The sequence below is a fragment of the Mustelus asterias genome, chromosome 10, assembly GCF_964213995.1.
Source record: "Mustelus asterias chromosome 10, sMusAst1.hap1.1, whole genome shotgun sequence".
NCBI lineage: Eukaryota > Metazoa > Chordata > Chondrichthyes > Carcharhiniformes > Triakidae > Mustelus > Mustelus asterias.
In genome coordinates this window covers 15,971,601-16,043,689 of record NC_135810.1, presented here as the reverse complement: position 1 = coordinate 16,043,689, position 72,089 = coordinate 15,971,601, and the positions used below count along the sequence as shown (strand labels likewise).

Here is a 72,089-nt window from a genome sequence, read left to right as displayed (position 1 = left end):
AGAGATTCTTGAATGTACCAGATTGGAAGTTAACAAAAGTAACACTGCTATTCAAGAAAGGAGAGAGAGAGAGAAAAAAACAGGAAACTACAGGTCAGTTAACCGGACATCAGTCATCAGAAATATGCTGGTAAAGATCATTAAGAAAGTGCGAACAGTGCACTTAGAAAAGCTAGTGCAAGTTAACATGGTTTATGATAGGGAAATCCTGTTTGACAAATTTCATAGAACCATAGAATCTACAACACGGAGACAGGCACTTTGGCCCAAATTGGTCCATGTTGACCAAAAAAGCCTATCTAAGCTAGCCCCATGTGCCTGCATTTGGCATAGAATTTAGAAGAGATTTTTGGAGATGTAACTAATAGGGTAGATCAAGAGAAACCAGTAGATGTAGTATACTTGGATTTCCAAAAGGCATTTGAAAAATTGCCACTCAAAAGTTTATACACATGATAAGGGTTGATGGAGTTCATAGAATCACAGAAACCCTACAGTGCAAAAGGAGGCCATTCAGCCCATCAAGTCTGCACCAACAACAATCCCGCCCAGTCCCTATTCCCGTAACCTCACATATTTACCCCACTAATCCCTCAAACCTATGCATCCCAGGACACTAAGGCAATTTAGCATGGCCAATCAACCTAACTCACACATCTTTGGACTGTGGGGGGGAAACCAGTGCACCCAGAGGAAACCCACGCAGACACAGGGAGAATGTGCAAACTCCACATAGACAGTAACCCAAGCCAAGAATCGAACCCAGGTCCCTGAAGCTGTGAGGCAACAGTGCTAACCACTGTGCCACCGTGCGGCCCAAGTTTGGCTGATATATTAGCATGGAGAACAGAAGCAGAGAGTAAGGATAAATGGAGCATTTTCAAGTTGGCAGGCCATCACCAGTGGAGAGCTGCAAGGATCATGGATGGGACTTTATGGCCTTGCCCGAGGTCAATGGACATTTCCGTTGTCCGCCCCTCACACACTCCGATTCCATGGCGGCCGGGGCAGTAGAATTCCTGCACATGTACCTAATATATTTAAGGCTGAGATAGATCTTTGGTCCCACAGGGAATCACGGGATGTGGGGAGCAGGCGAGAAAGTAAAGTTGAAGCCCAACACCAGCCATGATCACATTGAGTGGTGAAGAAAAGGCTCGACGGGACTGCTCCTATTTCTTATGTTCTTGCATTGCTGACCTTATGGCTGTTCTTTACATTTTTGCTCAGTCTCCTTATACAATCACTTATTTAAGGGCAGGCGATGGCTTAGTGGTATTATCGCTATACTATTAATCCAGAAACTCAGCTAATGTTCTGGGGATCCAGGTTTGAATCCCGCCACAGCAGCTGGTGGAATTTGAATTCAATAAATAATATCTGGAATTAAGAATCTACTGATGACCATGAAACCATTGTTGATTGTCAGAAAAACCCATCTGGTTCACTAATGTCCTTTAGGGAAGGAAATCTGCCGTCCTTACCTGGTCTGGCCTACATGTGACTCCAGAGCCACAGCAATGTGGTTGACTCTCAACTGCCCTCTGAAATGCCCTAGTAAGCTTCTCAGTTGTATCAATCAAGGTTAACTGGGGATGGGCAATAAATGCTGGCCAGCCAGCAACAGCCATGTCCCACGAATTAATAAAAAAAAATCTCAACCCTTCACTCATTAGCAGCAATGCTAATGAGACAAAGGGTCATCTGGACTCGAAACGTCAGCGCTTTGCTCTCCTTACAGATGCTGTCAGACCTGCTGAGATTTTCCAGCATTTTTTCTTTTGGTTTCAGATTCCAGCATCCGCAATAATTTGCTTTTATCCAGTGCAAAGGTTTTATGCCTTTGATTATGTTACTAATCATTTTTAATAATAAAAAATGTTATTTACTGAGAAAAATTGCATCCAGAAGGGTTTTAAATTGTTCTGGAGGAAATCAATTGATTGACTTTCGGGTTGGGAAGATTTTTATACATCTGCACAATTACAATTATGCTTGAATAGCCAGGAATTGGAACACTTTTCATTTTAGACAATCAAAAAGTGTGACACCCAATGCTTACATGAACCATGTCCGATCACATCAATTTCAATATATTATAGAAATAAAATCATTAAGCTAGTCACCCTTTGACAGTGTTAACTACGTTCGAGTTATGCTAATATGACACAAGATGCCAAAAAAGACATTGTAGATCATTTTTGACAAGTATCAAAATTGTGTATAAAACCTACTGGATGATGTCCATTCTCATCTGTATTCTACAAAAGAACATAGGGGCAGTTTTCCAACTCTGCATTCTTCATGGAAAGGCAAGCTCAATGCTTACTCAAATTTCCAATCTGTGTCCCTGATGGACGACGGTCTCTCAGGGCACAATAGTTTATTTTTTTGCACTGCAATATTTTAAAAAGGCTCTTTGTAAGAAATGAAGTTCCCTACAGATCTATACAGTTGAACCAACCACATTCTAAACCTTGCCTTAACAATGACCTTGAAGGAGTTACTAATTTTCTCGATGTAGCTATTTGTGTGTGCAGTGTCTTGCCCACTGGGACTGCATGATGGGAATTCAGACGCATGATCCCCATGAGTTTCCATCTTTACAGGCAAGAAGTCAAGTGGAGAGGGAGGGGGAAGAGTACGTCTCGATACCACAGGCCTTGGGCGTGCCAGAGTGAAAGAAAATACCATCTTTTGCTTGTATCTGCAAAAGGAAAAACGATGGGCGGGATTTTTCAGCTTTGCTCGCCACAAAACCAGAAAACCCCGCCCGAGGTCAATGGCCTTTTGTGTGGTCCGCCCCTCCGCCTGCTACGATTTCCATGGCGGGAGAGACGGAAAAATTCCCTCCAATATTTAAGAAACAGAAGTCAGTCCCTTTCTTTCTTCCCAGAATATGAGGCAACAAACATCAGTCATTAAGTTCCCTGAGAGCTCAAGGTACCAAAAATGTTGATATAGCAGATATGTGGCTTGCAGTTGCTGCACCGCAGTGTACAAGTTGGCTGGGTAGAGTAGTTGAACAAATTATCGATGTACAAGGGTTGTCAAGTTCATTTACGCAGTGGGTCTTGACCCAACATTCCAGCATATTTAAAAGCCTATTTGAACATATTAGGGCGGGAGTGGGGCTAGAAATTGTATCACCCCTTTTTGGACACAAAATAGAGATAATGTAGACACTTAATATGCATCACTTTCTTAAGGCAAAACTGGTGGTTGTCTGAAATTACATTCAATCAATTTAAACATACAAAATAAGTCATTTTGCAAAATGTGTGATAAACTTTGAGGAGTGTGCATTGTGCCAGCTCTGACCAGTAATTCAAGCTCTCTCATGTTCTAAACTGCGTCCTTAAGTTAAGCTAATACCTGTCAGCCCCTTCATATATCTCAGAGAAGTTGCTAGTCAGATCTGCTTTGTTGGCTAGTTATTTAAAAGGGAGCTGAAGGGCAACTTTTTCACACAGAGGTGCGTGTTTGGAATGAGCTGCTAATGTTGGAACATCACAAAGCAACCAACAGCTTGTGGCAATTCAGTTTGCCCTAAGTATCCGAGCCTCCTTACAACTTACTGACTGATTTGTGCATTAATAGCAGGATGTGATCTACACTCACAATTATTGTTTCAGCAAAATCTGGACTATCCTGAACACTGTTGGAGAGATCTTTCCATCAGCAATTTCCTCTCATTCTACCGCAATGCGGTGAATCCACATTGAGACTTTGAGCGGGATTTTCCGGCCACGCTCGCCCCCAAACTGGAAATCCCCGCCCAAGGTCAACGGACCTTTTCATGGTCCACCCTCCACCCGCTACGATTCCCATGGCAGGCGGGATGGGAAAATTCCCCGCATTTATACAACCTTGGATCTTCCATACCATCTCATAGCTCCATTAGTGGCAGCAGTTCAATTAGTAATCAATATTTTGTCAAACTATTTTTCCCCATTTAAACAACCCCCACTAATGACACACTTTCTTTGCTATCATTGCTGCTCCATAAATTGCCCATGTTCCATTTGAATGGAAGTACCTTCTCGCACTTGTCCTTACTGTTGAGTATTTTTATCCTTTACTCTCCTGTCTTAACCCCCATTGCCGCATCTTCCACCCTGTTGCACCCATCTTCACCCCTCTTCCTCCTCCGCTCACTATCCCTGCACCATATACCTCTACTTTCCCCTCTTTTTCTTGGTCACTCACCTATCCCATTTTCATCCACCCTCCCGCCCCCCACTACACACCACTGCCACCCCCCTCCCGCCCCAGCAACTCCTTCCAATCAAATACCATGGCCCCTAACAAAAACAGAAAATGCTGGAAATACTCAGCAGGTCTGGCAGCAACTGTGGAGACAGGGTTAATGGGTGGGATGTTTCAGCCCTCCCCACTGGCAAGGTCTTCCGGTCCAGCCAAAGTTGGCCCCTCCGTGACAGTTCCCTAGCAGCTGGGAGGGCAAGCCATGTAAAATGCCGTACACTTCAGTGGGACCTGAAGATCCCAGCGGCGGGCCAATGGCTTACCACATCTGCTGTTTGAGAACCCACCATTGGGAAGGGCAGTGGGGGCAGAAAACCCTGGCCAACGCTTCAGGACTGATAAAAGTTAGAAATGCCATAACTTTTAAGTGAGTGAAAGAGGGAGAGTAGAAAGGGGACAAAAGGGAAGATCAGTGATTGGCAGAAGGCAGGAGATATTAAATGTTGAAAGAATTGGTGAAGTAGAGCTAAAGGGAGAAGTAATCAAACAACAGCACGGTAGCACAGTGGTTAGCACTGCTGCCTCACAGCGCCAGGGACCTGAGTTCAATTCCAGCCTCGGCTCACTGTCTGTGTGGAATTTGCACATTCTTGCCTTGTCTGTGTGGGTTTCCTCCAGGTGCTCTGGTTTCCTCCCACAGTCCAAAGATGTGCGGGTTAGATGGATTGGCCATGCTAAATCGACCCCAGTGTCGGGGGGATTAGCGGGTTATATATGTGGGGTTACGGGAATAGGGCCTCGGTGGGATTGTGGTCGATGGGCCGAATGGCCTTCTTCTGCACTGTAGGGATTCGATGGATTCTATGAAAAGGATTGTCCACAGGAGGTATGATAAGCTAGATAATACATTGTTACTTATGAATGAGACCAGAGCTATGGTCATAAATTTAAGATAATCATTAAAAGCATCAATTACAGAATTCAGGCAAAGCTTAGTAGATAGAATATAAAACTCATGACCACTGGGAGTAGTTGAGACAAATAACATGACCGAACCTTCCAACCGTTCATGCTGGCAGTGTTGTCCAGTCCCGCTGATGGCGCACACCAACCCGCTGCTTGGGGTGGATTCAACAGCAAATCTTTCACAGCAGTGGGACCACACGATCCTGCCGCTGGCCCACAGCAGGTTGCCTCCCACCACCAAGAAGCATGCCGTGGGGAGGCCAGAGAATGGATGCATTCGAGGGGAAGCTGGATAAACATTTTTCTTGCATTTCATTCATGGGACATGGGCATCGCTGGCTGACCAGTATTTATTGCCCATCCCTAGTTGTCCGAGGGCAGTTGAGAGTCAACCACATTTCTGTGGCCCTGGAGTCACGTGTAGGCCAGACCAGGTAAGGATGACAGATTTCCTTCCCTAAACAATATTAGTGAACCAGATGGGGTTTTTCCGACGATCGGCAATGGTTTCATGGTCATCAGTAGATTCTTAATTCCAGATATTTTTTATTGAATTCAAATTCCGCCATCTGCCATGGTGGGATTCGAACCCAGGTTCCCACAACATTAGCTGAGTTTCTGGATTAACAGTCTAGCGATAAATATCACTCGGCCATCGCCTGCCTGAAAGAGATCGGAAGAAGGATAAGTTGATGGAATTAGACAAAGAGGTTGTTTATGTGGAATATAAAGATCAATCTGGATTTGTTGAGCTGAATGGCCTGTGTTTCTGGGTTGTAAATAGTTTGTTATACTTCGTCATCACTTCCATTTAGGTCTTCCCTTTTCCCAGTATGAGTAGCTGCTCCCTTTGATTGACATTCCATTATTTAGTCCAAAGATGTGTGGGTTAGGTTGATTGGCCCTGCTCAATTGACCCTAGTGTCAGGGGAATTAGCAGGGTAAATAAGGGTTACGGGGATAGGGCCTGGGTGAGATTGTGGTTGCAGACTCGATGGGCTGAATGGTCGCCTTCTGTACTGTAGAGATTCTATGATTCTATGGTTTGTTTTCCCTTCATTTGCCGCTTGGAAAACTCTAAGTCCATAAACTCTGAACTTCAGCTCGCCTTTTCCCTCTGCCATGCCCAATACCATTGGATGCTTGACATCTGGAATGGGGGGATGGAGCTGAGCGCAAATCGAGACTGAGCCTGGAATTCAAAAGAGACCTTCCAGTCTCTGAGGCAGTGCGCCAAATCACTACACACTGACTTTATCTTCAATTTTTAATCCAGTATTACATTTTGTTCAACCTGACTTGTAAAATGTCTAATCAAACACCTGTCAGAATTCATGCCATTGATGTCCTTCGCTGCCAGATGAATTTGTTTTTATTTTGTGCTTCAAGTCCCATAACAAACTGCCGCGCTCATATTCCTAGCTAAATTAAAAATGTAACAGACTAATGCCAATCACGCAATCAATGCCAAGAGCCCAGACAATTCATAAAATATGCAAAAGTTAAGATGGAACTGGTATTAATTTTTCAAATCAGTTTTCATCACTGAATTACCTTACTGAAGTTACTATGGACTAGGAAAATGGTTCATCTGAGTTTATTTTGGTCTTTATTGTAAGGGAATTGAAGCATGTTACTACTTGACAGAAAGGTCTCAGAATGGAACACTGGCTCGAAAGGCCATAACCTTTACCAGTTTTTAGAAACATGGACGAACAGAATCACAGTACTGCCTATTAACTTTTAACAAAGGAATAAAATACAGCAAATACACAGTCACTGTAAACCAACAGGCCCACTGTGGTAAGATACACCACACTCTGAAACCAAGTGGCAGACTTCTGTGCATTTCTCACCAAATCCGCCCAGATGCTTCTCAGACTGTGAGCCAACTGGTCTCACTGGAACTCTGACTTTCACATGACTGTCTTCAAACTCCACTCTCAAAAAAAACCTGGAATCATCTCCTAAACAATGCTTTCTCTTGGATGCCTTCACCACTGATCCTCTTCCAGGATTTTAATCTCTCCTTTCAGTATTCAGTTGTGCATTCAAGCTTCCATATAATCTGTCAGGTGCCCAGCCAAGCCAACAGAACATCTCTGCTTCACAGGCTGTATTCTGGTCACCAACCTTTGGATTATTTCAAATGTCTGGCTTCCCACTAGCCAACTACACCAGGTCTGCATCTTTTGGCTCTGCCTTTAACTGGGAGCCTCTCTTTGCCCCTTTCCTTAACTTCAGTGAACAGAACCTTGTTCAATTTCCAGTTCCTTTTGTCCCTTTGATGTCAGTCTTCCTGGGACTCTTTCCATTCCCTGACTTCTGGAACTATCTTGTTCTTCAGCTTCTGGGTCTTGCTTTCTTCTCCTTACTCTACTGTCTTGCCTCTCTGTCTGTTAGGGATGTCTTTTCTCCAGCTACCTAGCTCGAACTGCTAAAGGGTTCAGCTTAAAACTCAAAAGGTCTTTCTAACCTAAAGTAGCCCCTGGTTGCTAGGCAATAAACTAGTCCTACCTGAGCAATGGTTTACTTTCACATCATAAATGCTTTAATCACAATGCAGGCACGGTTTGAAATGAAACCAAAACCCCGATACATGAAAAAACCTTTGTTTAACATGAATCTAACTAAAGTTTTAACCGCCTCTTACACAGAAACAAAGAAATAAAGTCTCTACAAGCTACAGCTTATTTCTAATATCCAAAAATATAGGTGACATAAAACCACATCTGTTTCCTGACAAGTAGAAGTGTAAGGAAATTTTGCTGCAATTATACAGGGTCTTGGTGGGACCATACCTGGAGTACCATATGTATATTTGGTCTCTGTGCCTAAGGAAATAAACCTGCCTTAGATGTGGTGCACGAGATTTACCAGACTGATTCCTGGAAGAGGTTGGTTGTCTGAGAAGGGGTGATTGCATAGAATAGATCTACCCTGGAGATTCGAGGAAGCAGAGGTGATTTCATTAAAATGTGTAATATTCTGAGAGAGCTTGACAAACTAGATGCAGAGAGAATGTTTCCCTTGGCTGGAGAGTTTAGATCGAGGGGTCAAAGTCTCAGAATAAGTGGTTAACCATTTAGGACTTAGATGAGAAGAATTGTTTTCAGTCAGACGACTAGGAATCTTTCGGATCCTCAAACCAAACAGCCGTGGATGTTCCATTGTTGGGCAAGACTGAGGTAAAGTTAAAGTTAATTTATTAGTCACAAGTAGGTTTACATTAACACCACAATGAGGTTACTATGAAAATCCCCTAATCGCCACACTCCGGCGCCTGTTCAGGTACACTGAGGGAGAATTTAGCATGGCCAATGAACATCTTTCGGACTGTGGGAAGAAACCGGAGCACCCGGAGGAAACCCACGCAGACACGGGAAGAATGTGCAAACTCCACACATACAGTAACCCAAGCCGGGAATCGAACCCGGGTCCCTGACACTGTGAGGCAGTAGTGCTAACCATTATGCCACTGTGTCGCCTGTCAGTAGATTCCTGGAATCTCAGGGAGCGGAGGAATATGAAGATCAGGCAGGAACGCAGGATTGAGATTAAAGATCAGTCATGATATTACTGAATGGTGGGGCAGGTTCAACGAGGTATTCCTGCTCCTATTTCTCATCAACATTCGTGAACATTAATAAAACGTCCAAAGCTCTAAGACAGATAGCACACTGAACTCACTGTCTGGTGTGCCACACAAGAAACAAATGCAGCCACTGCCCATGGCAGTACACTTTACCTAAATACTGTTACAAAAATAGAAAATGCTGGAAAATCTCAGCAGGTCTGACAGCATCTGTGGAGCAAGAAATGATGTGGAGATGCCGGCGTTGGACTGGGGTAAACACAGTAAGAGTTTTAACAACACCAGGTTAAAGTCCAACAGGTTTATTTGGTTGCAAATGCCATTAGCTTTCGGAGCGCTGCTCCTTCGTTAGATGGAGTTTCCACTCCATCTGACGAAGGAGCAGCGCTCCGAAAGCTAATGGCATTTGCTACCAAATAAACCTGTTGGACTTTAACCTGGTGTTGTTAAAAGTCTTACTGAGCAAGAAATGGCCAGAGGTTTTCAGCCGTTCTGTTTGGTGGGATCTTCTGCTGGTCCCACTAATGTGAACGGAGATTTGAATGGCTCACAAGCCCCACCGCAGCAGAACCCATGGAGGGGGTTGGGGGGAGGCGGGGGGCAATGGGTGTAGTGAGTAGGTGGCATTGGGAGGTGTCAGAAAGTTCCAGCCATCGTTTCAAGTCTGTATGACTCTCCTTTACAGTTCTGTTTTCATTTTGGACCAGGCAAACCCAAATCCGTTCCTTACTTGCTCCAAAAACGAAATTCAAATTCCAATTGAATAGTTTTAGGGTAAGGGGCAGGAGATTCAGAGGGGATTTGAGAAAAAACCTTTTCACCCAGAGGGTGGTGGGAATCTGGAATGCACTGCCTGGGAAGGTAGCGGAGGCCGGAAACCTCCTTTAAAAAATATTTGGATGAGCACTTGAAATATCACAATATTCAAGGATATAGGACAAGTGCAGGAAAATTATATTGGTGCACCTTTAGTTGTAGATATTGTCAGTGCAGACTTGATGGGCTGATGGGCCTTTTCTGCCACTACGACTCCAGTTTTTTAAATTCATTCATGGGACATGGGTTTCATGGCAGGTCAGCATTTATTGCCCATCCCTTGTTGCCCGAGGGAAGTTGAGAATCACCCACATTTCTGAGGCCCTGGAGTCACATTTAAGCCAGACCAGGTAAGGATGACAGTTTTCCTTGCCTTAAGGACAGTAGTGAACCAGATGGCTTTTTCCGACAACCGATAATGGTTTCATGGTCATCGGTAGATTCTTAATTCCAGATTTTTGTTATTGAATTCAAATTCCACCATCTGCCATGGGGTGGGATTTGAACCCGGGTCCCCAGAACATTAGCTGAGTTTCCAAATTAGTGATCCAGCAATAATACCACTAAGCCATCACCTAATGGTCCCATAAGATCATAAGATATAGGAGCAGAGCTAGGCCATTCGGCCCTTTGAGCCTGCTCCATCATTCAATCATGGCTGCTCAGTTTCTCAACCCCATTCTCCCGCCTTTTCCCCGTAACCTTTGATCCCCTTACCAACTAGGAATCTATCTCTGTCTTAAATACACTCAATGATCTGACCGCCACAGCCTTCTGTGGCAATGAATCCCACAGATTCACCACTCTCTGGATGAAGAAATTCCTCCTCATCTCGGTTCTAAAGGGTTGTCCTTTTACTCTGAGGCTGTTCCCTCGGATCTTAGACTCTCGTACAGATGGAAACATCGTCCACGCTATCCAGGCCTTTCAGTATTTTGTAAGTTTCAATGAAATCCCCTCCTCATCCTTCTGAACTCCACCGAGTACAGACCCAGAGTCCTCAAACGCTCCTTATATGTCCCTATGTCCTACACATGTCTGCATTGGTTTCCTCCGGGTGCTCCGGTTTCCTCCCACAGTCCGAAAGACGTGCTGGTTAGGTGCATTGGCCATGCTAAATTCTCCCTCAGTGTACCCGAACAGGCTGGAGTGAGGCAAATAGGGGGATTTTCACAGTAGCTTCATTGCAGTGTTAATGCAAGCCTACGTGCGACACTACTTCCTCAGGAAACTAAGGAAATTTGGCATGTCAGTTACGACTCTCACCAACTTTTACAGATGCGCCATAGAAAGCATTCTTTCTGGTTGTATCACAGCTTGGTATGGCTCCTGCTCTGCCCAAGACCGCAAGGAACTACAAACATTTGTGAATGTAGCCCAATGCATCACGCAAACCAGCCTCCAATCCATTGACTCTGTCTACACTTCCCGCTGCCTTGGCAAAGCAGTCAGCATAATTAAGGACCCCACGCACCCCAGACATACTGGGCCCAATTTTACCATTGCATCGTGTGGTGAACCATCGTTGGTTACCACTGTGGGGTTGTTCTAATGTTGTTGTTGGGCTAGGGTGTTCACACTGTGGGATTGTTCTAATGTTGTTGTTGGGCTAGGGTGTTTACACTGTGGGATTAATACACCTGTGGTTGTTGCTGTTGTGGCACATCCCAGTCGGGCCCCGCCTCCTGGGAGAGGTATAAGACCCCCTGCTCGGGCGGGACCCCTTCAGTCTGGAGTGGTGTACTTCTGTTCTAATAGTTCCATTGTTCGGCAATAAAAGCCTTCAGTTACCGAAGCCTTGTGTCTTGTGCTCGATTGACGTGCATCAATTTTATTGCCTAACACTAAGCTCTCGACGGAAAGGAGAGTATAGAACAAATACTAAAGCCAGAGCGTCTGACGCTGGATCCACGTGCGGTCGGCGCCTCTAACACCTTCGACCACTGGCTGAAGTGTTTCGAGGACTACCTGGCAGCCTCTGCAGCGGTCATCACAGATGACGACAGACTCCAGGTCCTCCATGCGAGGGTAAGCGACACTGTCTACCTCGCGATCCGTGCGGCCACCACTTACCCGAGGGCCCTCGAGCTTTTGAAAAAGCGCTACACGAGACCTCCCAACGAGATCCACGCTCGTTACCTCCTCGCTACACGACGTCGGCAGTCGGGCGAAACCATGGAGGATTACGCCAATGAGCTCTTGCAGCTTGCCAGGGGCTGCGACTGCAAAGCTGTGTCGGCTGAGCAGTACATGTACGACCTCGCCCGAGATGCGTTTGTGGCAGGGGTAGGGTCTTCGTACATCCGTCTCAAGCTGCTGGAAAAGGGGAATCTCAACCTGACCCAAGCTATGGAGACGGCTGAAATGCTTGAGGCGGCTTCGAAGAGCTTGGTCCTGTATCCGGAGGACCACGTGGAGACAACGTGGCAGGAGCAGTCACAAATCCCTCCTCGCCCCACGGGCTCGAAGTGCAGTATTATGGCGTGCTCCCATATAGACCCGACGACGGCGGCAGCCCCAGGCGGCCCGCGGTGCTACTTCTGCGGAGGAGCCAAGCACCCACGGCAAAAGTGTCCTGCTAAAGCGGTGGTCTGTAATCAATGCGGTAAAAAGGGGCACTACGCGAAGGTCTGCAGATCGAAGCCCAAGAACGGCAGTGCAGCCTGTGACCCTCCAGAACGGGGATCATCACCATCGACGTCGAAGTACCCACGAGGTCCGTCCACGTGCGAGTCCAGGACGACGCCATTGTGGTCGGCGGAGTCGGAGGAGGATGACCACCAGGAGTCGCTACGCTTGGCGCCCTCAACCATGTGCGATTCATGGGGGCGGCCATTTTGGTCGACGACGACCAGGAGCGACCAGCAGAGGTCCTCAGCATCGACCTCAGCTGCCTGCAGTGACATCCAAGGGCCAACGGTGGCGTCGATCACCCTGGACCAGGCTAAGCACCACAGGCTTGACTGTTCAATGATGAACATTAAGGTAAATGGTCGTACAGTTTATTGTCTGTTTGACAGCGGGAGCACTGAGAGCTTTATTCACCCTGACACGGTAAAGAGGTGTGGACTCCGGGTTCTACCTGCCAAACAGACAATTTCTATGGCATCACGGTCCCGATCTGTACCAGTCCAAGGACGTTGTGTGGTAACTCTGAAAGTGCAGGGCACAATTTACGAGCGATACAGGCTCCTTGTGTTGCCGCATCTTTGCGCGCCAATTCTCCTCGGACTAAACTTTATGGTCCACATGAAGAGTGTGATCCTACAGTACGGTGGGCCACTCCCTTCGCTGACAGTAGGGGACCAGCTGCAGCCTCCAAATTGTCCAAAGCACCCCGCATGCAATCTTTCCACATTAAAGATCACCACACCCTCTTTATTTAAGAATCTGGTATCAGGCTGCAAGCCCATCGCTACTAAAAGTAGGCGCTACAGCGCTGAAGATCGGATCTTCATCAGATCTGAGGTTCAGCGGCTCCTCAAAGAAGGGATCATACAGCCCAGTGTTAGTCCGTGGAGAGCACAGGTCGTGGTGGTTAAGAGCGGGAACAAACCCCGGATGGTCATTGATTACAGTCAGACCATTAATCGATATACGCAGCTGGGTGCGTATCCTCTCCCGCGCATATCTGATATGGTCAATCAGATTGCGCAGTACCGGGTGTTCTCCACCATAGACCTTAAGTCCGCCGACCACCAACTCCCCATCCACCCAGAGGACCGACATTACACGGCTTTTGAGGCGGATGGTCGTCTGTATCAGTTTCTTAGGGTTCCATTTGGTGTCACCAATGGGGTCTCGGTCTTCCAGCGTGCTATGGACCGAATGGTGGACCAGAACGGGCTGCGGGCTACCTTCCCGTACCTGGATAATGTCACCATCTGCGGCCGTGATCAGCAGGACCATGACACAAATCTCCAGAACTTTTTGCGCACTGCATCTCGCCTGAATCTGACCTACAACAGGGAGAAGTGTGTATTCCGTACGCGCCGGTTAGCCATCCTGGGATACGTAGTGGAAAACGGGGTCATTGGCCCTGATCCCGACCGTATGCGCCGCCTTGCTGAACTTCCTTTGCCCGCTAGCGCAAAAGCACCGAGGAGATGCCTAGGCTTCTTCTCCTATTATGCACAGTGGGTCCCCAACTACGCGGACAAAGCCCGTCCGCTTATTAAGTCCACGACTTTTCCACTCACGCCAGAGGCCCAATTGGCCTTCAAGGCATTGAAACACGACATTGCGAAAGCCACGATGCACGCGGTGGACGAATCCATCCCTTTTCAGGTGGAAAGTGATGCATCTGATTTTGCCCTGGCCGCCACACTAAACCAGGCAGGCAGGCCCGTCGCGTTTTTTTCCTGCACCCTTCAAGGTCCCGAAATTCGGCATTCAGCGGTGGAAAAGGAGGCCCAGGCCATTGTGGAGGCCGTCAGACACTGGCGCCATTACCTGGCGGGGAAGCGGTTCACCCTGATCACGGACCAGCGGTCCGTGGCGTTTATGTTCAATAACACGCAGAGGGGCAAGATCAAAAATGACAAGATCTTGCGGTGGAGAATTGAGCTCTCCACCTATAATTGCGATATTATGTATCGTCCAGGGAAACTCAATGAGCCCTCGGATGCCCTCTCGCGCGGAACATGCGCTACTATGCAGGAGGACCGCTTGAACGCCCTCCATAATGACCTGTGCCATCCTGGGGTCACTCGGCTCTACCACTTCATCAAAGCCCGCAACCTGCCTTACTCGGTGGAGGACGTCAGGTCAGTGACAAGGAGCTGTCGGATTTGCGCGGAATGCAAACCGCACTTTTACCGACCTGACCGGGCACATTTGGTCAAGGCCACTCGCCCCTTCGAGAGGCTGAGTGTGGATTTTAAGGGCCCCCTTCCCTCAACAGACCGGAACGTGTACTTTCTTAATATCATAGACGAGTACTCCCGGTTCCCGTTTGTTGTCCCCTGTGCGGACACGTCGACTGCCACGGTGATCAAGGCATTCCGTGATCTTTTTACCCTGTTCGGGTACCCCAGCTATATACATAGCGACAGGGGCTCGTCGCTCATGAGTAATGACTTGAGGCAATTCCTGCTCTCATACGGGATTGCCTCTAGTAGGACCACGAGTTACAACCCTAGGGGCAATGGACAGGTGGAAAGAGAGAATGCTAGTCTGGAAGGCTGTCCTATTGGCGCTGAAGTCCAAAGGCCTTCCAGTCTCCCATTGGCAGGAGGTCCTCCCAAATGCGCTTCACTCCATTCGCTCCCTCCTGTGTACGGCAACCAATGCTACTCCCCACGAGAGGATGTTCTCATTCCCTCGGAAGTCATCCTCGGGGATATCTTTACCAGCCTGGTTGACGTACCCAGGACCCGTCCTTCTGCGGCGGCATGTAAGGGCCCGCAAGTCCGACCCCTTGGTCGAACCGGTCCACCTCCTCCACGCCAACCCTCAGTATGCCTATGTGGCATATCCTGACGGGCGAGAGGACACAGTCTCGATCCGAGACCTGGCGCCCGCAGGGGACGTAGCAACTCCTGTCGCTCCCATACCCCCAGTCACGAATCCCCTATCTCTTATTTCTCCCCCGGACGTGGCGCGGTCAGCACCGGGACCAGTGCATAACAGTTATACTCCACTGTACAGCTTGCCTGAGACTCGGAGATCAGCGCCATCGCAGAATGTACCGGGATCCCCTGCACTACCGCTTCATCAGGGTCAACCGGCCCGTGAGTCCGCGAGAGGACAGCCGGACGCTGTTTTGGAGAGAATGCCACCGCAAGCACCTGCTCCGGTGTCACCGCCGGTATTGAGGAGGTCACAACGATGGTGCGGTCCTCCAGACCGTCTGGACTTGTAGATTGTTGACTTTTTTTTATATAGTCTGTTTTCTTACCCCGCCGGCCTTTGTTCTCAAAGGAGGGGTGAATGTGGTGAACCATCGTTGGTTACCACTGTGGGGTTGTTCTAATGTTGTTGTTGGGCTAGGGTGTTACCACTGTGGGGTTGTTCTAATGTTGTTGTTGGGCTAGGGTGTTTACACTGTGGGATTAATACACCTGTGGTTGTTGCTGTTGTGGCACATCCCAGTCGGGCCCCGCCTCCTGGGAGAGGTATAAGACCCCCTGCTCGGGCGGGACCCCTTCAGTCTGGAGTGGTGTACTTGTGTTCTAATAGTTCCATTGTTAGGCAATAAAAGCCTTCAGTTACAGAAGCCTTGTGTCTTGTGCTCGATTGACGTGCATCACATCGCACCCGTTTTCGGACGCGAAAACGTGGTAAAGTCGGGCGTGAGGCTATTAACGCGATCCGCTCCTGCGTTCGCGCAGATGGCCACTTTACCGAGGCCCGGGACAGGCCGCAATCCGATTTGTGCCCGAAATGGGTGCAACGGTGATTTAAATGCATTTGCATGTATTTAAATTGAATTAATGAAGTGCCCGCCCAACTTTATCAGCATTTCCCCCTTTACCATCGTGTTCACGCGTCCAGATTCGGCGCGAAACAGACATGATCGGCAAAGGTCTGTTTCGGGCGCTCCAGCTGCTGAAGAGGTAAGCTCAGAGCTTCCAACAGCTCTCTGACTCAGGTCAATGGTGGAGGGAGGGAGGCGGGCCAGATCATTCTCTGGTTGGGGGGGTGGAGGAGGAGGTGGGTCAGATGTATCTCTGTTTGTGGGGGAGGGAGGGAGGACAGATCGTTCTCTGGTGGGGGAGGAGGGCAGAGGGGGGCCAGATTGTCATCTGGTTGGGGGGCAGTGGAGGGCCGATCATTCTCTGGGGGGTGGGGGAGGCCCGATCATTCTGGGGGGGCAGGTGAGGGGCCGATCATTCTCTGGGGGGGGTGTAGGCCCTATCATTCTGGGGAAGGGGAGAGGGAGGACAAATGGATCTCTGGTGGGGAGGCAGGGGGGGTCCGCTGCCACTCTGCGGGCGATCGGTGGTGGGGAAAGGGGGCAGGGGGTTGCAATCAGTCTGGGTAGCTGGGGGGTGGATGGATAAGGGGGACAGTTATGTTGTAGGGGTGATGTCTGTGGGGACCACTGCTCCCGCTTTTCGCTCCCGGGCTGCTTTATCTGCTTTTTGCGGCCCAGGACCGATGTGACAGGGGCGTGATTTTCAAATTTTTCCTAACTGCGCATGCGCAGTTCAAAGCTCCGATTGTTTCAGGCACGCTAAGCCGCCCACAGCGCGATTCAAACCTGCGATTTGTTTTTCAAGCTAAGTGCGTATGGGGGCGCCTGAGAGCAGATTTCCAAGTCGGATCTGAATTGCGCCCAGATTCAGCACTTAGAATGAAAATGGTAAAATCGGGCCCACTCTCTTCCACCTTCTTCCGTCGCGAAAAAGATGGAAAAGTCTGAGGTCACGTACCAACTGACTCAAGAACAGCTTCTTCCCTGCTTAGACTTTTGAATGGACTTAACTTGCATTAAGTTGATTTTTCTCTGCACCCTAGCTATGACTGTAACACTACATTCTGCACTCTCTCACTTCCTTCTCTGTGAATGGTATGCTTTGTCTGTACAGCGCGCAAGAAACAATACTTCTCACTGTATGTTAACACGTGACAATAATAAATCAAATCAAACCACCAATACATTTTATAAACAAGGGAGACAAACAAGATCCAAGCTGACAAGATAAGGCTATGCACCCCATAAACAAAGAGGGAGTGATACAGTATATAGCTCAGCGCAGAGGTGCATTTAAGCACGCCTGGGTGGTTGCTACTGTTACTGTAGCAAATTGCTGGGGTGTGGAGGCGGGGTCAGGTTCAGGTTCGGGCGCGCATGCGCGCTGCAGGGGATTCCCCAGTGGTGCCGGGCCGCGTGCTCCAGGCCGGCGTTCCAGAGACAATGCAGAAGCCGGCGCTGCAGAACGTTCAGAATGTTACACTCAGTCTCACCCTGCCCATTTCATGTCAGATCTGCCTGGGCAAGGTACTGTACTGGAACAGGGAGGGCTGCACAGTGCAAACAGCATGCTTGGAGAGGGGAAGTGCTCTTTGCACCCAAACCAGCCGGGAAGATGCATATTTTCTCTCTCTTTACCTTTCCAACGTTGCATTTTCCCCCCCTCTTTATCTTTCCAACTTTGCATTTTTTCCCCTCTTTATCTTTCTAACTTTACATTTTCCCCTCTTTATCTTTCCAACTTTGCATTCCCCCCTTTATCTTTGCAACTTCTCTATGCATTGCATCCCCCCCCCGCCTTTGAAAATCTCTCCCCTCATTTAAATACAATTTTGGAATGAATAATGGTGGAACTAGAGACCTGGCTTTTTGTTTCTTTTAAGAGCCAATTCATTGCTTTTGTACCAACGTAGCCGCGCAGACGTTGTGTGCTGCTCGTAGTTGGGAAAGGAAGAGAAACTCGTGGAACACTCTCTCTCTTTCTCGGGGTTAGACTCTCACTTCCGCATTTTGCTGAACATTCAAAATGCAGAGTTGTTTAATGGCAGCCCAAGCTCCGTTCAGGTCAGCGAGTGCTGTCAGGAAGTTTTATACTGTGCAGTTTTTCCAAAGCCTTTTCCTCAGTTTTGTGTATACTTTTATTCGAGTTGATACTTAATGCCATACAATGCCTGGTCTGGCCTCCAAACATTGTTGAACGAGCAGTTATAAATATCCGTCTGTTAGTTTCAGTATATATTGTGCCCTATTGTTGGTAATTATTGTAAACATTGAGCACATCAAACAAAAAAGCCTTGCAAATGATTTTTAAAAATGTTTTAGCAAGCTTGAGTGCAAAAATTAAAACAGATTTTTATTTATACTTGTGTGCAAAACTTCATATCTCAAAGCATTTTTACAGCCAGTGCTACAGTATTTCTGAAGCCAGTTTGCTACCACAAACAACAATGAAGGAAATGGTCAGCTGTTGGCCGAAGGATAAATATTAGCCGGGGCCAGGAAAACATCTCTGCTCTTTGAATAGATTTTCACCTCAAGAGGACTAGTAGGGCCTTCCTTGACTTCATATTCCATCTGAAGGCTGGCACCTCCCAACAAAGCAAGGCTTTCTCTGTGATGTACTAAAGCACTGTCTTAGATTATATGCACAAGTCTCTGGAGTGGGACTTGAAACCAAGACTGCAGCAAAAGGCAAGGCATTTTTTTCATGAAATCAATCTTAATTTTTCTAATTGTGACTAGACATATAAAACACCAGTGGCACAATGGTTAGCACTGCTGCCGCACAGCGCCAGGGACCCAGGTTTGATTCCTGGCTTATGCGGAGTCTGCACATTCTCCATGTGTCTGTGTGGGTTTCCTCCGGGTGCTCCGGTTTCCTCCCACAGTCCAAAGATGTGTGGGTTAAGTGGGATTGGCCGTGCTGGATTGCTCCTTAGTGTACCCGAACAGGTGCCGGAGAATGGCGATTGGGGACTTTCACAGTAACTTCATTGCAGTGTGAATGTAAGCCTGCTTGTGATGTTAATAAACTTTAAAAGGTTTATAAGAACGAGAGGGCAACGATTTAAAATGATTTGCAAAAGAAGCAAATGTGATGTGAGGAAAAAGCTTTTTCACGCAGTGAGTGGTCCGGGTCTGGAATACACTGCCAGGAAGTGTGGTGGAGGCAGGTTCAATTGAGACATGCAAGAGGGCATTAGGTGATTATTTGAATAGAAACAATGTGCAGGGGAATGGCATTAAATCATAATGCTGGCTTGGAGAGCCAAATGGTGGCCTGCGCCATAGCGATTCTGTTTAGATGTGGCGATGACTAAAATTAAGTGATCCACTGTAATACATGTTGCAAAATGTTGATTTGTAATATAGTTGCGTATTCAGAGTCATGTCTCTAATGCATCATGACACTATTGCTACAGTTAAAAATATGTGATTTAGACTTGTTTTAAAGAGTCAGTTGTGCGAGTGTGTTCACCTCAAATAATACCAATTTTACAAATGTTTTAGGTACGTCAACCAGTTATCTGTTCAAACAACCATGTCTTCTGCTTCATGTGCCTGCAGTCCTGGCTGAAAAACAGCACCCAGTGCCCAACCTGTAGAATTCCGATCACATCTGAAAATCCTTTCAAAGAAGTATTGGGTAAGGCTCCTTTTAGGATAACCTGAATGCTTTTTTTCTAGTTCAGTTATAAAAGGCTTAATTTAGTTTATGTTTTAAAAGAGAAGAAACATTGGGTGGAATTTTCCCGTCCCGACCGCCACGGGAATCGTAGCGGGCGGAACAGAAAATTTAACGGACCATGCAAAGGTCTGTTGACTTCGGGCGGGAATTTCCTGCCTTGTGGCGAGCATGGCCAGAAAATCCCACCCATTGTTTCTTTGTGAGGATGCATCTTAACATCCTTGTGTTTAAATTTGGATGTACGTAGAAATGTATCAAGATAGCACATGTGCAGAAGGAACTTTAGGGATCTAAGCACATAGACCAATTTCATCATTAATGCAGTGATTTAATAAGTGTCACGTCACATCCAGACACTAATACACTTATGTTGCATCGCTTACAAATTAACTGATAGTTTTGGCATTCGGCATTTGAAGCATATTGAGTCTAATGCTGTACTGTGAAGATCAAGGCGGCCAATCTTTAAAAATTTGTTCAAGGGATGTGGGCATCGTTGGCTAAGCATTCATTTATTGCCCATCTCTCATTGCCTTTGAGAAGGTGATGAGCTGCCTTCTTGAACCATTGCAGTCCATGTGGTATACATACGCCCACGGTGCTGTTGTGTTCAAATGAGCTACCTTCTCTCGTATAGTGTGTTTTGTGTGACTTGCTATCTAGGCTGGTATTCATATATTTGTTTGAGGAAAAAGAATTCGACAAATCTCAGACAGGGCCGCCTAAAAAGAGATCCTACCTACTCGTTCTCTCGCTGTCTGTGAGCTCGTAGGTGTGCTAAACATCACAGAGAGCCTTTAGGCTGCCTTGGCTTAAAAGCCCTTCTGGCCTCAATCCAAGAGGGAGCCACAGCATTGAAAGGTCAAGTGGAAGGAGTTAGCGTGGCAAATACGTGCGCTAAGTGGTAAAAGTTTCAGACTAAAAATTAGCAGAGTGTTTACAGAGTAGTAAACTTTTTCATGCATTTTTAATTAAATAATCTTGTTAAGGTTGTTTATTTATTAAAAGGAATTTTTAAAGCCATCACAAGTTTCCAGACGGTACACGTAGCTGCGAGGTGCCGTGTTTGACGACAACATGATTGAGATCCTGGTGACATTTCTGCATGACATTGCCCTAGTATTGATAGAATTGGTGGGTGTTGACTTTACCTGGTGGCATCTAGTTACCAAGGGAGTAACATGGAGTCAAAAGAGAAACTGCTTGAAAATCTTTGTAGGTCTGGCAGCATCTGTAAGAAGAGAAAAGAGCTGACGTTTCGAGTCCAGATGATCCTTTTCTCTCCTTACAGATGGTGACCTGCTGAGATTTTCCAGCATTTTCTCTTTTGGTTTCAGATTACAGCATCCACAGTAATTTGCTTTTATTCAGTGCGTAACATGGAGTGGTGTTCTACTGCAATATTTGTTGACTTCTTGTGAGTTTACCTGGAGTTTTGTTTATGTAAGTTAACTAATCATGCAGTTTAGTGAATATTCTATTTGCATCAACAGTACTACCTTTGTGATGCAACAGGTATGAAGTTACATAAAACATTATCCATTTATACCTGTTTCCTAACTTTCTGATATATTTTTTGATTGAAATTTGCTTTCTGGATTCAGTGCAGTTGAGAGGTTACCACTGGTGAACTTTACCTGAAAAGGTGTGGTTGCTGCGTGCACCTGATGTGTATGTGAGAATCCCACAAGCTAAGGCTGACGAATATTGTTGGTGCAATAGTATTTTTAATATAGTAGTTGGTGCAATAGGGCCGGCATGGTGGCACAGTGGTTAGCACTGCTGCCTCACAGCTCCAGGGACCTGGTTCGATTCCCAGCTTGGGTCACTCTGTGGAGTTTGCACATTCTCCCAGTGTTTGTGTGGGTTTCCTCCGGGTGCTCTGTTTCCTCCCAATGTCCAAAGATGTGCGGGTTAGGTTGATTGGCCGTGCTAAATTGCCCATAATATCTCGGGATGTGTAGGTTAGAGGGATGAGCGGGGGTTTGTGGGGATGGAGCCTGGGGTGGGATTGTTGTCGGTGCAGACTCGATGGGCTGAATAGCCTCCTCCTGCACTGTCGTGTTTCTATTATTCTATGATTTTTATGCTTTCTAGAGTTTAGGTATATGCAACATTATGACTCTGCAAAAGAGGGAATAGCTTTTGGTTTGTGTATTCTTCTTTACTTGCACATAGTTGAATTTAGTTCCCGCATCACAAAACACCACTTTCTTCAGCGTTGTCCTTGATTCTTAAACCTGTCACTTTATAGCTGAAAAAAATTTGAAATACCAGGATTAATTGAGACAAGCCTACATTTGGATAAACCAATGTTGTCTAATAGAAATAGCTGACTAGCCACAGGTGTACCTCAGGGGTGGAGTTTTAAACACATCCACTAATTTTAGTGGAATAGGCCTCGCACAGAATAAAGATAATGCACTTTACAAGCGTATTTACTGAACAAACATAGGGTGGCACTGTGGTTAGCACTGCTACCTCACAGAGCGAGGGACCCAAGTTTGATTCTCAGCTTGGGTCACTGTGCGGAGTCTGCACGCTCTCCCCGTGTCTGCGTGGGTTGCCTCCGGCTGCCTCGGTTTCCTCCCACAGTCTGAAAGAAGTGCTGGTTAAGTGCATTGGCCATGCTAAACTCTCCTTCAGTGTACCTGAACAGGCGTCGGCCGGAATGTGACAACTAGGGGATTTTCACAGTAACTTTATTGCAGTGTTAATGTAAGCCTACTTGTGACAATAAATAAACTTCAAACATTTGGTGCAAAACCTTTTACAATCTTTCTCCTGTTTGGAATCCTGGCATGGCTCTATCAGACATCCCTTGGTGTGGTATCTGGGACTTCAACCAAAAATTGCAAGTAGAACTCTGACTTTCAGTGATTGACTTGAATCAATATTCTCAGTCATACGATGCACCAGACCTGTACTCGCCCTCCCTCTAGAAAGTGGCAGAAACCTGTTTTCCTTTTCCAACAACCTAACCTGCTGGAGCTGCTTGCTTATTGGTTAAACTTGCTTTCTTTTACTGGCCTGGAGCAGTTATTCCGAATGGGCAGCTTCACCATGGTAACATTACCCATCTCCATACAATGTTGCTGGTGTTTCTCTGAAATCTGGTGTTTTCACCCATGTCACAATCATTCTATGATCAATAAGCACCAAGGATGTTAAGCACGTATGACTATCAAAAGAACACTTGGCTTTTTGGCTTGCCAACAAACGCACAAATGGTTAAAATACATATGCATACAGAATGTGAATATGAATTTGGGATCACCTGCCCAACAATGACATTGATTCATTTTTTTGCTTGCTAATCAAAATTTCAAATAACCAAATCTGGATGTACAATCAAGCAGGAAAAGCAAAGGCTAACATTTAATACAAACCAGTTTATTGTTCATATAATGGTTTCATAGAATCCCTACAGTACAGAAGGCCATTCGGTCCATCAAATCTGCGCCGACTCTCCGACAGAGCATCTTACCCAGGACCACCCCATTTCCCTAACCCTACGCATTTATCCTGCTAACCCCCTAACCTACACATCTTGGGATACTAAGGGGCAATTTAGCCTGGCCAATCCACCTAACCTGCTCCTCTTTGAATTTGGGAAGAAAGCAGAGCGCCCGGGAAACCCACGGGGAGAACGTGCAAACTCACACAGTCACCCAAGGCCGGATTTGATCCCGGTCATTGGCGCTGTGAGGCAGCAGTGCTAACCGCTGTGCCATCCTGACACACCTATCACACCAAGACATAAATGCTGCACTCTGGCCTCCTTGACACAGTAATTGCCACTGAACATCTGCAGTGCAAAGTTTGCAGCTTTATTTAGCTGCTGCAGTCAAGTTTCTGAAATGCTATTGTCTTGCCAGCAAATTTCATTTTGTGGGTATGATGTTGGACCTACCGTTACAGATGAGGTAAATGTAGCGGCAAATACAAACCGATCTCCCTAAACACAAACTTCGTGGAGGCAGGTCCATAGAGTCATAGAATCCCTACAGTGCAGAAGGAAGCCATTCAGCCCATCGAGTCTGCACTGACCACAGTCCCACCCAGTCTCTATTCCCATAACCCCACATATTTACCCTGCTAATCCCCATGACACTTGGGTCAATTTAGCATGGTCAATCAACCTAACCTGCACATCTTTGAAGCGTTGGAGGAAACCGGAGCACCCGGAGGAAACCCACGCAGACACGGGGAGAACATGCAAACTCCACACAGACAGTGACCCGAGGCTGGAATTGAACCTGGGTCCCTGGCGCTGTGAGGCAGCAGTGCTGGGCGCTGTGAGGCAGCAGTGCTGACCACTGTGCTGCCCATTCAGGTCATTAAAACAGAATTTGAAGTTCCTAAGTTTCTTTGGGTATATGCAGAAAAAGGAAGATTCCAAACTCTAATTCAAATTCATTACTAATTTGAGATCGTTTCCATTCAGGTGGAACAGATGGAGCAGAGAACTGTGACAGTCCATCAGTCAAGCGACACCTTCGGAAAACGAGGCTGGAGCTGTTACATAAAGAATATGAGGTAGCACATCTTTATTATTGAAAAAATATTCTTCCGTATGGTCTTGAGTAGGGGAGGAACAGAAATAGTAGTGGAATCATAGAAACCTACAGTGCAGAAGGAGGCCATTCGGCCCATCGAGTCTGCACCGACCACAATCCCACCCAGCCCCTATTCCCGTAACCTCACATATTTACCCTACTGGCCCCCTGACACACAGGAGCAATTGAGCATGGCCAGTCAACCTAACCTTAACATCTTTGGGCTGTGGGAGGAAACCGGAGCACCCGGAGAAAGCCCACACAGACACGAGGAGAATCTGCAAACTCCACATGGACAGTGACCCAAGCCGGGAATCGAACCCAGGTCCCTGGCGCTGTGAGGCAGCAGTGCTAACCACTGTGTTACCGTGCCGCCCTAAAGAGGGGCTATTTGGCCTATCGAGCCTGCACCAACAACAATCACACCCAGTCTTTAACCTGTAACCCCACATAATTATCCTGTTAATCTCCAAGGGGCATTTGAGCATGACTAATCAACCTAACCTGCACATCTTTGGACAAAGGCTTGTAATGACTTAAAATGCACTACCTCTTGAAAAATCAAACTTTGGCAAAATATTGCAAGCAATCAAGAATTCTCCATTACTTGGATTTGTCTGCGACATGTATTATACACCTTTATATCCTATGCGGATGAAGGGGTGGGGTGAGGGGGCGGGTGTGTGTGGTGGAGTGGGGTGTGCGTGTGGTGAGGGGGGTGTGCGTGTGGTGGAGTGGGGTGTGCGTGTGGTGGAGGGGGGTGTGCGTGTGGTGGAGGGGGGTGTGCGTGTGGTGGAGGGGGGTGTGCGTGTGGTGGAGTGGGGTGTGCGTGTGGTGGAGGGGGGTGTGCGTGTGGTGGAGGGGGGTGTGCGTGTGGTGGAGGGGGGTGTGCGTGTGGTGGGGGGGAGTGTGCGTGTGGTGGAGGGGGGGGAGTGTGCGTGTGGTGGAGGGGGGGAGTGTGCGTGTGGTGGAGGGGGGGAGTGTGCGTGTGGTGGAGGGGGGGAGTGTGCGTGTGGTGGAGGGGGGGAGTGTGCGTGTGGTGGAGGGGGGGAGTGTGCGTGTGGTGGAGGGGGGGAGTGTGCGTGTGGTGGAGAGGGGGGAGTGTGCGTGTGGTGGAGGGGGGGAGTGTGCGTGTGGTGGAGGGGGGGAGTGTGCGTGTGGTGGAGGGGGGGAGTGTGCGTGTGGTGGAGGGGGGGAGTGTGCGTGTGGTGGAGGGGGGGAGTGTGCGTGTGGTGGAGGGGGGGAGTGTGCGTGTGGTGGAGGGGGGGAGTGTGCGTGTGGTGGAGGGGGGGAGTGTGCGTGTGGTGGAGGGGGGGAGTGTGCGTGTGGTGGAGGGGGGGAGTGTGCGTGTGGTGGAGGGGGGGAGTGTGCGTGTGGTGGAGGGGGGGGGGAGTGTGCGTGTGGTGGAGGGGGGGAGTGTGCGTGTGGTGGAGGGGGGGGTGTGCGTGTGGTGGAGGGGGGGAGTGTGCGTGTGGTGGAGGGGGGGAGTGTGCGTGTGGTGGAGGGGGGGAGTGTGCGTGTGGTGGAGGGGGGGAGTGTGCGTGTGGTGGAGGGGGGAGTGTGCGTGTGGTGGAGGGGGGGAGTGTGCGTGTGGTGGAGGGGGGGGTGTGCGTGTGGTGGAGGGGGGGAGTGTGCGTGTGGTGGAGGGGGGGAGTGTGCGTGTGGTGGAGGGGGGGAGTGTGCGTGTGGTGGAGGGGGGGGAGTGTGCGTGTGGTGGAGGGGGGGAGTGTGCGTGTGGTGGAGGGGGGGGTGTGCGTGTGGTGGAGGGGGGGAGTGTGCGTGTGGTGGAGGGGGGGGTGTGCGTGTGGTGGAGGGGGGGAGTGTGCGTGTGGTGGAGGGGGGGAGTGTGCGTGTGGTGGAGGGGGGGAGTGTGCGTGTGGTGGAGGGGGGGAGTGTGCGTGTGGTGGAGGGGGGGAGTGTGCGTGTGGTGGAGGGGGGGAGTGTGCGTGTGGTGGAGGGGGGGAGTGTGCGTGTGGTGGAGGGGGGGAGTGTGCGTGTGGTGGAGGGGGGGAGTGTGCGTGTGGTGGAGGGGGGGAGTGTGCGTGTGGTGGAGGGGGGGGGGAGTGTGCGTGTGGTGATGGGGGGGAGTGTGCGTGTGGTGGAGGGGGGAGTGTGCGTGTGGTGGAGGGGGGGGTGTGCGTGTGGTGGAGGGGGGGGTGTGTGCGTGTGGTGGAGGGGGGGGTGTGCGTGTGGTGGAGGGGGGGGGTGTGCGTGTGGTGGAGGGGGGGGTGTGCGTGTGGTGGAGGGGGGGGGGGTGCGTGTGGTGGAGGGGGGGGGTGTGCGTGTGGTGGAGGGGGGGGGTGTGCGTGTGGTGGAGGGGGGGGGTGTGCGTGTGGTGGAGGGGGGGGGGTGTGCGTGTGGTGGAGGGGGGGGGGTGTGCGTGTGGTGGAGGGGGGGGGTGTGCGTGTGGTGGAGGGGGGGTGTGCGTGTGGTGGAGGGGAGGGTGTGCGTGTGGTGGAGGGGGGGGTGTGTGGTGGAGGGGGGGGTGTGTGGTGGACGGGGAGGGGGTGTGGTGGAGGGAGGGGGTGTGGTGGGGAGAAAGAGTGGTGGCGGTGGTGGGGAAGGGGGGGGATGGTGGTGGTGGGGAAGGGGGGGGTGGTGGTGGGGAAAGGGGGGGCGGGGTGGTGGTGGTGGGGGGGGGGGGGGGGGGGTTGGGGTTGGGGGAGGGGCGGGTGGTAGGTGTTGCATTGAGGAATAGTACTGGCTTCCAGAAATGTAAGAGTAGGAGATGGCTCAACCAAGATTAGTCAGAATATGGGAGGAATGGTAGCTGAGGTCTTCTGAAATTTGGGAGGAAAGGATAATATCTGGCAGCCTTGAAGGACAGTGTAGTCTGAACAATCTTTGGCTCTGTTAGAACCATCAAGTTCCTTGGCCCTTTCCTCAACCACGTTCAGCCCCTGAGGTGTCTGGAAGTGGAAGTCCTGTCCTGAAGACTTTCCTGATAATTATTTCTGTGTGCTAAAAATATGCCTTTCGTGTTTAGGAGGAAATTGAATCCTTGCAGAAAGAAATCGAAGATCTCCGTGGCAAAAACCTGAGCTTGGAATCGCAGCTGAAAACTGTCTTTGATCCAATGCCGGTGTCACCTTCAAACGAAGCTGATGACCAGAAGCAGAGCCCAACTGAACAGGACAGCAGACCCGACTTCAGCAGCCAACAGGAATGGAGGACCAAATTAAAAGCAGCGACTGAGATCTACGAGAAAACTAAAGCTGATTTGGATAAACTTAAAGAAGTAGGTATTTACGACATGTTCTTCCTGAACCAAGTGCAGGAGAGAAAGGCAGCTTAGAGATTTATGTCGAATGGTGGAATTAAACAGGTGGCATTGAATTGACTGTCTGCCATTCGCAGGGTTTTATATTTAATTCCATTGACTACAAGGAAACTGAATAGTTGGATGTGACACCAGCCAAGGTGACTTTCTACCCAACAACGTCCATTAGAGTTTGTTTAGTAGGAAGGAAAGGGCGTGAATTTATATTGCCCCTTTTACAACTTCAGCACATCCCAAAGTGCTTTATAACCAATGAAATTAATTTTGCATTGTAGTTACTGCTAATTCATACGCATCAAGGCCACAATAATTAGATAGAAAAGACAGGGCATTTAGCCGAAGCAATCCATGTTAGCATTTGTTCTCCATTCATGCCTCTTCCCATCATTTTTCCTTTATACCTCTTTTTCTTCCTCATTTGTTTATCTAGTTCCCCTTGAAGGCGTCTATGCTATTTCCTTTTTTTTAAAATTCCCTTTGGGAGTGTTCCACATTCCCACAATTTAGCAATCCAGAGACCCAGGGTAACAGTCTGGGGATCCAGGTTCGAATCCCACCATGGCAGGTGGTGAAATTTGAATTCAATAAAAAAAGGTCTGGAATTAAAAGTCTGATGATGACCGTGAAACCATTGCTATTTATTGCAAAAACCCATCTGGTTCACTAATGTCCTTTTTAGGGAAGGAAACCTGTCACCCTTACCTGGTCTGGCCTACATGTGAATCCATGTCCATGACAATCTGGTTGGTTCCGAAAATGCCCTCTGGAGTACACTGGAGGGCAAATAGAGATGGGCAATAAATGCTGGTCCACACAGCGACACCATCATTCCGTGAATGAATGGGGAAAAAACAGTTCTCACCGACAGCAATCCAGGAAGGTTAAATTACTCCAATATTTTTACAGATGGCAATATCAATGCTGAGGGCATAAAATGTAGGATTAAAATGAAATATCAACCTTTGTCAGATTTTGCAAATATAAGAATGTTTTTATTCAACAAATATAAATTAGTCTTTTTTCTAAAAATCCAATTACACTTGCGACGATACCATGTTTTGAGGGGGTTTTGCAGCGAGATTAAGTGTAAAAGTGAAAGCTCGAGCCAGTTTGAATTTCCCATTGATTGATTGTAGTGTGTGGGGGTGGGTGGGAATTGCAAACAGCACACCCTCTGGAGAAGTGTAGAATTACTGACATCCACCCCTGGATTTCCACGTTTACATGTGCAGGTTCAGATTCCGGAAGTATCTGTAAATTTTAAGAGGAGCCATGACAGCTTCACCGTTATTACTAGTGGCAAATTCAACCAATTTTCTTATGGAACATGAGGAGGAGGCTATTCAGCCCATCGTGCCCCCTGCTGGCTCCCTGAATGAGCAATCCATTCAGTCTAATTCACTGTATTGGTTATTTCCTTGCCTAGCACCTGCACAGACCCCTTCTTATCTCCTTCTTTTCCTAGCTCTACCTCAGCACCTAGTTTGTATCCCCAGAGAATTTGTGGAAATTAATTTGCTCATTCAACATTTCAATTGATTCAAGTTTGAATGCGCCAGGTGGCACTGTGTCTCATAACATTGTAACTCCCATGAGTGAAGAGGTTGCTTAAATTGTATTTAGATCGCAATTGCCATAGCTCATTATTTCCCCTGATTGTCTTTTGGTTTGCAGAGATTTTCCGCATCCACTCTATATCGATTTCTCTTCATGAATTTAAAATCTTCCCTCTGTCATTTCTTCTTCTAATGTGAATAGTCTTGACCCCTCTTAGTCTTTCCCTTTATAGCAGCATAGTTTTAAGATGTAGAAAATCCTTGGTGCCAAGGTTCAGCTTCCAGGAAAGCCAGGATTAATAGCATTTCTCAATGTCTGATCTGCTGGTGCACAATCCAGCAAGCTTCTGTAATGGAGTAAGCATTAGAGCTTCCTCAGCAAATGTGCAGGCTCTGCTGTCTTTTTTTGTCATCTGGTTCTGTTGACACAAACTGAATACTCCCATCAACTTTAATTGGCAAACTTGGAGTATGTTACTGGATCACGAGTGTTAACCTCTCTCAAACGGTGACTCCTTGAGTTTGTGCATTTAAGGGTGGCACAGTGGTTAGCACTGCTGCCACACAGCGCCAGGGACCCAGGTTCGATTCCTGGCTTGGGTCACTGTCTGCACGTTCTCCCCATGTCTGTGTGGGTTTCCTCCGAGTGTTCCGGTTTCCTCCCACAGGCTGAAAGATGTGCTGGTTAGGTGCATTGGCCATGCTAAATTCTCCCTCAGTGTACCCGAACTGGCACCGCTTTGTGGCGACTATGGGATTTTCACAGTAACTTCCTTGAGGTGCTGATGTCAGCCTACTTGTGACACTTAAACTTCTGTTTTTGAATTTCGAGTTCAATTTGATTTGTTGCAAAATTCAATTAATTCACCCAGCTGTGTGGGTTGGATCATTATTGGTTTCTGACTTCCTCCTATTTTCCTTCCAGATTTGTGTAGGTGTCTGTGTGTGAGACGTTTGTTTTTTTGTTTGAGGTTATTTCTGAAAAATGTCACTGTGCCAAATATTGATGCATTAAAATGCCAATGTTGAAATTGCCTGGGCGCTGAACCTGCCACAATTGTTTTAGTCAAGTTCGCTTTACCACCTGATTCAAAATTCAAAAAAATCTGTCAATGTACAAAGAACAATACAGCACAGGATCAGGCCCTTCGGCCCACCAAGCCTGCTCCGATACGCAGATATTTATCCCTCTGTTCGCCTCCTGTGTCAAGATTCAAGATTCGCCTTGAATGTTGCTAATGTGTCTGTATCCACCACCTCCACTGGCAACATGTTCCGGCCACCCACCACCCTCTATGTGAAAAACTCTCCGTATGTCTCCCTTAAACCCACTACCTCACCTTTAACCTGTTCCCTCTTGTGGCCGACCGCTGCTCCCGCCCCCCCACCTCAGCGAAAAAGCCTCTGACTATCTACCCTATCTATGCCTCTCATAATTTTGTAGATTTCTATCAGGTTGCTTCCAGCGAAAACAATCCGAATTTATCCAACCTCTTTGTTTAAAAAGGGCTGCAAGGAAAAGCCTAGGAACTACAGGCCAGTGAGCCTCACATCTGTGGTGGGAAAATTGTTGGAAGGTATTTTGAGAGACAGGATCAACAGGCATTTCGAGATGCAAGGACTGATTAGGGACAGTCAGCATGGCTTTGTGAGTGGAAAATCATGTCTCGCAAATTTGATTGAGTTTTTTGAAGGGGTAACCAAGAAGGTAGATGAGGGCAGTGCAGTTGATGTTGTCTACATGGACTTTAGCAAGGTCTTTGACAAGGTACCGCATGGTAGGTTGTTGCATAAGGTTAAATCTCACAGGATCCAAGGTGAGGTATCTACATGGATACAAAATTGGCTTCTGTCGGGTGGTTGTAGAGAGTTGTTTTTCAAACCGGAGGCCTGTGACCAGCGGTGTGCCTCAGGGATCAGTGCTGGGTCCACTGTTATTTGTCATTTATATTAATGATTTGGATGAGAATATAGGAGACATGGTTAGTAAGTTTGCAGATGATACTAAGATTGGTGGCATAGTGGACAGTGAAGAAAGTTATCTCCAATTGCAACGGGACCTTGATCAATTGGGCCAGTGGGCTGACGAATGGCAGATGGAGTTTAATTTAGACAAATGCGAGGTGATGCATTTTGGTAGATTGAACCAGGGCAGGACTTACTCAGTTAATGGTAGGGCATTGGGGAGAGTTACAGAACAAAGAGATCTAGGGGTACATGTTCATAGCTCCTTGAAAGTGGAATCACAGGGGGACAGAGTGGTGAAGGAGGCATTCGGCATGCTTGGTTTCATCGGTCAGAACGTTGAATACAGGAGTTGGGACGTCTTGTTGAAGTTGTACAAGAAATTGGTAAGGCCACACTTAGAATATTGTGTGCAATTCTGGTCACCCTATTATGGAAAGGATATTATTAAACTAGAAAGAGTGCAGAAAAGATTTACTAGGATGCTACCGAGACTTGATGGATTGAGTTATAAGGAGAGGCTGGATAGACAGGGACTTTTTTCTCTGGAGCGTAGGAGGCTGAGGGATGATCTTATACAGGTCTATAAAATAATGAGGGGCACAGATCAGCTAGATAGTCAATATCTGTTCCCAAAGGTAGGGGGTCTAAAACTAGAGGGCATAGGTTTAAGGTGAGAGGGGAGAGATACAAAAGTATCCAGGGGGCAATATTTTTGCACAGAGGGTAGTGAGTGTCTGGAACAAGCTGCCAGAGGTAGTAGGAGAGGCGGGTGCAATTTTGTCTTTTTAAAAAGCATTTAGATAGTTACATGGGTAAGATGGGTATAGAGGGATACGGGCCAAATGCGGGCAATTGGGATTAATTTAGGTTTTTTTTTAAAGAAAGGGCGGCATGGATAAGTTGGGCCGAAGGGCCTGTTTCCATGCAGTAAACCTCTATGACTCCCCACATGCCTAAAACCCTCCAGACCAGGCAACATCCTGGTAAACCTTCTTTGCAAAGCATCCACGTCCTTCTGGTAGTGTGGCGACCCGAACTGCATGCAATATTCTAAATGCGGCTGAACTAAAGTTTTATACATCGGTAATATAGCTTGCCAACTATTATACTCGATGCCCTGGCCGATGAAGGCAAGCATACTGTATGCCTTCTAGACCACCTTATCCACCTGTGTTGCCACTTCCAGGGATCTGTGGACCTGTAGGCCCAGATCCCCCAATGGGTTCTACCATTTACTGTAAAATTTCCCCCTGATTTGTTCTTCCAAAATGCTTCACCTCGCATTTGTCTATTATTAGCTACTTTAGTCATAGTTCCTTTCTAACTACAGATGGGGCGGCACATGGCGCAGTGGTTGGCACTGTTGCCTCACAGCGCCAGGGACCCAGGTTCAATTCCAACCTCGGGTCACTGTCTGTGTGGAGTTTGCACTTTCTCCCCGTATCTGCGTGGGTTTCCTCCGGGTGCTCCGGTTTCCTCTCTGTCCAAAGATGGGCGGGTTAGGTTAATTAGCCATGCTATCTTGACCCGAGTGTCAGGGCGATTAGTAGGGTAAATGCAGGTTAAGGGTATAGGGCCTGGGTGGGATTGTGGTCAGCACAGATTCGAGGGATGAATGGCCTCCTTCTATACTGTAGGGATTCTATGGTCATGGTGAGAATCCATGAAGAATGTTGGCAGTGCTGACAGTCTAAAGGAGACCATGTCATAGTAATGCTTTGTAGCTGATAGTTGTTGTCCCCGAAAGGGATTGCTGGGAATTTTGAAGAACCCTTAGAATCAGAATGAGAATGCAGCACGATGGCACAGTGGATAGCACTGCTATGAGTGCCAGGGACCCTGGTTCCATTCCAGGCTTGGGTGACACTCTGTGTGGAGTTTCTCCCTATGTTTGTGTGGGGTTCCTCCGGGTGCTCCGGTTTCCTCCCACACTCCAAAGATGTGTAGCTTAGGTTGATTGGCCGTGCTAGATTGGCCTTTAGTCTCCCAAGATGCATAGGTTAGGGGATTAGAGGGGTAAATACGTGGGGTCATGGGGATAGGGCTGGGGGGTGGGCCTTGATAGGCTGCCCTGTCGGAGCGTTGGTGTGGAATTGATTGACTGAATTCCGCACTGTAAGGATTCTATTTGCTTTTGAGAAATCCTTTCTGTATCATCTGCTGTCTTTATGCAGGAAGGTGTTTGTCTGTCATGTAATTCGTATTTACACTTCAGGGATTGTCTTTGGGTAAAAAGTTCAGTCTAATATGACATGAAATCTAAATTAATGCTTCCCCCCCCCCCGTTCTTGATAGCTGCCGAGGAACGATTCTGTTGATGCATGCGCATTGTCATTGCATACTACTCACAAGTCAAGTCATTGTGCGAGAAACATGATTTTACCATTAGAGCAGTCCCTTAATGTCGAAGCTACTGGCTCTCAGCCATCAATGGGGCATTAAAAATATATTCTGCATCTTGCTGTAAAATATTCATTTGTAAAATCTAATTAGCTCAAATTAAAATGGTGATTTTTTTTTTTCTTGAGTCTCTCCCCCTCTCAAAAGTGCATTGTGTCCCTCTGTTACTGCCAAGATGAGTGTTGAAAATATTTAGAAAGATGTGCGTGATGTTGGCATCAAAGTGGTAATTTTTTTTTGATGTTGAGCTGTTCATTACAAACTCTTCCTTGTTCGCCCCCCCCTCCCCCCCCGAGCCGCCATAACAACCTTTTGAAGCCTTCGAACGTTTTTGTTTCTCCTTCCTCAGGCAAACCGAAAGCTTCGTGTTCAAAATGGCGACCTTGTGAGAGAAAATCTGCATCTGAAGGCTGAGGTTGATAGCCGGTCTCCACAAAAGTATGTACGGGTTAACATGTGCAAAGAGAAAGACAAGTTTACAATTCCTTTCATCTACTTTCTGTGATCCCGCGGAAACTATTAACAAAATGGACTACTACCTCATTGGCACGGCGGCACAGCGGATAGCACCGCTGCCTCACAGTGCCAGGGACCCGGGTTCAATTCTGGGTGACTATCTGGGTTTTCTCCGGGTGCTCCGGTTTCCTCCCACAATCTGAAGATGTGAGGGTTAGGTTGATTAGCCATGCTAAATTGCCCCTTAGTGTTGGGGGGGTTAGCAAGATAAATACGTGCGGGTACAGGGATAGGACTTAGTTGGGTTGTTGTCAGTGCAGGTTCGACAATCCCTGTAGTGATTCTATGACTTCAAACAAGGAAAGTTAGAAATGAGGGGCTTTAAATTGCTATCTCCCTATATGGCACAGTGGTTAGCACTGCTGCCTCACAGCACCAGCCTTGGGTGACTCTGTGGAGTTTGCACGTTCTCCTCGTGTCTGTGTGGGTTTCCTCCCACAGTCCAAAGATGTGTGGGTTAGGTTGATTGGCCATATGCTAAATTGACCCTAGTGTCAGGGGGATTATCAGACTACGGGAATAGGGCCTGGGTGGGATTGTGGTCGGTACAAACTCGATGGGCCAAATGGTCGTCTCCTATAGTGTAGGGATTCTATATGCAAACAAATGACTTTGAATTCTCTTGAGGTTTGGTGGTCATCATAACTGGGAGTTACTGTTCACTGGTGCGAGGCTCACCTAAACCCATCAGAATTCCTACAATATTGGATCTTTGCATAACACCTGCACATTGTCAGTGCAACTGGGACTACTCTAGATGGGGTGTTGGGAAATTGTAGTGTCGGACACCCACTGATGCCAAGTGCCCTTGGGTCCCACCAGAGAAGCTTTTGTATGTGAAAGAACTGACTGTCTTTCAAGAAAACTGCTTTCCTTCCTGCAGACGGATTGTAGAATGATCAGCTGCCGGTGCAAATTCGGCAGTCCCCACTTCTGTAATCTGTCACATGCCCGCTTCATGCTGCACGGTCAGGAAGGAGTTGGTGAGAATTCCAGGTGGCGCCATTACACCAGTCATAGAATCCCTACAGTACAGAAGGAGGCCTTTCGCCCTTTGAGTTTGCACCAACAATGATTCCACCCAGGCCCTATCCCATAACCCCATGTATTTAACCTCCTAATCCCATGACACTAAAGGGCAATTTAGCATGGCCAATGCATCTAACCAGCACATCTTTGGACTCACATCCGTTCCCCATGATGTCACCATGGAGGAGGTTGGATGGATGAACCGCCCAACTCCACTCCTGCAGGAAACACTAGTACACCCAATAAACACTTGGCGTACCCTAAGCAGTTTCTACTGTACTGTCATATTGGCTCTAATTTAAAACGCCAAGCGGCCAGCATGTCCAACCAAAGCACTTTGGTTTGATAACTTTCGGTATTTTTTCAACAAGGAATTTGTTTTTAAACTGACTTGCTGAGATTGATGTGAGCATGGCAAAGGTGTGTGGCTTCACAATGATGGAATTACTTTGTGCAGAAGCAGATGTGACAGGTTTAATTAAGAGTGATCTCTCAAATGTTCAAATTCTCAATATAATACAACCAATAATCTCACAAATGTTTATGCATCAGCTCAGGTGGAGGACCACCTTCTGGCTCCTGATCACAAAAAACTTGTAACTAAGATTGCAGTTAAAAAGGCCACAGTTCCATAAAGTTCAGGTTCTGTACGGGCTGCATTTAACCTGCTCAGCATTGTTACTTAATGTCTTTAATCTCACCTGGAGTGCACATCTAGAAACTGGAGTTTCTCATAAATGTTCTAGCCATTCAATGGATAGTTAGATATCTTGGTGACATTGCAACTAAATTCCCAGTATGATCTCTGGGAGAGAGCAAGTATCTGTACCATAAATTTTACTCCATTCAAGCTGTCTTAAGATCTACGCTGCTGGCTGGTCTTTTTACCGAAACGTACTTGTACAATTATTTTCAGGAAATTTTAGGCTGGTTAAATTGAATGATCCCATACCAGTGATTCTTTCACCTTCTCAATGAGATTATTAGTATCCGATTAAAACCAGTTCCTTTTTGTTGGTGACTTACAACCCAGAAAAACAACCTAATTTCTCGGGCCAATAACAGTCCCGAGTTAGCATTCACGCAAACTTTTGCAGCAAATGGAGGGAGAGGTTTTTTTATCTGTGAATCTATTCTGAATTTGAGATAAAATGATAATGTGCTACCTGATTACCCTTGTTTTGTGGTTCAAATGTTGAGTATTTGCTATTTTGCTCTCTGACCATAAACATCGCCCAAAATCATTGTGATTGATTTGATTTATTATTGTCACATGTATTAGTACACAGTGAAAAGTGTTGTTTCTTGCGCGCTATACAGACAAAACATACCGTTCATAGAGAAGGAAATGAGAGGGTGCAGAATGTTGTGTTCCAGTCATAGCTAGGGTGTAGAGAAAGAGCAACTTAATGCAAGGTAGGTCCATTCAAAAGTCTGATGGCAGCAGGGAAGAAGCTGTTCTTGAGTCGGTTGGTACGTGACCTCAGACTTTTCTATCTTTTTCCCGATGAAAGAAGGTAGAAGAGAGAATGTCCAGGATGCGTAGGGTCCTTGATTATCTTGGCTGCTTTTCCAATGCAGTGGGAAGTGTAGACAGAGTCAATGGATGGGAGGCTGGTTTGCGTGATAGACTGGGCTTCATTCACAACCCTTTGTAGTTTCTTGCTGTCTTGGGCAGGAATTGTCTCTGGTTTTGTTGCCAGTTATTATCCATAGCGCTTTACACTTACAAAACTCATCCATCCTAGGCTGGATTTCAGCCCATTATTCTTATTTGGAATTCTGAAGTCTGCTTGAGAGAGCCATTCACAATCTTTTTAATTTTATTAATGTCACAAGTAGGCTTACATTTAACACTGCAATGGAGTTACTGTGAAAATCTCCTAGTCGCCGCACTTCAGTGCCTGTTTGGGTACATTGAGGGAGAATTAGAATGGTCAATGCTCCTAAGCAGCACATCTTTTTGGACTGTGGGCAGAAACCGGAACACCCAGAGGCATTCTTGGGGAGATTGGGCAAAGTCCGCAAACCAGGAAACGAATCAGAGTCCTTGGCACTATGAGGCAGCAGTGCTAGCCACTCTGCCACCGAGCATCAGCAAAGCAAAATTTTAAACTGTTTTAATGCATACACCGAAATTCTCGGATATCTGGAAGCAGTGCCATGTTCTTCCGGCTGTTGCATGATATGCCAGTCCAGTGAATTTTGCTGAACCAATATTTGAGGCATAGAAAGCAATTCGAAGGTCTGGAAACACCTGGTGGCCATTGCTATATTTTCTCCATTCCTGCGTTAGAGGATTATAGCTAAATTCTGGAAAAACCAATGCGCTGACTGCACACACAAAAATAGTCATCACTTGGAAGAATTGGCAGTGCAGTGTGTCCTTTCTTACCCTATATCGTGTAAAGGGCCTGCCCATTGTACCAGGTGTTTTTTGTCCTGCCTTATGGTTCATTGCTCTTCACATCAAATTCCCCCATCAAAGGCTTGGAATAATGTCTACGTCCTCTTGAAGGCATGGTTTGGATTCAACAGATTTTCTGTTCACTTATCTGGCCTGCTTACCTGTCTTTGTTTCCCAGTTGTCTACAGTGGTTGTCACTGGCTAATGAATGTCATGCTAGGTTGTCTTCATCAGGAGAAGCTTACAAAGGAGAAACTCTGCTCTCAACCTGAATGGTGACCCCTTAGATGGCTGTATAGAAAATAAGAGAAGCTGCCAAAAAATGATAATTAGCACGCAAGTGGCATGGAGTGCTCCAATTGCTCATTGAGCATATCCCAACTGAGCCAAGGCTTTAAATATCCTTGTTGAATATTATCCCGTGCAGTGCTGTGTCTGCAGCAAATCAAATCATCCTTGTGGTTTAGTTTGCATGTCTGTGTCAGCATTTACCAACAGTTCAAAATATTTGCTGGATGCTGTAAGTATAGAAGGTTGAGGGTAACCTCTTGATAGTGCTTAAAATGTGCAGCATGGTGGCACACTGCTGCCTCACAGCGCCAGGGATCCGGGTTCAATTCTAGCCATGGGTGATTGTCTGTGTGGAGTTTGGACATTCTCCCCATGTCTGCGTGGGTTTCCTCCGGGTGCTCCAGTCTCCTCCCACACTCCAAAGATGTGCGGGGCAGGTTGATTGGCCATGCTAAATTGACCCAGGTGTCATGGGGATTAGCGGGGTAAATGTGCGGGGTTATGGGAATAGGGTGGGATTGTGGTCGGTGCTGACTCGATGGGCCAAATGGCCTCCTTCTGCACTGTCAGGATTCTATGATTCTAACATTCTGAACTGCACACAGATATAGTTACTGTGCATGCTATGTTTACTTGTGTAAATTTTTTGAGACTCCACTTAAGAAACAAATGCAGTGAATCTGGCATCCTTCCTGAATGTATATATATATGCCAGGGAATTATAGAGTACATGGCCAACATTATTTCTTGAGCAAGGAAATGGCAGCAAAAACGAGAGCCATGTACCTGTTCACATTGGGGCAGAATGCCGCAATATAATCTATTATAATATAATCTTATAATAATCTTATCATACAATATAATCTGTAATGCTCCAGAACCACCCCTGCACCTATCCACGGGTTGTTGAGAACCAGATTCCCTCAAGGGACACTAGGAAGGCAGTGAGGAATTACCATGGGAAAATTCAGATAAATGTTGCCTCAAAACCTCAGCCCCTCACAATGTAGTTTTTCTGGAGGCCCATGTCCAAGGGTGGGTTCTTTTCAGCTGCCTTCACAAAGACTAAGTAGTATGTTTTACATAACTTTGTGTCAGTGTTCCTATGGATGGTAATCGCCAAGGTCTAAGCTGATGTACTAAGCTGTGTATTGATCCGCAGACTAACATAGCTATATTCAGAATCACTTCTTGGCAACTGCAGTTCACAAGAGGTGAAAATACAAACATCAAGGCAATCTAAATAATTGGCCTGGCTATTGAAGGATGAAAGCTTTTAGACCAGGGTTCAGAGTGCCTAGTCTATATAGGATGCTTTACCAAGTGAGTTTATAACATAAAATGGAAAATATTTATGCACTGGTGTTCGTGGTTAGATCTACACTCCACATTATCCCACATTATTTTATTTTAAAGCCATTTTGGGTTTATGTTGCAGCTATTGCAATCTTTTATGACTGGTTTATGCTTTGACCATTAAGAGAGCACTCATTAATATCTCATTATGCAATCTCAGTTATGACCAGTTGGGTCACAATTGCTTTCAATTGGAATCTTGTGTTTTTCGCAAGTTAATATGTCCACTGTTCGAGCAGCTTTGATTGTATGAACTTGCTTGAAAAATACCACTCGTCATGTTGTTTAGTGGCTAAAAGTGAATGAGTTATAAACATTTAATGCAGATAATCTGTGTTTTACTTGACTTTCCAGCGAGCTGGTTTTTCTGGAGTTTTCACTTCCCGTCACTACCTAGTTTCATTTGGCACGATAAAGTGCAGCATTGCCCACCACCAGACATAGCAGAACTGAAGCAATGGGCTGGATTTTATCGCAGTCTTTGGCTACCCTGGCGATGGAAGTCCCAAGCCTGCACATAGTTACAGAGGATTACAGCATGGAAACAGGCTCTTTGGCCCAACTTGTCCATGCCGCCCCTTTTTTTTTAACCATGAAGCTAGTCCCAATTGCCTGCGTTTGTCCCATATCCCTCTACACCCATCTTACCCGTGAAACTATCTAAATGCTTTTTAAAAGACAAAATTGTACCCGCCTCTACTACTACCTCTGGCAGCTTGTTCCAGACACTCAGCACCCTCGGAGTGAAAGAATTGTCCCTCTGAACACTTTTGTATCTCTCCCCTCTCACCTTAAACCTATGCCCTCTATTATCAGACTCTCGCATCTTTGGGAAAAGATCTTGACTATCTAGCTGATCTATGTCCCTCATTATTTTATAGACCACTGTTAGATCACCCCTCAGCCTCCTACGCTCCAGAGGAAAAAGTCTCAGTCTATCCAGTCTCTCCTTATAATTCAAACCATCAAGTCCCTAGCATCCTAGTAAAGGTAGCATCCTGGTAAATCTTTTCTGCACTCTTTATAGTTTAATAATATCCTTTCTATAATAGGGTGACCAGAACTGTACACAACTTGCCGGAAGCTTCCTCCCTGCGGTGCAGTCTTCTGAGGTGGCCTTCATGATCAGAGGGCCAGCTGCTCTGAAGCCTTGGCAGCCCTGACTCCAAAGACCACCGGGTAACCGCCTCCATCGAGATGGCCGCCTCTGTGCACAGTAGGGAGTGCCTGGGGCAAAATGCCTGCGTGGCTGCAAAATTGCCCTTAATCGGAGCCTGGGCAATCTCCGTTTATTGCCAGCCGTTCTGTTGCGGGGCAGCCGATTCACTTCGCCACCCACTCTGGGAAACTACCTGGTGGTGGGAATTTGTTGGGGGGCTATTCTGATGTGGCACCTCCCCTATTTTCCCACCCTTCACCCCTGTGTCCACAAGGCCAGGAAAACCCAGCCCAATGTTTCCAATGTGTCAATGCCTGTGGAGACCCACATCACACGAAGCGATTGAGACAATCTTATCCATTTATTACATACATTGCAAGGGCCTAAGGAAAATTGGTGATTTAGGAGCAGATAGCCAAATGGGATAATTCAGTGTTACCTACACTGCAAACATTCAGTACCTGTTCTACTGCTGCCTCTTTGCATCACTCCAATTTTTAATAAGTATTGTAATCTGCTAAATGAAACAATCCTCATAAGTATAATAGCCATCACACTCTAAATTTAAAGTTTATTTATTAGTGTCACAAGTAGGCTTACATTAACACTGCAATGAAGTTACTGTGAAAATCCCCGAGTTGCCACACTCCGGCGCCTGTTTGGGTACACTGAGGGAAAATTTAGCACCTAACCAGCACGTCTTTCGGACTGTGGGATGAAATCGGAGCTCCCGGAGGAAACACATAGGGAGAACGTGCAGACTCCGCACAGACAGTGACCCAAGCCGGGAATCGAACCCGGGTCCTTGGTGCTGTGAGGCAGCAGTGCTAACCACTGTGCCGCAGCTGCAGAACTTGCTGGCGCCTTTAACTGATTACTCCAGAGAACTAGTATAACGGTTTGTACCTCACGACCACAGCCCTGATATGTTGATGCTTTGCCATGTTGCCTTAGTTTTTGAACAATGCCAAAAGAAAATCAAAGATGATTACCCACTTTGTAGAGTTGTCTTCATTCTGTATATCCTGCACAGTCCCAGCCATCCATCCCTGCAGGATTTGTTTTTGGTGCTTTAGTATTCAGTTTGGCTTCGATCAAAATGAATTGGCTGAATGACGCTTTGTATAAATGCAGAAATTAGAAGTCAGAGTTGCGTAGCTGAATCATCAGCAAGGCATTTCTATCTATATATTGAGGTTTTCCTGGAGCCTATCAAGCCATGCTAGACTCCTGTGGTACAAGAAAGATGCCAAACCTTTTACGAAATGTTTTGGGGGTAAGGAGTGATTTGCTTTTAGTGGGAAATTCTGACGTACATCCTAAAATAATCGTCCAAATTTAATAACCGTTTTCGTTTTTAAAAATGGCTTCCCGGCAACTCCTCCATTATGAACCGGGTTGATTGGAAAGAAGTACTAATGTACTGAATAAGGAACTCGTTTTGTGGGTGGTGTTCCCATCCCGTCACTTTGGAAAGTAAGCTTTTATCAGTTTACTGTGAAACGATCTGTCAATCATTTGCAATGCTCTTAGTAAGGGTTTTTGAGCCCTGCTTAAAGAGTGGACTAATAAGCCTGACTTATGAACCACCTTTTAATGCAGCGATTGTTTGTTAATGGAACGTGCTTAGGTTAATGGTCATTAATTGCAAAGAGAACACTGCAACTGAAATGTGACTACGTAAGTGGAAAATGGAGATGCGGATTTAACCTCAGGGAGAAAAAGTGATGACCTGTCCAGTGGTTGTAAGACCTTTAATGCTTTACATATAGATCAATCTCCATTATCAATTCTCTAATTAGAAAAGAGTGCTTCAAAACCGTCTTATTACTTGAATTTTCATCCACAAAATACCTCTTCTACCCAATATTAAAGCAAAAAAAGTGTCCCTGATGAACTTTCTTAACGCTTAGGACATAGGAGCTCTATGAGCCAGAAGCATAATCGTGTTAGATTCAAACGCAGGTGCCAGAGTTTACTAATTGTCTGGAATTTTATTTATTTTTAAATCATATATCAGTGCCTTCTTCATTTAAATGGTCTGAGCTCATAGAGTTGACCAAAGGTCCTATTTTCGTACATCTGTAAGAAGTCTCACAACACCAGGTTAAAGTCCAACAGGTTTATTCGGAATCACGAGGCTTTCGGAGCGCTGCTCCTTCATCAGGTGAGTGATGATGAAGGAGCAGCGCTCCGAAAGCTCGTGATTCCAAATAAACCTGTTGGACTTTAACCTGGTGTTGTGAGATTTCTTACTGTGCCCACCCCAGTCCAACGCTGGCATCGCCACATCATTCAAATATCTGGTAATTACTAAAATGTGTGGATTCCCTATTCTGATGTATCTTATGGAACAATAGCAGTAATGACTTTGATTTTTAAAATGGACTAGACAATAGTACCCAATCAGATGCTTTGCTTTTACACTGGAGGTCCTGGTCAGGGAGATCAGCTCAGAACTAGATGCTCACTAAATCGTTCTTGTTGTCAGTTCATGGTTTTTTTTTCTGTATGATTTCAGGTTTGGAAGGTTCACAGTGGCTGCTCTGCAGTCGAAAGTGGAGCAGTATGAGCGTGAGATGAATCGTCTGAAAAGGGCATTGGAACGGAGTGACAAGTACATCGAAGATATGGAGTTCCAGATTCAGCAACTGAAGGGAAAGAGGGAGGAAAAAGAGAACAATGGTGGGAAATTCAGCCCAGAGTTGACATCTGCCTCTCTGCCAGTTGGAGAAAATGGAAGCAGCGGGCAACCGTGGAAACATTGTGACAATGCCAAGGAGAACAGGATCTTAGCCATGAGGAGAAGCCTCAGTAACATCGAGCAACCATTAGTCAACCAGTTAGATGATGCAGTATCAACCACTTTTAGCTTCTCCCATCAGCAAACTATATGTGGAACAGTGTCCGATCCGGTGCCAGTGAGCAGAGTTCCTGCTGACAATGGACTTCTAACTACAGCTACTGTTGGGAATGATGCTTTGTGTCTGTTCCAGAAGACTAAGGAGAAGGAAGAAGGACGCACCCCCCCTGCAGATGAAAGCGAGATACAGTTTGAACTTCCTAGTCCTTGCACTCCATCCACATCACTTGGTGCTCTCTACCTCCAGAGTACGGATGATGAAGTAAGTCCCCTGGTGAGGAAGAGAAACGGAACAAAGAAGTTGACCCACTTCAGAAAACTGTGTTTTGACGATGCTGGTTGGAGAAATGTGTGCTTGGAAGAGCAAAATCTATCAGAGCAAAATGTTGATTGCAGTACCCTGCAGAAAGCAGAGTTCACCTCTAGTAACCTGACACTTTGGGAGACTTGTCAACCTATTCTGACTGAAAGTGCCCTTAAAGGTACTCTAAAGAAAAAAGTGCAGACTTCTCGAGTTGAAGATCCCATGGACAAATCAGAGGGCAAAATGCCAAATGTCAATGGTAGCCCAGTTACCGATGCTCCTTGTTTTCCTGGATGCAGCAACATGCGCTCCAGAACATCCAGTGAGACCTCGATGGAAGCAGCCTACCGAGAAAAGATATCCGAGCTGGACTTCATGTTGGATGAGACTGAGAACCTTCGGAATCCTCGGTGCTCCCTGGTATCCGAAGACCTTTCTGACCATGACATGTCTTTGACGTCAGATCTGGCGCAGTGCACCGAACTTTTGAATGAAGCCGAAAAACGATTAGAGCAGAAAATGCGACAGAATCAGCTGGGTGCTCCTGCTTCAGATACCAGGGGTGCGATTGCAAATACTGTCGATCAAAGTATGGTTGCCAAACCTACAGTTGCTTTAAAAATAAAAGGAGAATCATTGTCTGGAGAAGAGAAAACTTCTTTCCAAAGTAGCTTTACTTGGCCTTTCCTTTCAGTATCTTCTGAACTATCCGACCTGCGGCGTACAAAACCATCCTTGTGGCACGGTTGTTTGACACCTGAAAATGAAAAAACGCCGGAAGCAACCAACAGATGCCAGACTATCAAACGAAAGCCGCAGTGTTGTGGTGAAGAGTTATCTAGTCCCTCTAAGTCCTCAAAAAAAGATTTCTAAATTAAAACCCTTTGTCACAGTTCAATTTTTTTTATTTCCTCTGTGGAATTTTGAAACCATCCAATCATCTTTATCGTTTCCCTCCTTGGTTATAGGTGCCGTCATATGGACTATTATTTTGGACAGCACAGTTAAATTTGCAACGGAACAAAACCCAGTGGATGCAGGTTTTCTGCTTCTGTGTTCAACAGCCCCATGATTTGCCCCTCATTAAATGGGCATAGAATCATTGCCCTGGGGAACGTAGAAACAAAATGCCTGATCTAATGTGTCAAACACTCTTTAACTGTTCAGCAGCACCCATTGTTGAGACTTTGGGCGGAATCTTCCCAGACCATGCAAAGGTCCGTTGACCTTGGGTGGGATTTTCCGACCTTTGGACGAGCATGGCCGCAAAATCCCGCCTTATATTTCTGATACTATGTTTGTTCAGCAGTAGCTGTACCATCTTTTCCATTATTAGGGTACAACCAAGCAAGGAGACCAGTGCTTTTTTTTTTGTTTAGTTTAAAACTGGAGTCCAATTTGCTTACTAAAATGGATAATGATACCGGATGGTCATTGCAGTGGAGGCAAGTAAAGGAAGAACAAATACAGCACCTAAAGCTTCGATGGTGTATGTGGAATAGAGTTGAGAAAATATAGACAGAGATCCAATTTATAAGGGCGGGTTATTTGTCATTTTGCAAACTACGGCTGAAATGTAAATAGTGAGCAAATATTCGGGGGGGGGTGGAATTGGGCACAGTAACAAGATTCCTCTGCTCATTCATTTGTATTCAGATCACCAGTGGAGTTGGAAAGCTGCCCCCAGTATCACTTCCAAGTTGGCAACTAAAAGTCGCAATTTTAAATCGGGTAAAGTTTATTATATTTTTAAAAACTCATTCTATGGCTAATCAACTCTTTCAAACGCAGCACCCAGCCGAGTTTGTTCTGGTTCCAGTAGTGTAGAGAGCTTGACGTTGCTTATTTGGCACATTGCATCTTCCCAATGTGCTTCAGAGAATATAATTCTTCCAAAACAGTAATGGTTTGGAACGCTTTGCTACATGGAGAGTGGCCCACTGTTGAAGTAGTGCTGCAGGCGTCCTTTCCCCTTGTGCAGTTTTGAGCTTAATAGTGAATGAACTTTGAATCAACAGATGTTAGCATTTTATTAACTTTTCAAAGGGGCTTTTTGGAAAGGAAGTCTCACGGAACAATGAACCTTACTTTGAGTAATGCAACATTGAGGTTGCTTCACCCATCAGTCAGCTGAGCATGAAGTGACATTGGTGACTGTCAAAGGCATTCATAACCCACCTGCTGATGGTGCGTGCATGAATTGTATACCCTAAGTAAAGGAGGGGGACAGTGTAATTTACAAATAACAAAACTCGGTACTTAATAGGAATTCTGGAATATAAGACTATTGAAATTTATTTTTATAAAGTAGACTCTTCCAACAGAGAAATGAATAAAGGAGTGATCTTTTGCTAAATTCTCCTCTTCCCCAATGAAATCAGAATGAATATGTTGCTGTGCAGTCTGGGTTTTGTTTTTTGGACAATCATTTAAAATGTCACGTGGAAATATTTGAGATTAAAAAAAAACCTAAGGTGTTTAATTGTAATGTCTTTTTGTGCTTGTGAAATTTATAGTCGTTGACTTAATGTTTGTTAGTTTCCTGTACATGTAATTTCCTGTATGTGTCTACATCAGTAGGTGAAGAGCGAGGGAAAAATTCCAATATCAACTGTGATATTGCATTCATCCAATAAAGGTCTTTTCAAAAATGTTGTCACTGTGTTTCAGATCAGGTTTTGAAGACGGCAGGACTGGTTTCTAGGGTAGTTAAGATGGCATACTTGCCTTATCGATTGTAGCACAGATTATAAGAGCAGGGGGGTTATGTTGGAACTGTACGGAATATTGGTGAGGCCGCAGCTGGAGTGCTGTGTGCAGTTTTGATCGCCTCACTACAGGAAGGATGCGAGGGCACCAGAGAGGGTGCAAAGGAGATTCACCTGGATGTTGCTTGGGTTGGAGCATTTCAGCTATGAAGAGAGAGTGGATAGGCTCAGATTGTTTTCTTTAGAGCAGAGAAGGCTGACGGGGTCCTGATTGAGGTGTATATGATTCAGGAATATGGATAGGGTGAACAGGAAGCAGCTGTTCCCCTTAGTTGAATGGTCAATTACAAGGGGGTTATTGTTATTGTGGCACAATGGTTAGCACTACTGCATCACAAACAGGAACCCGGTTCAATTCTGGCTTTGGGTGACTGTATGGAGTTTGCATGTTCTTCCCGTGTCGGTGTGGGTTCCCTTCAGGTGCTCCGGTTTCCTCCCACAGTCCAAAGGTTAGGTGGATTAGCCATGGTAAATGCACAGGGTTGGGGTAGGAAACAGATGAGTCAGTGCCGACTCAATTAGGCAGGATGGCCTCTTTCTGCACTGTAAGAATTCTATAATTTTAAGAGGAGGGGCTGGAAGTATAGAAGGGATTGGGGAAAAGAAAATCTGAAATGCACTCCCTGAGAGAGTAGTAGAGTTGGAAAACTTAATCTTTAAAAAGTACATCGATGAGCACTTGAAATGTCGTAACATTCAAGGCTATGGGCCAAGTGCTGGAAAGAAGGATTAGTGTAGGCTTAGAGTAGTTTTTTGGGTGCAGACTCGATGAGCCAAAGGGCCTCTTCTGTGACTCTATGAAATAAGCACGTCAAAAGTGCCTTTGCTAACTCTTCCATGGATCTTAACGTGCTACTATGCTCTTAGCCCTTAATTACAGGACATTACATGGGCATTGCAGGTTCTCCTATGTATTTCAAAAGACCCAAATATAGAAAGTGCATGTTAAACCAAGTAGATTTCTTTATGAAGTAAGGTAATAATGGAGGAGAAAGACACAGCAAGATCCCAATGATGGCAATAGTTGAAAATACAGAATAAATCTAGTATATTAACATGTCCACTTCAGTGCAAGTTACGCAGTGTAATAATCTGTAAAGCTTTAGATTGAAACCGTCTTTCCCAATATTTATGGCGGTAGTGTTATCTGTTTGCTTGCTCCTGGTTTAGGCTGTGAAGCATAGAAACTAGAAGCAGGAGTAGGCCATTCAGCCCTCCAAGCCTGCTCTGCTATCTATTTTGATCATGGCTGATCATCGAATTCAATATCCTGATTTTCCCCCCCCAACCCCTGCAATATCCCTTGATCCCTTTAGCCCCAAGAGCTATATCTAATTTCTTCTTGAAATCAGACAACGTTTTGGCCTCAACTACATTCTGTGGAATTGCATTTCTACTATATTCACAACCCTCTGGGTGAAAAAATTTCTCCTCGCATCCGTTCTAAAGGTTTACCCTTATCCTCAAACTGTGACCCCCAATTATGGACTCCCCCACCATTGGGAGCATTCTTTCTAAACCTACCCTGTCTAACCCTGTTAGAATTTTATAAGTATCTATGAGATCCTCTCTCACTCTTCTAAACTCCAATGAATATAATCCTAACTGACTTAGTCTCTCCTCATATGACAGACCTGCCATCCCGGGAATCAGCTGGTAAACCTTCACTATACTCCCTGTATAGCAAGGACATCCTTCCTCAGATAAGGACACCAAAACTACACATACTATTCCAGATGTGGCCTCACCAACGCCCTAGACAACTGCAGCAAAACATCCCTAATCATATACTAAAATCCTCTTGCTATGAAGGCCAACATACCATTTGCCGCCTTTACTGCCTGCTGTACCTGCACGCTTACTATCAGCGACTGATGCGCAAGGACTCATTGAATATCTACCTCTCTCAATTTACACCCAATTCAAGTAACAATCTGTCTTCCTATTACTGCTACCGAAGTGGATAACCTCACATTTATCCACATTATACTGCATCTGCCATGCATCTGCCCGCACACTCAGCCTGTCCAAATGGTAGATGTGGAATGATGCAAATATCTCATCAACTGCACTTGTCCCAGTTGTCAAAATGAACCGTAACAGAACTAAAGCTGAGCAGCTAATCCAGCATCTTTGTCGAAGCAAGTCTTGTAACTCACACGTGCAATGCTAAAACATTACCTCTTAAAGCATATCACAGTATGAGTGATAAAACTTTTGACGATGCACTAATTTGCAATTCTGCACACTCGAGTTTCCAAGAAAGACACTGCTAAGAAAACTTTGTTTGAACTCGGCTGTTTAAGTTCATGTGGTGGTACCAACTGCCAAACCTAGCTGCTGCTCACTGAGACTGAACCTGTGCATAGTTTTGTATAGAGGCTGCTTCCCTGACTGCCTGGCTGAAGTCAATTCTTAAATGTGTTTACCTTTTGCCAACTCGTGCATAAAAGACATTTTACCTGTCTGGCACCAAGCAAAAGAGATCTTTCAATCACAGTGATTTTTTTGCTCTGTCAAATCCAGTTCGGTTCCCAGATAGTGGAAAAACATGGAACTTTGAAAAGGCCACCTTTTAGATGCACTGATTATTAGATATGGAGGTACAACTATTTGTAGCTTTGTTTGATAACATATCAAACAAAGCTACAAATAGTTGTACCATAGTTCTCTATTCCAAAGCATCTGCTGACAAATAACTTGTTTTACCAAAAGTTAGCGTGTTGCAGATTTTTACCAGACTGCAAATATATCCGAAGCATACTTGAGTTCCTTTCAAAATTTGACAAAGTGCAAACAGTTTGTTGCTAATCCTTTGGGAGTTTTAGATACTGCTATTTAAACAAATACCCATTTATCAGTCAATAAATGCCAGATGTTGTTGGAATATTGGCATAATGAATCTAAACAGTTTGTTGAAACCGGTGATTGGTGGCTCATGCGTGACAAATTGATGCGGCAGGTAAGCAGGTGGGCTTACTTGGCTGGAGGTGCGATGTCTGCACTGCTTTGCAAAGAAGTGCAGTCCAGAGAAATGTTTTGGGAATTTGAGATAAATTTAGTTTTTAAAGATTCATTGAACACTGGAAAACTACATCGTCATGGAGATGGGTGAAGCTTAAGAAAGTTCTTTGGCTTCAAGTTATCAGGTGCTCTGCATAAGGGAAGGGATCGATCCTGAAAATGTTCTGCTGTTCACAGGCTTTAAGCAGTTAGGACTCAGAAGTCCTGTGGGGCCATTTATAGCTTAGTACAGCCGGGAGACTGGAGTTTGGAGAAACACTGGAGTGGTATCAACTTAGAGAAACATAGAAAATAGAAGCAGGAGTATGCTATTCGGCCCTTTGAGCCTGCTCTGCCATTCATTTTGATCTTGGCTGATCAAATTCAATAGCCTGATCCCGTTTTCCCCCCACATACCTTGATCCCTTTAGACCCAAGAGCTATATCTAATTTCTTCTTGAAATCACACAATGTTTTGGCCTCAACTACATTCTCTGGTAGTGAATTCTACACGCTCACCACTCTTGGTAAAGAAATTCTCCTCACCTCAGTGAAGAGAAGGTTTACCCCTTATCCCCAAACTATGACCGCTAGTTCTGGACTCCCACCACCATCAGGAATATTCTCTCTGAATCCACCCTATCTAATCCTGCTAGAATTTTATAAGTTTTAGACAGCCTTGTGATGCTAGCAGTCTGCGAAAGGGTGTGGCTGGTAATTAGAAGCAGGAGTGTAGCTTAGCGAATCCTGTGGACTGCAGTCTTAGGAGAAGAGTTTGAACTATAGGAGCTGAGCAGCCATTGAGACAGTCTGAGTCAAAGCAGCTTTTGAGGGAATTCAGAAGATAGATCTTCAAAGTGAAGAGTTGAAATGGCTTGTGAAGGCGACTGAGGTTTAATTAAATTTTGTGTCTCTCAATGGTCACTGACGTCTGGGTAGGTTGCTAAGAAAGCTGAGAGATCTATTTTGGTCATATTACATTGACTGTGCAGTTCAAACACAGTTTACCTTTTCATTCAAATTTATCTTAATTCTGGATGTTAGAGTATAAGATAGATCTTGTAAATTATCTCATTTCCTGACTTTGTATAGTCAAGTTTATATTGTTTCTTTAAAACTGTAGAATCTAGTGGCTTTATTTTCTGAGATTTCAAACTTTGCCTCCTTTAAACAAAATGTTCCTCGTCAGTTTATGATGTCTGTTTATTTTGTTGAATTTAAACTCTAACAAAAATGTATCTGTACATTAGTGTAGCATATTTGGGTGTCCCAGCTGAATTGTTCATTTGTAATATTTCTTAACTATGAAGTACATCATTTTTTATTTTAGCATACTGAAAACTAGAGAGATTTGAAGCACTAATCAGCCACTCTGGATTAACATGTTTATCTGCAAGTTTCTGTAGCTTTGAGACGGAAGTAAAACATTTGGTATAATGTTGTGCCTGTCTTGGCATAGAGATGGGAGTTGGCCAAACTAGACTAGGGAAATGGGTTAAATGGTAAGATGGCAGATAACATTTAAGCAAATATTTCATAACCAAGATATACTCCAGTCTGTGAGAAGGATGGCATCAAATTGAACGAGAAGGGACACAATGCTGCAAAGATTAATGGTGAAGGCCAGAAGATTGGGAAAATATTTGAAAGTAGCAAAGGATAACCTGGAAGAAAAGAGGGAGAAATTAGCATATAAGTAAACATGCAAGAAATAAAACAGAGAGTAAGAATTCCTCATAAGGTAATTAGACATAGTCTATGTGCGATGATAGGCATCTCTCAGAGAGTGAGGCAGAAGTGAGGGGCAAGGACGCTAACCTCCATGAGCTGCCACAACTAAGTACAGGAATTGAACACATTACATCCCACCGTTTATATACTACCATCTCCACATCATGGCTACCACCATTTAGCCGACTGAGCGAACCAACACCAAGAGCTTCTACAAGTCTATAAAAAGAAAGCGAGTAGTTAAAGTAATCATTTGTTTCTTAGAGGACTGGGGAATTAATAATAGGAAACAAGGAAATAGGACTTTGTACAAATATTTTTAAATCTGTCTTTACATGGAAGGCAAAGCAAACATCCCAAGAATGAAAATCAAGGGACAAAAAGGGTGGAGGAACTTAAAATGCTTTGGCTGTAATCTTCCAAAAGTCCCTGGATTCTGGAATAGTCCCAGCAGATTGGAAAACTGGAAATGTAACACTTAATTTGAAAAAAGGTGGGAGACAAAAAACCAGAAGCAATCAGCCAGTTAGCCAAACATTTGTCATTAGGAAAAAGCTAGAATTATTAAGGATGTAATAGCATGATATTTAGAAAACCTGAATAGTCAGGCAGAGTCAATGTGAAAGGGAAATTGTGTATTGCAAATGTATTCAGGTTCTTTGAGAATGTGACCCAGCAGCTTTGATAAAGGCGGACCAGTAGATGTAGTGTATTTGGATTTCAAAATAAGGTACGTTGCCACTCATTATGCCAACACCTTCTTGACTCTCAGATGATCTTATCAAAAGATTTTGAAGTCTTTGCCCATCTCTCCACCTGTGATCCAGATGCCTCGGGTGGTGGTCAGAGTATCAAATTCTGCTCTCTTAAAAACATAAACAAGGACATAAATATCACCAAGAGAAAGCTATCAATTTATTAGCCCATCTATACTTTCACTAAAATATACATCAGTGCCAAGTCAAAATATTCCAATGAATTGAATTGCACTCAATATCCCAATTCTGTTTTACTGTTTAATTTCCAATCTCTATCTTCTCAATTACTTAATCCTATACAGTTGGCTTCATAACATCTTCAAAACAGAAATCAAACCATTCCATTTGATTCCAGGCAGTAACCTATTTTGATTGTTCTTTGTCTTGAATAACATCATTTTAAAGGTAGCTTGCTAACAGCACATTTTTCCTCCATCAGAATTGTCCCAAATTCAAACAACAGTGTTGTGGCTTTTCAAATGTCCATTAGTGTCTATCTAATCTCATTTTATTAAAAATAATCTTTGTTCCTGCATCCATAGCTACCACCTAAACTATGTTCTTTTCTTCAAATCCCTTTAAATGTGTTTTTAAAAAAATCACTATTGTCATTCTCATTAACCATTAAATGAATGCCATCTTTAATTCTGTCCTACCCTGTTCAACTATTGCCCATCCTGTTCTTGGCTCTCCATTCACTCTATTGTAACCCTTTGGCAAACAAGGTCACAATAGCTCCCTATAACGACTCTTCTATTACCCTGTTCACTTCCTCACATCTCATCTGCAAATCACATACATGTTCCTTTCCTTTAATGTTTACCTATCCCACTGGATTATTTCCATTGTCCCTAAATACAGTAATGTGCCCAGTTACTGGCAGGAGGAGGCTTTCCCATTGAACCCACCTCAACCTGACATGGTTTCCAACTTTCCCATATTCAGAATTTGCACCAGTGTGTGTGTTCTGTGTGTAGTTACTTCCCCAACATTGTAATTGGTTCTCTTACTCTGTCTGCCCATGCTGGACAATCTTATAAAAAGACCTTTGTTTTTTCAGCCTGTGTGATTTTTAAACTTGTGTGATGATTAACCCTTTCGTAAGATTCTGAGAGGCTTGACAGGATAGATGTGAAGAGAATCATTTCTTGATAAATGAATCAAGAACTAGGGACACTGCTTCAGAATAAGGAGTTTTTGAGTTCAGACAAATGAGGAGGAATTTCTTCTCAGTGTTGTTCATTTTTTGAATTCTCCATTGCAGAGTGCAATGGATGCTTGTTCGTTGAATATATTCAAGGCTGGGTTAAACAGATTTTTGATTTGCAAGGCAAACAAGGGTTACGAGGGACAGGCTGGGAAGTGGCGTTGAGGCCACAATTGGATCAGCCATGATCTTATTGAATGGCAAAGCGTGGCTTGATGGACTGAATGGTCCTATGCCCACTCCTATTTCTTATGTAATTATGGGTGATGTTAATCTGCATATAAACTGGGCAAATAAAATTAGTCGTAGTACCATAGTGGAGGAATTCCTGGAGTGTTATACAGGATGGTTTTCTAGACCAATATGTTGAGGAACCAACGAAAGAACAGCCAAACCTATGAGAGATCAGGCCATTCTAGACTCTGTATTTTCTAATGAGAAAGGACTAATTGACAAACTAGTTGTACGAGACCCTTTGGGGATGATTGACCATGATATGGTAGAGTTTTTCATCAGTATGGAGAGTGGCATAGTTGATTCTGAGATGAGGGCCCTGAATCTTAATAAAGGTGACTGCGATGGTATGAGGTGCAAGTTGTCTATGGTGGATTGGGAAACATTACTTAAAGGGTGGATAAACAATGGCAAACATTCAAAGAGCACAATAATTGTTAACAATTGAATTGCAACAATTGTTAATTCCTGACTGGCACTTACTCCCCCTGTTTTCTATATTTCTATATTCTAATTTCTATCATCAATAAGTTGATATTGGACTGCCTGTCTTTCGCAACAGGGTTGGGAAATGAAGTGTGTTGATGGAGAGGTGGCATTCAGTATTAATTGAGTGCATATGGACATTGACGTCATGCTGAAGAATTTTCACCCAGGAGCAACATGTAAACAAAGAGCAAACCAAAGCAGAAATTTGAAAGTATTCCAACAATAACAGGGGAAATCATTATGAAAGCTATGACTTAAATATAAGTGAAACAATAGCTTAGTGGTTAAGACTTATGTTGGACTTTAATAGAGGGAGCTGGAAGTGCAACTAAGAGGAGATAAAGGGGACATTTGAGGGAGCAAGAGGGAGAAGCTGAAATCCAATTATGGTGATCAGTCTCCTCTGGTGAAATTTATGTGGATCAGCAAGTAGGATAAGGGTGTGACACCTGAAACAGCTACATGAATAGCCTCAAGATTGTTAGACAAGGGAAGAGAAATAAACTGAAACCACTAATTCCCTTCCTCATTGTTCATAGCCAGTCCAGTGTGGCAGCTTCAGAAAGACAGATATGTGTGTTTCTAAGCCCCTTTTGGCATGTGGTCATTTTAAAGAACCAGCAGCAGACTTTTGTGAGTTTAAAAATAAAGATGATTATTGATTTTCACTCACCCGAGTCTAAACATTACAGCCGGTATTCTGTCTTGCACACTCCACTATCAATGCTAGTGCTCAACCAAATCTCCCTTCACAGCAGCGGGACCTGAAATCCCAGCCATGGGCGAGGTCGGAGAATCCAGCCCAACATATGTCTCAGACCATGCACTCAAGAAAGATACAATTAAGGAAGATAGTGCACACTTCTACAAGTGGTAATCCAAAAAGATCAGTTAACTGTTGACATGTTTAACTTGTTGCAGGGAATCAACCATTGCTGGTTTGGTAGGGAAGGGAGTCCTTTTCCACTCTTGGGTTCAGGTGGATTCAAATAACTGAAGTTGGATAGTCAGGTTGTTGCAGAATTCCCTCAGACAAATGTTCAGCAGATAGTGAAAGTAGGAAGTTGTGCTTTTCAAGGGGTCAAATTTCTTTATAGATAGACTTTGGGTGGAATTTTCCCACCCCACCCACCATGGGAATCGTAGCAGGTGAGGGGTGGGGGGAGGCGTACCATGAAAAGGTCCATTGACCTAGGGTGGGAATTTCCAACTTGGGGCAAGCCCAGGACTTGGGACAGGAAAACCCCGCCCTTGGTGTTTTGGAATGAGGCTGGGGGGCTTTTCCTGACTTTACGCCTTCCTGGTTCTTGAAAGGCAAAGCCTTTTGTAGATGTCGCTTGTGGCATTCTTCTGCAGACTGCCCAGATCTTTTCCAGGTCTCCAGACAAAAAAATCATTATCTCCAGCCAGTTTCAGTCACATGACCAGTATTGATATTGTTTAATTTCCAAGTTTGGAAGTTCAAAGACTTCATTATATACCAGGAGATAGATTATGTTTTTTCACACTTCTTTTCCAGATAACTGCTCTGTTCAAGTCTCTCATAAAGCATTGATCTTGGAGATGAGTAGTCTTGAGATCTGTTGATTTCAGTGTTTGGAGTGAACTTTGAACAATAGAACATAGAACATAGAACATTACAGCGCAGTACAGGCCCTTCAGCCCTCGATGTTGCGCCGACCAGTGGAACCAATCTAAAGCCCCTCTAATCTACACTATTCCAATATCATCCATATGTTTATCCAATAACCATTTGAATGCTCTTAATGTTGACGAGTCCACTACTGCTGCAGGCAGGGCATTCCACGCCCTTACTACTCTCTGAGTGAAGAACCTACCTCTAACATCTGTCCTATATCTCTCACCCTTCAGTTTAAAGCTATGTCCCATCATGCTAGCCATCACCATCCGAGGAAAAAGGCTCTCACTATCCACCCTATCTAATCCTCTGATCATCTTGTATGCCTCTATTAAGTCACCTCTTAACCTTCTCTCTAACGAAAACAACCTCAAGCCCCTCAGCCTTTCCTCATATGATTTTCCCACCATACCAGGCAACATCCTGGTAAATCTCCTCTGCACCCTTTCCAACACTTCCACATCTTTCCTATAATATGGCGACCAGAACTGTACGCAATACTCCAAATGCGGCCGCACCAGAGTTTTGTACGGTTGCAGCATGACCTCCTGGCTCCGAAACTCAATCCCTCTACCAATAAAAGCTAACACACCGTACGCCTTCTTAACAACCCTATCAACCTGGGTGCCAACTTTCAGGGATCTATGCACATGCACACACAGATCCCTCTGTTCATCCACACTACCAAGTATCTTACCATTAGCCCAGTACTCTGTATTCCTGTTACTCCTTCCAAAGTGAATCACCTCACACTTTTCCGCATTAAACTCCATTTGCCACCTCTCAGCCCAGCTCTGCAGCTTATCTATGTCCCTCTATAACTTGCCACTTCCCTCCGCACTGTCTACAACTCCACCGACTTTAGTGTCATCCGCAAATTTACTAATCCATCCTTCCACGCCCTCATCCAGGTCATTAATAATGGCAGGTGTGAATTCCATGAAGAGATGGTGTCGAGGCATATCCTTTCAAAGGGAAATCCCTCATCCAGGATGAGCCAATTAAGAACTCCTTGGAAGCTTGAGATGTTCTGTGTTGAAATTGCAATGGTCACCTGACCTTTTGGCACCTATCTCAGTCACCTTGTGAGTGTGCATTTTAAAATGTAAAAGACACTTCCAGAAACTCCCACAGGAACACCATCCCTATTTGAAGTTCTTAATAGGACATACCTTCACTGGGCAAGATAATATTCAAGACTAAGAAGTCCACTTTGTTTTGTCATTAGGAGTAAGGGTAGAGTGGCCAAACGAGGAAAGTTGGGAAAAGGCTATCTTATCAGTGAGTAACAGAGGAGGTGATTTTGATGTTCATTAATGGTGGGAAATAAGTTGGGTGGGTAACAAATTGGCAGTGCGTTATATAGCCAACTTGCTTTTTCAGGTGGGCTCTATAATGGATGGTCCATCCAGTACTGTTCGTACTGACACCAATTTTAAATATAAAATCAGAACTGCACCCCCAAGATGAAATGGAAGTAGTGATGTGTTTTTTTTTTGAAGAAGGTATGGAATTGCTTAGTCAAGTTAGACTTGGTAACAGCTGACCAACTCATTGGGTACCAAGTGGCCTGGAGTCTCTGTCTCTGGATCTCAATGATGTGTGGAAAGGAACTGGGCAAGATAGAAGGGCAGGGTTTGAAATCATGAGACTTGCTGGGTGTGAACCATCAAACAAAAATTAAGGGCACATGCCAAGAAAGATTATGCCTATTTTCCATTTGAGAATCCATTTGGAATATTAAGTTTAGTAGCGCTCAGTTACTGTACTGCTGATAACTTATATACTTCACACACATGGTAAAAGATTGATGGTAAATGTATGTACTTGTGACTGAGGTGGTGAGATTTTTCTTTTAGGTAAGTGTGGTGGGCAGAGACACTTGGGTGGTGAAAGAGACAAGGAAGTTATTCAAGATGGCATTATCGCTGAAAACCTCAAATGGTGAGACAACCTTTGATGTTAAGGCTGCTGGCTGAGTATGTCGGAAAGAGAGGTTGAGTGATGAGAGGGAGTGGAGAGCTCACTCAGTGTAAGGGGAGGATAGTGAGGGGATCACTCTGAAAAGAAAATCATGCTGAGGATTGGAACGGTCATACACAATGAGTGAGCAACGACTTGGATCCATAAGGGGATCCTTGACACCTGTAAGGGCACCAAATCTTTGGTATCTCACCAATAATTTGGAGTTATTAACTTCTCTTATTTCTGGTGTTGTATCCTTTTTTTAAATCCACAGTTATGGTATTTTAAAGTTTGTTTATTAGTGTCACAAGTAGGCTTACATTAACACTGCAATGAAGTGAATCCCCTAGTCGCCACACTCTGACACCTGTTCGGGTACACTGAGGGAGAATTTAGCATTGGCCAATGTACCTAACCAGCACGTCTTTCAGACTGTGGGAGGAAACCGGAGCACCCGGAGGAAACCCACACAGACATGGGGAGAACGCGCAGACTCCGCACAGACCGTGACCCAAGCTGGGAATCAAACCCGAGTCCCTGGTGCCGTGAAGCAGCAGTGCTAACCACTGTGTCACCGTGCCACTTGTGTTGTTACTGTTGTCTTTTGGAAGTTAAGATACGTAACCCTGGAAATATTGTCAGTATTGCAGGTGGTCCCTCACACTGCAAAGTGAAGAGATCTGCAAATCTGAGCTGCAACTCTTTATCAAACCCAGGATTTACTGCATCAAAGCTAAATTAATGTGGTTTCCAGCCTTAGGCTGGCTTGCTTGCTACTTCTTTTCCTATTAGAATTCTTCATTTTAGGGCAGATTGTCCATAATAGCTAGTGTAAAATAAACACTGGGATTGGTTATTCACTGTTATGGAGACCAGTTATCAATCTTCAACTAAAACCATCCATTTGGTTTCTTTCTTCCTTGATCAGCTTTTTAGTCTTGGTATGTTTCTTTGACAAAAATAATTTCCCACAGTGCTGCAGGTGTATTTGTATATTTCCTTAGAAAATGAATGAAATGAACTGCATTTTGAATTAATGCTCCTTTGTTGAGGAAACACTCTGTCACTTATTGTGAAACCTCATGGTGGATATTTTTACATGGTCCAAAGAATTTACAATGTTTACTTGAGGGCATGTGTGCAAGAGGGCATTGTCTAATGACCTCAATGGGGTGAGCAGCCTGATTTGGCTGATTATTTTAGCCCGCTCACAGTAACATCTGCAGCAGAATTCAAAAGAATTATGACTTCCAGTTGAAGGGGAGTTTCCATGGCAGAGTTTTCCAAATCTAAGCAGCTGGAAATTTGACTCCTGGTTTTGGGATGCAGGGGCTAGGATTCACAATGTGTCCGTGCCCATTCACATCATGGTGGACAATGCAAAAACTTGATGTGCTTCATGTCAATGATTGTAGCAAGAGCCTGAGCATCTCCAGCACTGCTTCCCTCACCTCTATGTTGCTTCTGGCCCCTGCACCTTGCTCGGGAGCCCAAGCAGTGCTGTTTGAAGACCACCTCATGCAGCTTGGCTCACTCCGGCTCAAAGATTCCGACAGGAACATCAACGTGGAAGATGGCAGGAAGCACAGTGACACAGCCAACGAAGCCTTGGGAGGCAGGAAGTGTCCATCTGTTTCACTGGGTGGGCTGGAAGCCCTCTGGCCCAAGCTGGAGAATGGAATGGGAGCACTTCACCAAGAAGCTTAATGACCGAAGTCTGGTCCCTGGGATGTGCTTGGCAGTGCTGGTAAAAGTATGATATCCTCACGCGACCGGCCATGGTGAGTGAAAACATCCCCTCAGCTCATCTCATATCTCTGACTGAACAATGCACCAAGCGCGCACCACCACCACCACACCCCCCCCCCCCCCCCCCCCCCGCCCACCACCACCACCATCACTTACCCAGCAACACCCCCTCAGCACTCAAGGAGTGAGCCTGAAACACTCACACCTATCAATGCTGTCAGCAACACATTAGCCTCTTTCTGACTCCACAGACAATCAGCAATTCAGCTTTAGAAGGCACACTGCCCATGTGTGTCATGCAATAACTGAGTGCCCTCTCACTGGATAAAATTGCGCTCAACTTGGGGGCATAAAGTATTCAACTATCTCTCCTTGACAAGTAATGTCATTGCCATCATTCAACACTCCGCCATCAACAGCCTTGGGGTTACTATTGACCAGAAACTTAACTGCACCAGCCACATAACTGCTGTGGCTACAAGTGCAGGACAGGGGCTGGGAATTCTGCAGTGAGTAACTCACCCCCTCACTCCCGAACGCCTATCCATCATCCACAAGGCACAACTCAGGAAGTGTGATGAAATATTCCCCACTTGCCTGGATGAGTGCAGCTCCAACAACATTCAAGCAGCTCAACCTCATCCAGGTGAAGTAACTCAATTCATGGGTGCCCCAGTCATCACCTTAAGCATTCACTCCCTCCCACTGTCGCACAGCAGCAGCAGTGTGTACCATACAAGATGCACTGCAGCAACTCACCAAGACTCCATCAACAGCACCTTTGAAATCCACAACCTTGAACACCTAGACATTAGAAAATAACCTGTAAGTTCCTCTTCAAGTTGCACATCATCTTGAAAATATATCCTTTACCGTCACTGGCTCACACATCTCGATCTTCCTCCTAAAATCACTGTGGATGTACCTACACCACATGGACTGCAGCAGTACAAGAAGGTGACTCACCCCTACCATCTCGAGAGCAATTAGAGTTAGGCAATAAAGGCTTAGCCAGCACTGCTCACATTCCATGCAAGAAGAATGATACTTGAGGCATTGACAGACCTGTCAAAGACTGTTTCCTAACACTGTCCAGGAACATGGAAAAGTCCAGCTCCAAAGTGCAGAAGACACCAGGCTGAGCTTGGATCCCATCCCTTATGGTGTTGAAGTGGTGACCAACTCAATGGCAGCAGTGGAGGACCAACCCAGAATGAAGCATCCGGTGGCCACTGTCTCAGCTTCCAATGTAACACAGACAGGATCCTCACAACATCTCAGTGCTGCAGTGAAAACTCAGACAGAGGTCAGGAAATTCATGTCTGCTGCCATGCAGGCTCAACCTGTGGGTGTAGATCTCAGCTCAAAGGGGCATGCACACTCTCACAGCTAGTCGAGCAACTTGCCCTTCAACACATTAGGGTAACAGTGGGCCCATGAAGGGCAAATCTGCTGTTGACCTCTCGTCAGAAGACAACATTCATCTTCTCAACATTACCACTCCGCTACTGCCCCGCCGGTGCTTCTCAGCCAGCCAGTCCAGATTGCTGCCGGGCATTCTGAATACAGCATGATGCTACACTCTCGAAGTGCAGGGTTTGTCAAGAACATCTATAGTCTCCCGCAGTGGAATTCAGCAACCTTCCACCAGCCATACTGCAGTCATTGGGTAATACTGTGCAGGAGCACATGGCCAAGCATGGGCTCTCACAAGATAGGCACTAAGGGAATGCAAATAGATTGTTTGTATATGGGGAGGTGATGGCCTAGTTGTCTTATCGCTAGACTATTAATCCAGAAACTCAGCTAATGTTCTGAGGATTTGGGTTCGAATTCTGCCATGGCAGTTGGTACAATTTGAATTCAATAAAAAATATCTCGAATTAAAGTTTAAAGTTAAGTTGGGTGGCACAGTAGCACAGTGGTTAGCACTGATGCCTCACAGTGCCAGGGACACGGGTTCGATTCCCGGATTGGGTCACTGTCTGTGTGGAGTTTGCACATTCTCTTTGTATCTGCATGGGTTTCCTCCGGGTGCTCTGGTTTCCTTCCACAGTCCAAAGATGTGCGGGTTAAGTGGAATAGCCATGCTAAATTGACCCTTAGTGTCAGGGGGGCTAGCTAGGGTAAATGCATGGAGTTATGGGGATAGGGCCTGGTGGTATTGTGGTTGGTGCAGACTCGATGGGCCGAATGGCCTCTTTCCGCATTGTATGCTTCTATGATATTTGGCTGGCATTGTACCATCAAAGTCATTTTGTGAAGGTTTTTGTTGATGTTTTTTATTATGGGTTGCTGGTCAATATGATGTTATAATGGGGAGTGTGAAATAGATGCGACAGTGAATGAATGGTAGCTCCATGCTGGGGTTGTGAAGTTATTGAAGTGAAAGCAGAACCTTTCGATTCTCTTTCTCTCTCTCTCACTGCCCATTCATAATATCTCTTCCCAACTCCTGCTGCACCTCCTCCTCCTCCCTCCTTCCTCCCCTGGCAGCCTCGTTGGTTTGAATTCCGGGGTCATGCTGTGGGTCAGGGGGCACTGCAATAATTGACCCTGTACCTGCCTCTCCTCCCTGAAGATTAGCAGAAGAAAACCTCCAACACAGCGCTTCTTCCCAACCTTGCCAAGCAAAACCAGCTCAAAAAAAGGTCTCTTCTGCAGTGTTGCGGAGTGGAAATTTAATTGGCACAGATTCAAATCCTATCTTACAGCCAAACACCTGAGACTTGCTGAGTGATGCACAAAGTCAAATTGTTGGAGGGGGAGATAGTGGGTCATGGTCAAGTCACTGGGCTAGTAATCCAGAAGCCAAGGTTACAAGGCTGTGAGGACACAGGTTCAAATCTCCTCGTGGTGGCTGATGGAATTTAAATTAAATTAATTAATAAATCTGGAATTGAAAACTAGTTTCAGTAATGGTGACCATGAAATGATCATGCATTGTCATAAAAAATCCATCTGGTTTATTAATGCCCTTTGGGGGATGAAATCTACTGCCCTTGCCTGGTCTGATCTGGTGGTGTAGTTGCAGCACCCCAACCTCTGGGCCAGAAGCAACTTTGTTGGACATAGAAGGGGTGTTTGTGGTACAGTTCAATGGGCTGATAATCAATCTGGGAATCCTTCCACCTTATCCTTAAAGGGGAATAAAATGGGTATCTGAAGGTTTATACCAGTGGTGGGCAACCTGCAGCCCTGATGGCCCATTTGGGTTCTGAGTGCGGCCCATGAGACATTTTGTTGACTCATAGAGGTTTACAGCATGGAAACAGGCCCTTCGGTCCAACTTGTCCATACTGCCCTTCCTTTTTAAAATGCCTAAGCTAATCCCAATTGCCTGCATTTGGCCCATATCCCTCTATTCCCATCGTACCCATGTAACTATCTAAATGGTTTTTAAAAGACAAAATTGTACCCGCCTCTACTTCTACCTCTGGCAGCTTGTTCCAGACACTCATCACCCTCTGTGTGAAAAAATTGCCCCTCTGGACACTTTTGTATCTCTCCCCTCTCACCTTAAAACTATGCCCTCTAGTTTTAGACTCCCCTGCCTTTGGGAAAAGATATTGACTATCTAGCTGATCTATGCCCCTCATTATTTTATAGACCACTATAAGATCACCCCTCAGCCTCCTACGCTTCAGAGAAAAAAGTCCCAGTCTATCCAGCCTCTCCTTATAACTCAATCCATCAAGTCCTGGTAGCATCTTAGTAAATCTTTTCTGCACTCTTTCTAGTTTAATAATATCCTTTCTATAATAGGGTGACCAGAATTGCACACAGTATTCCAAGTGTGGCCTTACCAATGTCTTGTACAACTTCAACAAGACATTCCAACTCCTGTATTCAATGTTCTGACCGATGAAACCAAGCATGCCGAATGCCTTCTTCACCACTCTGTCCACCCGTGACTCCACTTTCAAGGAGCTATGAACATGTACCCCTAGATCTCTTTGTTCTGTAACTCTCCCCAATGCCCTACCATTAACTGAGTCAGTCCTGCCCTGGTTCAATCTACCAAAATGCATCACCTCTCATTTGTCTAAATTAAACTCCATCTGCCATTCGTCAGCCCACTGGCCCAATTGATCAAGATCCCGTTGCAATTGGAGATAACTTTCTTCACTGTCCACTATGCCACAAATCTTAGTGTCATCTGCAAACTTAATAACCATGCCTCCTATGTTCTCATCCAAATCATTAATATAAATGACAAATAACAGCGGACCCAGCACTGATCCCTGAGGCACACCACTGGTCACAGGCCTCCAGTTTGAAAAACAACTCTCTACAACCACCCTCGAAGCCAATTTTGTATTCATTTAGATACCTCACCCTGGATCCTGTGAGATTTAACCTTATGCAACAACCTACCATGCGGTACCTTGTCAAAGACCTTGCTAAAGTCCACTGTTGCCCATGCACAGGGTTGTCACATTCCGTTGATTTCATTCAGTGTGGTTCTTTTCCTACTGGTTTAACTGAAGTGATTGGCATGTAAAGCAAAGGCAAGTGAAGTGAGGTGTGTACTGATTGTGCACAACATTGACGGTGAAAGCCATGCACTCCCTCTGTGTTCAAGCTTTTGGGGAGGCGATGGCCTAGCGATGTTATTGCTAGACTATTAATCCAGAAATTCAGCTAATGTTCTGGGGACCAGGGTTCGAATCCCGCCATGAGATGGTGGAATTTGAATTCACTAAAAACGAAATCTGGAATTAAGAAACTATTGATGACCATGAAAACATTGTCGATTGTCGGAAAAACCCATCTGGTTCACTAACGTCCTTTAGGGAAGGAAATCTGCCATCCTTACCTGGTCTGGCCTATATGTGACTCCAGAGCCACAGCAATGTGGTTGACTCTCAACTGCCCTCAGACAACTAGGGATGGGCAATAAATGCTGGCCAGCAAGCAATGCCCATGTCCCACGAATAAATAAAAAATACTTTTACCATTTAAAGTTGATAGTTCTATTCATATATAAATGGTTAAGCATTTTCTGTAACTTGTTATGAAATATTTGACATGTATTCAATGCATTTAATTGTATCCATGGGGTCATAGTTAGTGACCAAGCCCAATTTCAATCTTGCGGCCCACTGAGATGAAGAAAGGCCACTTGTGTGACTGACCCACCCACTAGCCTAGGTTGCCCATCATACTAAAAAAAACTTGAGGACTGGATCTGCACTATCCAAGTTTTCAATTCTGGCATCACATCAGCCAATTCAGGTGTGTGGCCTTAGGATAGCCTTGGATTGAGATCTTCTGTACATGCAGGGGATTAACCTTCATGAGCCCATCTCATTCAGCAATCTTTAGTCGGCCGGTTAAGAAGGGCCCAGTGGAAAATCATGAAATGCAGATAGGAAATGGCACTGCGGTAACAAATTTCTTCCTCAACGGAATATTTCCAACCGTTATCCTTAATCCTTTGCAAAGTCAGTAAAACAATAATGCAAACTGTAAACTTACCATTTGAACTATAATTGACCACTTTGTAAAAAAAAACGCCATGCAATGGTAGTTTTAAATAGATACGGAAAGCACAATTGATCAATTTTTGACATTTGTTTGGATTAACCTGATTCTCTGGATTGTAAGATGGGGTTTCTGCTGATTTATCCTGTCCTTTGGTATTTCAGCCATGTTCCCAGATTTTTCCCTAAAATAACCGACTGAGAGTTTGAGGGGTCGGAGATGAATTAACTGTTGACGTAAATAACATTTGTAAATAAGAACAATAGGTATACAAAAAAAAATCGACATTTAGATTTAAAGATATGTACCATATTTTAAAAGGTTTATTGCATATTCAAGCCATGTTACTGCAATTTCCACAATTTAATATCAGGCATTGTGTTTTCTTTCATGCTACCACTAAGATTACCCTTGTTAATTGCTGCACACTTATACATTGATATACAGTGCATTCATCCTTTTGATTTTTAAACAGCTTATAGAAATCTAAATGGTCTATAGTAGGAAGAATATCATTGGGTGGGACTGTGGTCTGTGCAGACTCGATGGGCCGAATGGCCTCCTTCTGCACTGTAGGATTCTATGATTCTATTCAGGTTGGGTCATTCCAGACATGAGACAGGTGCGGCCTGATAACTTTAAGCTTAACAAGATCTGCACATACATTTATAATTCACCCAGTCCACTATTATTCCGCTTATAACCTATAAGAAGATGCTAACTTTCATGTGTACACATTGATTGATTAGACTGTCCTGATTAAAATCTGTACTGAACTCACATCTTCTCTGTAATCATCTCTGTAAACCTGAAGAAGTATTAATGTATGTTTTTCTAACTTCCTCCACTTGTTCTTTTAAAGGCTTTGGCATTGGATGAAGCATAGTCCAACGGATATAGTCAAACTCTGCTTTTTTGCCTAAATGTCTGTTCTTCAGATGTGGTTTATATGATGATGAACATCAAGGCAGAGGTCACTAATGTCCTTGCCTAGTGTCCACAGGTGTACACTTTCCAGCCGGGATCACTGGATTGCAGGCAGAAACAGGAACCTTGGTGGATTTGTCCCTCCACCATTGGGGTACTAAAACCAATTGTGGTGTATCTATCGCCGTCCTGAATTAAAACATGAGCCTCAAAGTAACTCTTGGACTTCCTAGTGTAGACAGGCTCATTTGCACTCTGCCTCTGCTCCTGAGGCAAAGTGGGTGAGGGAGGTCTGTAAAGCACCTTTTGTGCCTGTGAGGGATTTCATCGGAAGCTTCAGTTTGTTTGTTTGAAGCCACTAATATGATACTTACGTAGGGTGTCCTTATTTCATATGGCTGCCAGTGACAAAATAAAAACACAATTTGATAAGTAGTACAAATGCTAGTGGATAAAAATGTCTACATATTAATAAAATCATCAAAATATGTGTAGTAGATTACAGAATTGGTATTGCTCTGCTATTTGTTATTCTATAGTATAGTTATTCTATAGTACAGTATTGTTATTCTAGGGGATTTTCACAGCAACTCCATTGCAGTGTTAATGTAAGCCTACTTGTGACACCAATAAATAAACTCTAAACTTCAGTACGTATTCCTGGTGTATTACTACTTTTTTTTCATCACTATAAAAGCTCCACAATTTCCAACGGAGCAAGATTAAGTTTTCACGGCAAATCAGATAATAAGAAGCTGTTGCTTCTTTTAGTATTCATCTTTGGTGAGTTTCTGAGGGAGGATTGTTTTTCTAACAATTTCACCCCCTTTCATGTTTTAAATTGTAATGTGTATTGAATTAAAACTGTCAGTGTGGTTGCACAGCTTGTTGCGTTTTGATGGTTTTTTTGTTGTTGCTGTCATTGTGTGAAGTGTTGCCCTGTTGTCTGAGGCGATTTACTCACTCTCCCAACAGTGTGGTGCAATTCATATCATATTTTGAACATTCCTCTTGAGTTATCTGCCTGAAGGCAGGTACTTGATGATTATTTGTTGAACCATGGCAAAATGCCATGATCGTTTTTATTGCAGGTAGGGCAAAGAGGCAAGCCCAAAGCCTAATTCAGCTGGAATGGGGATCAAAACCCATGCTGTTGACAGTAATCTGATCCACACATTGACTTCTAGTTAGCTGAGCTAATCAGCTCCCCATTTTTGACATTACATGGACAAATAAGATAGAAGTCTTGTATTTAAGTAGCATCTTTCACGATATCAGCATATCTCAACATGCTTCATGACTATTGAAAAACTAAAGGAGTGAAGTTATTCTTCACTGTGTACGGCAGCCCAGTGGTTAGCACTGCTGCTTCACAACGCCAGGGATCCGGGTTTGATTCCCAGCTTGGGTCCCTGCCTGTGTGGAGTTTGCACGTTTCCCCGTGTCTACGTGGGTTTCCTCCAGGTGCTCTGGTTTCCTCCCTCATTCTGAAAGACGTGCTGGTTAGGTGCATTAGCCCGAACAGGCACCGGACTGTGGCGACTAGGGGAATTTCACAGTAACTTCATTGCAGCATTAATGTAAGCCTTATTTGTGACGAATAAATCAACTTTTTTATGTTACTTTTTAGTTTTTGGCGTTTTATAATCCAACGGTCATCTATTTGTATATGACTATAAGGTGTTACTTGGTGCTTGAGTTTTAGATAGGATATGAGAGTCACTGGCTCGCCCAGCATTTATTGTCCATCCTTAATTGCCCTTGGGAAGGTGGTGGTGAGCAACCTACTTGAACCACTGCAGTTCCTGTGGTGTAGGAACGCTCACAGTGCTGTTAGGAAGGGTGCTCCAGGATTTTGATTCAGTGACAGTGAAGGAATGGTGATGTAGTTCCAAGTCAGGATGGTGTGTGGTTTGGAGGGAAACCTACAGGTGATGGTGTTCCACCAAACAAGCTTGTATTGTTGAACATTATGGAGTCTTTATGGTGGTATAATGAATTTCGTGCTACACCAGGACTATCAATTATAGAGCAACAAATAATAGATTATATGAAACAAGTAAAAGGTTATCTGGCTCAACCAATCCGTGCTGCTATTTATGTTCCATCTAAGCCTCCCCATCCTTCCTCATTTACCTCAATCAACATAACCCTCTATTCCCTTCTCATAGAGTCATAGAGGTTTATAGCATGGAAACAGGCCCTTCAGCCCAATTTGTCCATGCCGCCCTTTTTTTTTAAAACCCCTAAGCTAATCCCAATTGCCTGCATTTGGTCCATATCCCTCTATATCCATCTTACCCATGAAACTATCTAAATGGTTTTTAAAAGACAAAATTGTGCCCACTTCTATTACTATCTCTGGCAGCTTGTTCCAGACACTCACCACCCTGTGTGAAAAAATTGCCCCTCTGGATACTTTTGTATCTCTCCCTTCTCACCTTAAACTATGCCTTCTAGTTTTAGACTCCCCTACCTTTGGGAAAAGATATTGCCTATCTAGCTGATCTGTGCCCCTCATTATTTTATAAACCTCTATAAGATCACCCCTCAGCCTTCTACACATCAGAGAAAAAAGTCCCAGTCTATCCAGCCTCTCCTTATAACTCAAACAATCAAGTTCCGGTAGCATCCTAGTAAATCTCTTCTGCACTCTTTCTAGTTTAATAATATCCTTTCTATAATAGGGTGACCAGAAGTGTACTCAGTATTCCAAGTGTTCTCCTATTATGCTGATCAGCCTCCCATTAAACATACCTATACTATTCATCTCAATGATTCCCTGTTCAAAGAACAAAGAAAGTTACAGCACAGGAACAGGCCCTTCAGCCCTCCAAGCCTGCACCGACCATACTGCCCAACATAACTAAAACCCCCTACCCTTCCGGAGACCATATCCCTTTATTCCCATCCTCTTCATGTACTTGTCAAGATGTCCCTTAAAAGTCACTCCCGTATCTGCTTCCACTACCATCCCCGGCAACGAGTTCCAGGCACCCACTACCTTCTGTGTAAACAATCTGCCTCGTACATCTCCTTTAAACCTTGCTCCTCGCACTTAAACCTGTGCCCCCTAGTAATTGAGTCTTGCACCCTGGGAAAAAGCTTCTGCCTATCCACTCTGTCCATGCCTCTCATAATCTTGTAGACTTCTATCAGGTCGCCCCTCAACCTCCGTCGTTCCAGTGAGAACAAACCAAATTTCTCCAACCTCTCCTCAGAGCTAATACCCTCCAGACCAGGCAACATCCTGGTAAACCTCTCCTGTACCCTCTCCAAAGCCTCCACATCCTTCTGGTAGTGTGGCGACCAGAATTGAACACTATATTCTAAGTGCGGACTAACTAAGGTTCTATAAAGCTGCAACATGACTTGCCAATTTCTAAACTCAATACCCCGGGCGATGAAGGCAAGCATGACGTATGCCTTCTTGACTACCTTCTCCACCTGCATTGCCACTTTCAGTGACCTGTGTACCTGTACACCCAGATCCCTTTGCCTATCAATACTCTTAAGGTTCTGCCATTTACTGTATATTTCCTATCTGTATTAGACGTTCCAAAAATCTGTCATAGCAAGTCCCACATTCTCATCAATGTCTGGGGAAAGAAGTTTCTTCTAAATTCCCCATTTGATTTTTTAAAAATTAGTGTCACAAGTAGGCTTACATTAACACTGTGAAAATTCCCTTCTCGCCACACTCCGGTACCTGTTCGGGTACACTGAGGGAGAATTTAGCATGGCCAATGCACCTAACCAGCACGTCTTTCAGACTGTGGGAGGAAACCCACACAGACACAGAGCAAATATGCAGACTCCGCATAGACAGTGACCCAAGTCGGGAATCGAACCCGAGTCCCTGGCGCTGTGAGGCAGCAGTGCCACCGTGTTGCCCTTTCTTGTTGACTGTCATGTATTGGTGGCCTCCAGTTTTGCCCTTCGCCAGAAGTGGGAAGGCTCCCTGTGACCCCGCTATCAAAACTTTCCATAATTATTGACCTCTATCAAGCCATCTTCCAGACATTACTTCTTAAGAAAACTGGTCCTGAACCTAACCATCCTTCCCTGACAAATGTAACCTCATAATACTGCAATCATCCTTCTAAATATCTTTTGTACCCTCTTCAGTGCCTCTGTCTTGATTTTATAATATAGTGAAATGAACTGTACACAAGAGTCCATGTGTGGTCTAACCATAACTTCTCTATTTTCAATCTTATCTACCTAGAAATATACTCGAATGCTTGGTTTTGAGAAATGTCAGACACATTTTTGGTGTATGTCATACATTTATACTCATTGGTTGGTGGGTTGGTGGGTTTGCTGAGTCTTCGCTTAGTGTCAGCCTTGAGTCAATAGAAGCACACTCACCTCTGAAAGTTGTGGATTCGGTGCCTACTCCAGAGACTTACAAACATACAAAATAAGAGCAGGCGTTAAGACCAGGATGGAAGGACTGCGCATGTTACCTAGCCCCACTACTCTGCAGATCATTAATTTAAAAGTTCAATTTACTCACCAAAATAGCCAGTTGTTTACTTTCTTTACTGGTACCCAGAATAAGAGCGACTTTAACTACACTTCTTGCAATAAACTCAGAACAGTTGTTTATTAGAAAACAAAACTTATTTTAATAAGTTGCAAATGTTGATTAACACACAGTTGTAATCGAGAAGTGTAACTATCTATCTCTTCCTAAATAATGCCCCCAGCACACATGCAGATGCACACACACAGACAAACAAAGGGCAAACAGACAGGGGATAGGATTTTCCACCCCATTCCTCCTCTGGCAGCAGAGGCGGCACATCATTGGGTACCGGTTGGATCAAATGGCCCTGCCGCTATCTATGGTGTTTTGCGTGGCTGAACTGTCCCAACACTGGGGAACCTACCAAGGCAGGGAGTGGAGGAGGCTGTTGGGAGGATGGAGGGGGGGGGGGTCACCTTCAATGGGATTGATTCCAGACTCGGGCAACTGTCCGTATAGAGTTTGCACATTATTTCCGTGGGTTTTCTCCGGGTGCTCTGGTTTCCTCCCAAAGTCCAAAGATGTGCGGGTTAGGTTGATTGGCCATGCTAAATTGTCCCTTAGTGTCAGGGGGATTAGCAGAGTAAATATGTGGCATTACAGGGATAGGCCCTGGATGGGATTGTTGTTGGTGAAGACGCAATGGGCCAAATGGTCTCCCCTCCGCACTGTAGGGATTCTATGATAAGTATAACATATATTAGAAATGTATCACTTACCATGATGATGAATGGCAAATCTATATTATGAAGTGAGATGCAGATGGAAAATGAATGCCAGGAGCCACAAACAGTCTTCAGCTGTGCCTCCACAGGCAGAATATCCTATTTTGGGAAACTTAGTAATGGACCAGAATTTTACATTTTGAGGCAGGTGATGATTACATGGATGGGATTTCCTCCTGGTTTCCACTCCAACCTGGCTGTGATTTTACGCTGAGGCAGGCAGGGCCTTGGATGGTAAGCCCATCTCTGGGCAGCACGGTGGCACAGTGGTTAGCACTGCTGCCTCACAGTGCTAGGGACTCAGGTTGGATTCCCGGCTTTGTTCACTGTCTGTGCGGAGTCTGCATGTTCTCCCGTGTCTGCATGGGTTTCCTCCACGTGCTCCAGTTTCCTCCCGCAGTCTGACAGATGTGCTGCTTAGGTACATTGGCCATGCTAAATTCTCCCTCAGTGTACCCAAACATGTGCCAGAATGTTTTCACAGTAACTTCATTGCAGTGTTAATGCAAGCCTACTTGTGACACTAATAAATAAACTTTAAACTTTTTAAAGACCTTTAAGCAACGAGTTAATGGCTACTTAAGGGGCCTTTCCCACCCACACTTAATTTTTAGACTGGCAAACGGATGACATTTCAGCGGAGGAAGGTCGAAAAAAATGAAATTCAACCTCAGGTGGGAAGGCAAGGGAGTCCATCAGAACGTCCCCTTTGACTGTGAACATCCTCTTCTTAAGGCCCAATGACATGCAGACCTCCTTCCCTCACCTGGCCTATCCCCTGAGATACTGAGTGCCTCCCCTCACATCCCCCTCCCAAAATATTCCTTACCCTCCCCATCCTAGGACACCTGCTACTTACCTGCCCTCCGGGTTCCAGGACTTTGTTCCAGGCAGTTCCCTGCAGTATCTCTTCCAACCACTGCAGCGCTGTGCCTGGAGTGACCTTAGAACTGCTAGCCAATCTGATTGTCCTCACATTTAGATAGATGGCATGAAATTACATAATTTCATAATTGCATAATCGGTTAGGATTTATTTTAGAATCACAAAATCCTGACAGTGTAAAAGAGGCCATTCAACCCATCAAGTCTGCATTGACTCTCTGACAGAATATCTTACCCAGGACCCCAAAAGGGGTGGCACGGTAGCACAGTGGTTTAAAGTTTATTTATTAGTGTCACAAGTAGGCTTCACAGCTCCAGGGACCTGGGTTCGATTCCCGGCTTGGGTCACTGTCTGTGTGGAGTTTGCACATTCTCCTCGTGTCTGCATGGATTTCCTCCGGGTGCTCTGGTTTCCTCCCACAGTCCAAAGATGTGTGGGTTAGGTTGATTGGCCATGCTAAAAATGCCCCTTAGTGTCCTGGGATGTGTAGATTAGAGGGATTAGCGGGTAAAATATGTAGGGATATGAGGGTAGGGCCTGGGTGGGATTGTGGTCGGTGCAGACTCGATGGGCCGAATGGCCTCTTTCTGTACTGTAGAGTTTCTATGGTTTCT

At 45.2% G+C, this 72,089-nt stretch overlaps 1 protein-coding gene across 1 annotated transcript; it reads left to right on the top strand.

The window, feature by feature from the left end:
• Positions 1–17,390: 17,390 nt before the first annotated feature.
• Positions 17,391–46,032, top strand: obi1 (ORC ubiquitin ligase 1). Its single transcript, XM_078222743.1, has 6 exons — positions 17,391–17,528; positions 19,512–19,647; positions 24,137–24,228; positions 27,235–27,486; positions 33,802–33,890; positions 42,732–46,032. The coding sequence occupies exons 1-6, from the start codon at positions 17,445–17,447 to the stop codon at positions 44,248–44,250; spliced, it is 2,172 nt and encodes a 723-aa protein (XP_078078869.1). The 5' UTR covers positions 17,391–17,444; the 3' UTR covers positions 44,251–46,032.
• The last annotated feature ends 26,057 nt before the right edge of the window (positions 46,033–72,089 follow it).

Excerpts from the sequence above, each read along its gene's own strand:
- obi1 (XM_078222743.1), top strand. The coding sequence starts at position 17,445 with ATGCAGAAGCCGGCGCTGCAGAACGTTCAGAATGTTACACTCAGTCTC. Across the intron at positions 19,648-24,136 it reads TCCTTTCAAAGAAGTATTGG|GTGGAACAGATGGAGCAGAG; the intron begins GTAAGGCTCCTT and ends GTTTCCATTCAG. Across the intron at positions 27,487-33,801 it reads ATTTGGATAAACTTAAAGAA|GCAAACCGAAAGCTTCGTGT; the intron begins GTAGGTATTTAC and ends CTCCTTCCTCAG.